General features: G+C 37.9%; 5 protein-coding genes across 7 annotated transcripts; 2 read left to right on the top strand and 3 right to left on the bottom strand.

Moving 5' to 3' along the window:
* Nucleotides 1-29942: 29942 nt before the first annotated feature.
* Nucleotides 29943-44917, top strand: LOC120015527 (3-epi-6-deoxocathasterone 23-monooxygenase CYP90D1). Of its 3 annotated transcripts, XM_038867999.1 has the most exons (11): nucleotides 29943-30111; nucleotides 30269-30349; nucleotides 39295-39476; nucleotides 40965-41289; nucleotides 41378-41702; nucleotides 42248-42397; nucleotides 42499-42744; nucleotides 42844-42933; nucleotides 43020-43205; nucleotides 43292-43413; nucleotides 44490-44917. In XM_038867999.1, the coding sequence occupies exons 4-11, from the start codon at nucleotides 41048-41050 to the stop codon at nucleotides 44584-44586; spliced, it is 1458 nt and encodes a 485-aa protein (XP_038723927.1). In that variant the 5' UTR covers nucleotides 29943-30111; nucleotides 30269-30349; nucleotides 39295-39476; nucleotides 40965-41047; the 3' UTR covers nucleotides 44587-44917. The 3 variants fall into 3 exon arrangements, with proteins under 3 accessions (XP_038723927.1, XP_038723919.1, XP_038723936.1); XM_038867991.1 differs by lacking the exons at nucleotides 29943-30111; nucleotides 30269-30349 and having other exon boundaries at nucleotides 35469-39476; XM_038868008.1 differs by lacking the exons at nucleotides 29943-30111; nucleotides 30269-30349; nucleotides 39295-39476 and having other exon boundaries at nucleotides 39881-41289.
* Nucleotides 30481-37037, top strand: LOC120009837 (zinc finger MYM-type protein 1-like). Its single transcript, XM_038860552.1, has 5 exons — nucleotides 30481-31337; nucleotides 31527-32922; nucleotides 33726-33848; nucleotides 36651-36738; nucleotides 36868-37037. The coding sequence occupies exons 1-5, from the start codon at nucleotides 30481-30483 to the stop codon at nucleotides 37035-37037; spliced, it is 2634 nt and encodes an 877-aa protein (XP_038716480.1).
* A 2378-nt stretch (nucleotides 44918-47295) lies between the features above and the next one.
* On the bottom strand, nucleotides 47296-47655 carry LOC120009819. The gene has a single exon (XM_038860532.1). The coding sequence runs from the start codon at nucleotides 47653-47655 to the stop codon at nucleotides 47296-47298; it is 360 nt and encodes a 119-aa protein (XP_038716460.1).
* A 17838-nt stretch (nucleotides 47656-65493) lies between these two features.
* On the bottom strand, nucleotides 65494-67470 carry LOC119979782 (zinc finger BED domain-containing protein RICESLEEPER 2-like). The gene is made up of 3 exons (XM_038822420.1): nucleotides 66167-67470; nucleotides 66012-66059; nucleotides 65494-65847 (listed from the first exon to the last, which is right to left on the bottom strand). Exon 1 carries the CDS (start codon nucleotides 67442-67444, stop codon nucleotides 66200-66202), a length of 1245 nt encoding a protein of 414 aa, XP_038678348.1. The 5' UTR covers nucleotides 67445-67470; the 3' UTR covers nucleotides 65494-65847; nucleotides 66012-66059; nucleotides 66167-66199.
* Nucleotides 67433-69830, bottom strand: LOC120009801. The gene is made up of 3 exons (XM_038860511.1): nucleotides 69800-69830; nucleotides 68768-69007; nucleotides 67433-68249 (listed from the first exon to the last, which is right to left on the bottom strand). The coding sequence occupies exons 1-3, from the start codon at nucleotides 69828-69830 to the stop codon at nucleotides 67471-67473; spliced, it is 1050 nt and encodes a 349-aa protein (XP_038716439.1). The 3' UTR covers nucleotides 67433-67470.
* Nucleotides 69831-71469: the final 1639 nt, after the last annotated feature.

The raw sequence follows: 71469 nt of genomic DNA, 5'->3' as shown, positions 1-71469 counted from the left end.
GAATCCTTAACTATAAATAATTACATGAAACACATAACCCCAAAATTTTAGAGAAATAATTATAAATACAGTAACAAATGGGTTTTAAAAAATCCTTAACTAGAGCGAGACAATGACTGAACGATACTGTCAAAATCAGCCATTGCAAAGTGAATCATCAACAAATGAAGCATTCCCGTCAACGAAAACCCAAATATTTCAGATTAATCCATTAAAAATGAAGAGTGTCACAAATGGGTCTTACAAAACACATACCAGAAAAGATCCAGATGTGAAAGAGAGAGGAACAAATGCCGTTAAACGCCAGAATATGTACCAGATGTGAGAGAGGCAAAAAGAGAGAGAAACAACCGTTGTGAAATGCCACAATCCGTCTCGCTGGGTTTCGTTTTTGGGGTTTGGCAAGGAGAGTTTCGAGAGCGAAAGAAAGAGAGAGTGAGGCCGAGAGAGAGAGAGTTACGGTGTGGGTAGCTTTTTAGGTATTTCACACCGCCTAATTTTTGATTCAAAAATTTTCAATTTTGATTTTGCCATGTCATCTGGCTTATGTGGCATGCCATGTGTATTAGGGATATTTATGGATGTTTGCCTATGTACATCTAGCACTACCGTATTTTTACACAACCTTTTATGCAGAAGCATCAATAGAATGGTTGCCGTTAGCCATGTTCCCACATATTCAAGCATGAAGCCTGAAGACTCGAAATGTGGAGACTACCACGACCTCCTAGAACGTCCACATCCTCCTTGAAGCATACGTATAACTAGAGAGAGGTGACCATGATCCCTATATCCAGAAGAGAGTTGCAATTGAAGACCATTAACTCAGCAATTCAAGTCAACAATCTCAAGGCAGTTGCACCATGATCCCCATGATAAGAGTTCGTGGAGTAAGTACTAGAGAAGTAGGAGTAAGAGATCACTTGCCACTATAAGAGAAGAAGAAGAAGAATCAGTAAAACACCCTGCTTCAAACATAGACCCAATGTCTTTAATCCTTCATTGCTTTCTTAGGCATGGCTCCGACCACTTATCTTTTGACTTAGCATGGCTCTGATCAACTAGTTTTAGATTTTTCTTTTCCTTTCCAAAACCCCCACGGTTATGTCTTTATTTTAGTTTGTAAAGCATGCCTACATCCCAAGATGTATCCATTTTCAATGAAATTCCTGATGTTGTTTTTCATTCCCATTTAATAGAAGCTCTTTCATTCTGGTGATAGTCTTATGTTTTATTGCTCCTTTTTTTTTAGATTGACACTCCATGAATTTTAAGTCATTTTTTCGAAAGGCAAACCTCGAGCCAACAACCTTGTGTTCTCTAACTGCGCACAGTTCGATTGGTATAGAGGTCAGACTCGACGCAAAATCCTATCAAATCCTTTGCGTTGATAGAAAGCCTTGGCACACCTGCAAATTCATCATCTTCATCCACAAAACTCATGTTTCGAATAACCAGAATTGTGAAATCTCATGTCTAGAGCAAAAGAAAACCAACATAAATATGTGTTCTAATAAGGACAACCTATAAAAATTTATTAATAAAGACACAACTCATTAAATGACATACATACATATTTTTATTTAATAAAATTACTAATTTTATCTGTCGCCTTTTTCCTATTTCTTCTCCAATATTTTCTCCAAGCATGACATCATCCATTTTCACTTTTTTTTTCCTTAAAAGAAATATTAAAATAATTTATCTCTCAAAATACATGACCGAATTTTGAAAAAATATATATTCTAAATCATCATAGAAAAGTCTTTCAAATAATATCACTCATCGATATCTACACTGTATGTAATTTATCTGCATTGTATATAAATTTATCTGCATTGCATAAAATTTATCTACACTTCATATAAATTGAATAGAAGAGAAGAAGGAAGTTCTAAAATCATCGAAGTGTTGCCTTCTCTTCTCCTAAACTAGCCTTATAAAGCTTTAAAATAAAATTGAAAATCAAAATAATAAACCTAAAATTAATTTCTAAATTATTAGGTCAGATACATACTTTGTAATAACCCATTAAAATTCATTTAAACCAAATATGTTACAACCTTTTTCACATTAATATCAAATTCAATTTTCAATTTTCAATTCAAAATTTCAACATAATAAACAAAATAAATTGTGAGAAAGTAGGTATGCATTTTCTTGGATCATTTGGTGTTTCTTCTTTGGGATGCGATGTCATATAAATTGGGAGCATGCTGGTGCATCCACAACTCGTCGTGCTCCTCTTTTTGGTTCTTTCTGTGTGATATAATTTTGATGTTTTGCAAGTCGTGAAGGTAAGACAGAGAAATAAGAGTACAAAAGGAGAAGCAACAATGCAAAGACAGAGAAGTAGAAGCCTAGAAGGAGCAAGAAATTCTTAATTATCATTCAAAAGTTGCCTCTTACAATAGTCACTTAAGGTTAATAAATAGAGAAATATGCAACGGTAATAAAATGAGATAGTGGCAAGCGTACTGTTGTGCCATATTTAACACTCTCCCTCAAACTCAAGTTGGTGTTTGATAGAAAATATGATCTAAGTCTTGAATAGAATATATCATAATATCCATTTTCAGTTTACCAATTCCCGGGATACATTGGGCCTGTACTACTTTATTCCAATAGAGTTGTCTCACTTAATGGTACTTAGGCTTGTGGATTTGTTTTTCTAGACTATCTCACTTAACGGTACTTGAGTGCAAATAATTGTTCCAACTAGACCATCTCACTTAACGTTACTCAAGTCCAGTGGTTAAAAATACTTGGATCTAAAATTTGATTTGGGGGTGATTTTACAAGCATGGCACGATACCAAAAACACATTACATGGGCCATATGGCTCCATAATAAAAATCTCTCCTCTCTTTTATCGCCAAACAAATGTGCTTTCTCTTTGATGAACCTTAGTTGCACCCATTATTTACTGAGTACACCACATTCTAAATAAACCCCAGTTAAAATTAAAACAATTATGAGTTCACCCCATTTTCTTCTTCTTGTTTTTTTTTTAAATTTTGCCACCTGCACCCCATGTACAAATCTACAACTCTTGCTCCTCTCCGGCTTGAATTTCTGGGCAAACCTGTAACTCTGTCTCTTCCTCTCTCATTTTTTATTGGTTTACGAGTATTTTCCACTGCTGCCGCAAACGGATCTGAAATAACAACTCTTCGTCCTTACCCATAGCCTTCGTAACCTTCTCTCCTCAACTTCTTACTGCTACTGCCAACGTCTTCCTCGTCTTTGAACTCATCGTAAAGCAGAAAATAGAACTCCTTATCGCCGATCTGGAGGAGGTCTTGGGAATCGAGCTTGACGGGAGTGTTACCGGGAAGGTGGAGAATGCCCTCGACAAGGCAGCCATTCTTTCCGAGAACCTCAAAAGCAATTATCAAGGGAGGTAAGGACGAAGAGTTGAGAGATTATGGTTATTTGGATTCAATTTGAGAGAGAGATTGAGAAGGAAAATCGAAGGTCCAACAGCGTTATCGAGGGAGGTAAGGATGAATAGTTGTTAAGTGGGGATGTGTATAGATGAGGGTTTTTTTGTTGATTTTGAGGTGTACTTAACAAAAATTGGGGTGCAAATAAGATTCATCCTCTCTTTTTTTTATGTCTTTTTCTCTCACACATGACTTTGTTTGCTCAGCATTATTACAAAGACAAACGAAAAATGGCAATAAGATTCTTTTCACTAGATCTTGAAATTGATAGGTCTTCACAGAGAAGGGATTTTGGATGAATGTGAGGTATATACTTTCTGGTCTCATTTTCTTGACACGCTTATCGCTTCTCCCCTAGAATAGAACGTTTGACCCAATCATGATTGAAGGCTCGAGCCAAGTCTCGCATTATTTCTTTGGTCAAAGAGTAGAGGACTCAGGGCGATTGATTGTCACAGAAGCGATACTATTTGGTTTTCGGATCACAGAAGTGCCCATACCAAGATCTGGGACATACGGTCAGATATTTAGCTAGGCCAAAATTCAATTCAAGCTACACACGATAGAGATCTCCCTCTCGATGTTGGAAATGAGGGACGGGATGGAGAGCTTCTTCTTGAAAAACAAAAAACATACATTAATTGCAAGGTCTTTTGAAGACAAAAGAATAAAACATATCAAATCTTGTCGATAAGGACTCAAATCTGAAAAATAATCTTCAAGTTGTAGTGAAGACAAAAGAAGACTCGACAATCGAAATAGAATTAGTTCAAGATGAAATTGCATTGATGGGAATTAATAAATAAGGACACAAATCTTCTAGAAATACCTACAATAATCAAATCTTCAAAAGTTCAGAGACATAAGAAGCAAGATACAAGATCTAAGGGATTTGAAGGTTGAAATACTAAATGAATGTGAGAAAATGAAGAATAATAATGATTCAGGATTTATAAATGTACTTGCTTCAATGTCTGTGATATTAAGAACAAAAAATTGATGAATGAAAGGGTTGTTCCATGTGAAGTACCAGAGAACAAAGAAGATATGAAAGCCTTGGTTGTTTTATCTGAAGCGCCAAATCTCAGATCTTATGTCGAAAGAATCAAGACAAAAAAATGAGAACAAAAACTTTGATCCCACCTTATTATGAATTTGTTGGGAAGCAAAAAAAAAAGAAAAGACAGAAGGTGGGAACAAAATCAAAAGAAATTGAAGAAGAAACTGAAGAAAAAGCATAACCAAGCAATAAAGAAAGAATCATTAGTACTGATGATATTGCAGACACAAGTGAAGAACATAAAATACCCAAGCTACCATTTTTTGTCAAGAAAGATACGAAAGTGTTTGCAAAATTGTCCTTTGATAACACAATAAGATAACTGATATAACAAAACTTGAAGAACAAGGGTATGCACATTGAAACCAACATCGATTATTAAGTATAGTCTGCTAAATCGTTGGATTGCTAATTAGAGTTCATGTTTGATAAATAAAATATATTTTAATATTTAAATTATGAAATATAATAATGCATTACATATTTCTGACATAATTTTTTTTGTAGAATTTTGTGAGGTCGCCCAAAGAAAATTTGAAACTAAAAAGTGTGGACAACTTGGTAGCTGAAAAAGGAGAGGACGACATATAATTAATATTTCCAATACACTCCGATAGAAATAATAAAATCGAAAATCATTTGACAGTATTAATATTTCATACAGAAAATGAAACATGGACGTACCACAATTCGCTACTTCCCATAACTGCAAAAACAATTGACCCATACTTGAAAGATACAAAGGAAATGGTAAGTTCAATTAGACCCCTCAAAATATGGGGTTTTACAATTTTAGTCAGTTTAGAAATTTTTAGACAATTTAATGACCTGTTATATGTCGTTATATCTGCATAGGTGATCGAGGTGACATAGTAAACGTAGTAGATGCATATTTGATTGGCAATGCCATCGAGGTAGAAATTCTAATCTCTTTACCCTCTAATACATGTCTTTCATTTTTAATATAAATTTTTGGTTATTATTTTTCTTACTATTATAAGCAGATGTGCAAGCAATCATCCGATCCTTTGCCTCAAAACTAGGAACATATGAAGATCTACCTTATCCACAATGAAAGCATCAAAACCTTTGATGACGTTATATGCCATCTTGAGCTTAAAGAGAATCGTTTTTCATCAGCCTCTTTGTAAGCAGCCATGATCTCATCCTTGATTTCAACTGAATCATCCCTACTAGCCAAAGGGGACATGATGGAGTAAGAATCAAAGGATCCAAGCCCAAGTCAAGAAGACACTTCTTGGAGGTTTTGATAGCTCTTCTATAAACATAGAAGCTTTCGAACTTCAAGACAAACTTCTACTCTTCACACTCTTTAAATTCTCTTACCGATGTGTCCCCCACTTCTCAGAATTTTTGGTTGTAGACCTCCTCGACTTTTGACATTCTATTCTTCAATGCCTCTACCTTTTCCTTTAGATTGCTGATTTTTTTTCCTTCACGCCTTCCATTAGGCCAGGTCCTCAACCCGTTTAGTCTTCTTAACCTCCACCTTGACCAGTGCTTTCACCAACTCAACCTTTATCTTGGCCTCCCTCATCTCGATTATATCAACTCTCTCCTTGGCCACAATTTTCTCAATATGAGACCGAGTAATAACCTCATGAAGGGTAAAGAGATGCATGATGGCTTGCCAAAGCATAAAGAAAAGAGTTAAAAAATTTACAAGTCAAAATATGATTAAACCAATCAAAAGGATTACGACTTACATTATAAGACAGTTCAAGTGATGAAGGTGTTTGATGGCAGTCAAAGAAGCGACAATATTGAAGTCAACCGGAGTTGGAATGTGCTTACCCATCTCAATGGCAAGCCCATGGTTAGTAACTCGATCGCAAAATTGAACATCCCGCTTGACCTCACGAGTAACTCGATCCTTTTTAGGAATTACCTAAGGCCGTTCAGAGTCTGGCTGAGGAAAGATTAGTGTACTGGTTAATTAGTGGAGGAACGAAGGAGGAACAATTGAAGATTTTTCAACCTTAGTTTGAGAATATGTAGGGGAGTAGAGGGCCTGATTTGCAGTAGCTATTTCACCGGTAGCAATAGCTCAAGAAGTCACACTAGGTCTACAGCTCAGACTTTCTTCCTCGGCCCGACAACAAACTTGATAGCTCTCTTCTTCCTTGTTAGCTTGGCGGTAACATCTATTTTTATCGCCATATCTACATAAGTTAGAGAAAAAGTCAAAACAAGAGTGATTAGTATAACCGAATAGAAATAAATCAATAAAGAAAAAATGCACAACTTGGCAAGACTCGGAGAAGAAGGCATAAGAAAAATCATCAGGGTAAAACCTGTTGGAAAATGAGGGTCAACTATAGTTTGACCATTATTAATTGAAAGCTCAATAATAATTATTGAATGAAAATTATGGGCAATTGATCCTTGTTATAAGGACAATAAATTGGAGCAATTAGTGTGACTAAATCATTTATTGGTTGAATGTAAAAAGACTCCAAAGTGACCATGATGAGCATGGTGGACATAGTGCAATAAGTATGTGACTAAATCATTTATTGGTTGCAACCTTGCTTGGTCAAATTGCCAGCCCGAAAATCAGTGATTTCTCACTGATTTTTCTGGGTTTTTGTTGCTAAGCCTCCTATATAAGGAGAGCCTTGGCAGCAGCTTCATAAGAGAGAAAATCTTCTTCTTCTTCTTCTGTCATTCTGCTGCTCTTCTGAGTCTCGTTTTCTTTGTCTTCAATCTGTTTGAGAGTGCAATTCTAAATTGGTTCGTCTAAGCCCATTAGTATTGAAGTGCTGCTTACTAGTGGTTTGTGGAGCGTTGTATCTTGGGAAGAGTCTGTCCGGAGAGCTTGGCACTAGTGGCTGGACATTTCTCTTTAAGGAGATTCGCGAAAGGCGTACCTCGCTCCCACAATTCCTATCAACTTATTACGGTTTTTGGTATTTTAATTTAAGCATTGATTATTGAGTTCATATATGCTGATGTTACTGTTTCTGTTTTATTTCTGTAGCTTGTTCACTGTTCATGCAATATAAATATTATCTGGTTTATTGCATGTTATAGTCCAACAATCTTAAAGAGAAATGTGTCATCTTTTTGTGCTTAATCAGTGAATTGCTACAAATCTTGTTGATCTGTACGTGCATATTGACTGCATGCTCATTACTTGAACGTGCATATCTGCCTGTTATATCAATTGCTAACTGCTATATCATTTATCTGTATAAATCACTATTGTTCTTTCGGTGCATTAATTGAAACAAAGCATGATGTATGCTTAAATGCTTTTGATTCTCTGTCTATTGTTTATTTAGTTGTTTTGGCACAAATTTGGTCCAATAAAGGTACTTGCATGTGAATTGAGTAAGCCAATTAAAAATCAATTGATAATTAAAATTTTGCCGTGTATGTCTTGTGCATGAAAATATATGTGATACACAATTGAAACTAATTTTTGTTTTGCTTTAATAATTACGTGAGATATTGAATAGTTATTTGTTTATATATTCAAATATTTTGGTAATCTTTTTTGGTGATTAACAATAAAGTGGCAATGTCTAGAAAGTTCTGTCTAGGAAAGGGGTTATTTAATTGAGCGCCGTATTATACGGAAGGCCCCCTTTTACCTGGGAACGATCTGGTTGCTACAATTGTTAGTTCCTAACAAAGAAAGCCGACAGAAGTTGTGTATTTTTAAAACAAAAATTCTGTGCTTAATTGACCTGAATATTGTTGAGATTTATATCATTAAATTATTTGATAATTTTGTGTTACTAATTCTACACTTTGAATTGTGTAGAAAAATAATGGCTCAAAATACTGAGGGATCCACCATCCATCCTGGAGGTGATGACTCGACCCCTGGTGGTTTGAATAACCCTGGTGGTGAAACGATGACTGCTCCTATTGGAGGTATGGCTGCTCCAAACGGAGGCGAGCCTAAGACTGCTCCTATTGAGTCTGCTGCTCCAGCTTATGCTGATGGGAGGACTGCGGCTCCTCTGGCTGGCCGTGTAATGGTTCCAGCTGAAAAGCCAGAAAAGTTTACTGGCAAGGATTTCAAGAGGTGGCAACCAAAGATGCGCTTCTACTTGACCACCTTGAACCTTGTCAAGTACCTCTACGAGGTGTGCCCTGTTCTGTCACCGGGAGAGCAAGACAGAACGACGATAGCAGCAGTCCAGTTTTGGAAGGACAATGAATATCTGTGCAGGAACTATATCCTTAATGGATTAGTTGATGACCTGTACAATGTATACTCCGAAACATCTTCAGCAAAAGAGCTTTGGGACTCTCTTGAAAAGAAGTACAAAACCGAGGATGCTGGTACTAAGAAATTTGTGGCGGCCAAATTTCTTGACTTCATGATGGTGGATGGCAAGTCTGTTGTCAATCAACTTGAAGAGTTCCAGCTCATCTTGCATGAAGTACATGCTGAGGGATTGGTAATAAATGAACCATTCCAAGTGGCGATAGTCATCGAGAAGCTACCTCCTAGCTGGACTGATTTCAAGAATTACTTGAAACACAAACGCAAGGCGATGAACATGGAAGAATTGATGGTCCGTCTAAGGATTGAGGAGGACAATCGGAAGAAGTTTGCACTTCCAAAAGGCTCTAAGGCCCACCTGGTGGAAACCTCCAAGCCTAAACATGGGAAGAGAAAGAGGGAGCCCCAAACCAAAGGGAAGCCGAAAGAGCAAACCAACAAGTTCCAGGGTACCTGCTATGTCTGTGACAAACCTTGACACCGGGCCAAAGATTGCAGGAAGCGTCTTAACAAAGACAAGGCCAATAACAAGGGAAAGAAGCAAGCCCACCTAGTTGAGGAGGAGGAATATCAAGAAGTGTTTTGTGGTGTCATTTCTCAGGTGAACATAGTCACAAACACCAAAGATTGGTGGATGGACACAGGTGCAACAAAACACATCTGCGTTGATAAGGAGCTCTTCTCAACATATGAGAAGAAAGATGATGGTGAGAAGGTTTATATGGCTAACTCTGCTCCAGCCACCATTGAAGGAATCGGAAAGGTGATACTGAAATTCACTTCCGACAAGAAGCTTGAGCTGCTAAACGTGATGCATGTCCCGGATATCAAGAAGAATCTGGTATCAGTACCCACTTTGATCGAGAAAGGATTCAAATTAGTGCTTGAATCAAACAAATTTGTACTTTCCAAGGGTGGGATTTATTTGGGAAATGGGTATATCAATGATGGGCTTTTTAAAGCCAATTGTGCTGTAATAGACGAAAAGTCTAAATTCTTGTACCCAAAGACTGTTATTAATAAAGAAAAGTCTTCAGCTTACATGGTTGTGTCTCCTTTTCTATGGCATAGTAGATTAGGACATGTAAACTACGGTACAATGAAAAAATTGGCAAACTTAGGTTTAATTCCCAAATTTAATTTGGATGTCAACCACAAATGTGAAACATGTGTTGAAGCAAAGTTTGCCAAGAAACCCTTTCCCAATATTGAAAGAAGTACTGAGCCTCTGGCATTAATCCATACAGATTTATGCGACTTGAAATTTGTTCAAAGTAGAGGTGGGAAGAAGTACTTTATTACTTTCATTGATGATTGTACCCGTTATTGCTATGTTTATTTATTAACTAGCAAAAACGAAGCAATGGACATGTTTGTGAAGTACAAGAATGAGGTTGAAACTCAACTTGGTACGAAAATTAAAGCACTAAGGTCCGATAGGGGAGGAGAATATGATTCTGCTCTCTTTGATGAGTTATGTTCTGAGTTTGGAATAATCCATCAAACTACAGCACCATATACACCTCAACAAAATGGAATTGCTGAGAGGAAAAACCGAACTTTAAAAGAGATGGTTAATTCCATGCTCATAAGTTCAGGTCTACCACAAAACTTGTGGGGGGAAGCAGTTTTGACTGCTAATTACATTCTTAATCGAGTGCCCCACAAGAAAACAGGTAGCATTCCATATGAGATGTGGAATAAGAGACCTCCATCTTTCAAATATTTGAAAGTGTGGGGGTGTCTTGCTAAGGTGGCTGTACCTCCACCAAAGCAAGTAAAACTCGGACCTAAAACGGTGGATTGCATATTCATCGGATATGCTCAAAATAGCAGCGCATTCAGATTTCTGATACACAAATCTGAAATTGATGACATCCATATCAATACGATAATGGAAACGAGAGACGCAGAATTCTTTGAGAATATTTTTCCTTGTAAACAAGGCGAAACCTCTCAGAAACGGAATAGAGATTCAAATTCTGAGAATGAAGAAATCGGTGAATGAGAGACCGATGAAATAGAACCAAGAAGGAGTAAGAGATCAAAAATCTCTAAGTCTTTTGGTTCAGATTATCTAACATACATGTTAGAAAGCGAACCTCAGACTTATAATGAAGCAATGTCATCTCCAGAATCTCCATTCTGGAAAGAAGCTATTGACAGCGAACTGGAATCCATCCTAAGTAACCATACTTGGGAATTGGTTAATCTCCCACCCGGGAATAAACCAATTGGATGTAAATGGATTTTTAGGAAGAAGCTAAAAGCTGACGGATCCATTGATAAGTACAAAGCAAGGCTTGTAGCCAAAGGGTATAGACAAAAGGAGGGTCTAGACTACTTTGATACTTATGCACCAGTTACGAGGATTACATCTATTCGGTTGTTAATCTCGATAGCTTCACTATATGGATTGTTGATACATCAAATGGATGTAAAAACCGCTTTCTTAAACGGTGAACTCAATGAGGAGATTTATATGGAACAACCTGAGGGTTTCAAGGTCAAAGGACAAGAAAACAAAGCGTGTAGACTTGTCAAGTCATTGTATGGGCTTAAACAGGCTCCAAAGCAATGGCATGAGAAATTTGACCAAGTAATGATTCGAGACGGATTTCGAATCAATGAGTGTGACAAATGCGTTTACACAAAAAATATGAACAATGAATGTGTAATCGTTTGTCTATATGTCGATGATATGCTAATTCTTGGTCGTAATGTTGAGATTATCAACAAAACTAAGAAAATGCTATCAAAGAACTTTGACATGAAAGACATGGGTGAAGCAGATGTGATACTAGGCATTAAGATCCTCAAATCTTCAGAAGGCCTAGCTTTATCTCAATCACACTATATTGAGAAAGTGATTGAACGGTTCAAAGGACATGGCATCAAGGATACGAACAATCCTTTTCTCCCTCACCTGGTCTTACATAAGAATACTGGCAACAGTATTAATCAGCTAGAATATTCTCGCATTATTGGCAGTGTCATGTATATCATGAATTGCACGAGACCGGATATTGCGTACTCTGTTAGCAAACTAAGCAGATACACGAGCAATCCTGGGCATGAGCATTGGAAAGTTCTCTTGAGAATATTAGGGTACCTAAACAAAACAAAAAATAATATTTTGAGCTATGGTAAATATCCTGCTGTTGTAGAAGGATACAGTGACGCTAATTGGATTTCAGATTCAGAGGAATCGAAATCAACTAGTGGTTATGTATTTCTTCTTGGAGGGGCAGCTATATCATGGAAGTCCTCAAAGCAAACGTGCATTGCACGATCGACGATGGAATCAGAATTCATCGCTCTCGATAAAGCCGATGAAGAAGCAGAGTGGCTTCGATATTTTTTGGAGGACATTCCAATATGGCCAAAGCCTATGCCTGCAATTTGTATTCATTGCGATAGTCAAGCTGCAATTGCAAGAGCACAAAATATGATTTATAACGGTAAGTCTCGACACATTCGTCGAAGACATAATTCTGTTAGGCAGTTACTCTCTAGTGGAATAATTTCCATAGACTTTGTGAAGTCTAAAGAAAATATTGCGGATCCGTTTACAAAAGGTTTGAGTCGAGAGTTGATAGACTGCGCATCGAGGGGAATGGGCTTGAAAGCCTTGATTGAATAAGTTACCTTGATGGAAACCTAACCTAGCGATTGGAGATCCCAGGGACTAGGTTCAATAGGACAACACAAATTGAGTGTAACTTAAGTGTGAGCAGTACAGAGTTTTACTCCAAACCCATTCCTAAGATGCACAAAGTGCTGCTAGAATGTGTGTATAAGGTTAAGCTATGCTTTTAATGATTCCTATAACTTGTGATAAACAAGTAGAGTACTAGAAGATACTTTTGATAGGAATTCACCTATGTGAGTGAAGAGCATGGCCGGCTCTATGAAAGTATTTTAAGGTGATACTTTCTAAAGCATTCACTGAACCCAAGAAGTTCATGGCCGAAATAATGAACACAACCGAGAACCAATATGAATTGGATCAGTGCTGCGTGAGATCTATTGACTAGGCTTACACAAACAACTGGCAGTTCAAGGCGTCAGTCTACTGACTAGTTAAGTAAGTCCGATGGATTTTCACTAGAGAAGGTTCAAAGCCAAAAACTACCTATCTCGATGCAGTATTGATTCTACTGCACTCTCAGACGTTTTCCCGTGTCAGTATAGTCGTCTGTTCACATTCAATGTGGGGGATTGTTGGAAAATGAGGGTCAACTATAGTTTGACCATTATTAATTGAAAGCTCAATAATAATTATTGAATGAAAATTATGGGCAATTGATCCTTGTTATAAGGACAATAAATTGGAGCAATTAGTGTGACTAAATCATTTATTGGTTGAATGTAAAAAGACTACAAAGTAACCATGATGAGCATGGTGGACATAGTGCAATAAGTGTGTGTATGGGAATCCCACATTGGAAAAATACCATGTGGATGTGTTGTTTATAAGTCCAAGTGTTGTAGTAAGACTTTGGGCCCAAGGGCACCCAAGCTTTTGTAGGAGTGAGAGGCTCCACATTATGGACTTGGACTAAAACACACGCGCGCGCCCGCCCGCCGAGCCGAGCCGGCCGGTCGGGCGTGGCGAGCGTGCGTGTCAGGCCCTTCGCAGACTTAGCCCAATAATTTCTTACATTTTTGCACTTTGTTATAAGCCCATAAGAGAGGCCCAAATACATTGAATATGGACTGTTCAAGCCCAGCCCATGTCTGGCATCTTTACCTGGTCAACCAGAGCAGTTGCAACAGCCCAAGATATGGGTTGGTGGTTGCAACCTTGCTTGGTCAAATTGCCAGCCCGAAAATCAGTGATTTCTCACTGATTTTTCTGGGTTTTTGTTGCTAAGCCTCCTATATAAGGAGAGCCTTGGCAGCAGCTTCATAAGAGAGAAAATCTTCTTCTTCTTCTTCTGTCATTCTGCTGCTCTTCTGAGTCTCGTTTTCTTTGTCTTCAATCTGTTTGAGAGTGCAATTCTAAATTGGTTCGTCTAAGCCCATTAGTATTGAAGTGCTGCTTACTAGTGGTTTGTGGAGCGTTGTATCTTGGGAAGAGTCTGTCCGGAGAGCTTGGCACTAGTGGCTGGACATTTCTCTTTAAGGAGATTCGCGAAAGGCGTACCTCGCTCCCACAATTCCTATCAACTTATTACGGTTTTTGGTATTTTAATTTAAGCATTGATTATTGAGTTCATATATGCTGATGTTACTGTTTCTGTTTTATTTCTGTAGCTTGTTCACTGTTCATGCAATATAAATATTATCTGGTTTATTGCATGTTATAGTCCAACAAAACCAAGTAGAAATTTTTTGGAGTTAAGGGTAATGTAGTAACTGATTTTTTTCCGGTCGAAAAATAATTAATAAAAACCAAAATACAAAAAAGTACAAAAATTCAAAATTCAACAGCCCGTGTCATAGGCCCACATGCTTAAAAAAAATAATTCAAAGCCTATTTCTTGGACCCACAAACATGCAAAAAATCCTAAAGCCCATTTCTTGGGTCATAAGCCCATAAAAATTCAAACCCAAACCCAATACAACAAAACCCTAGAAAATATCTAAAAAATAGGAGAATTAAATAAATAATAAATAAAACCTTTAAAAAGGAAAGGTGATACCTTTTAGGTTTTTGCAAAAACATTGGAAAATATCAAAATATTAGTTTCTTACGATTTCTAAGGAGAAAATAAATAGGGTTTGGGGGGACATTTTGGTAAAATGAGAAAATAGGATTTTATGTGGATATGGTATAAAAGAAAGAGAGCTTGTGGGAGAGAAGAGGCAGCCGCACAACACACAAAAGAAAAAGAAAGAAAAAACAGAGAAGGGGGAAGAGCAAAAAAAAAAGAAAAAGAAAAACAGAGGAGAGAGAGAGAGAGAGAGAGAGCAAGGCAGCTGGCAGAGGAGAAAAAAGGAGAAAAGAAAAAGAGAGGAAAAAGGAGAGGTTTCAGACAGAGGAGAAAGGCAAGAAGAAAAGAGGGTGTCGCTCCATCTGTTTTAGTCTCCGAAGGTAATACTCTACACTCAATCCGATTAACCTGTGTTTGCTGATTTGTGTTTTGCTCTATGTGTTTATAGTGATTCGTATTCTGGCTCTATGTATTTCGTCCAATTGATTCGAAATTTCAGTACGTGATGTTGTTGTTGGCTGTGTTCTATTTTTGTATAATGGTTCTTGCGAGATGAAATGAAATTACAGTGAAATATTGTGGGATAATATTCTACATTCAATCAAATTCTGCCGGTATTTGTTTTGGTTCATGATCTGTTTTGGACTTATGATTTGTTCTCACACTTGATTCAGCTTTTGTTTGGGTTCTTGGTGATCATTTTGTCAACTTATTGAGTTACTTTCCATTCTAAGATCTATTCTGGGTTTGTGAGTGTAGGAGATAAGGTTCATCTAGGTGGCACTTACTGTTGTTTATAATCTTCAAAATGTATGGCCTTTAGTGTTTACAATTGATGACTTGAACCTGTCAAAGGGATTAGTTTGTAAGCTTTCAATATCAAAACGCTCCAAAAAGTTCTTGTGGCAATTCGTGAATCAGACTTGCGTTTATGGTAGTCAAAATCCAAATTGAAAATTGTGCTTACGTATAAATAAAAAAATTGTGTTTGTATGAGGGAAACTCATAATGGAGCTTGATTTAATTTTAAGTCTTGGTTTATATTTGTGTATCCATTTTGACCTCTTTTTGTGTTTGTTTGTTGGACCGGGCTTGGGGCCATTTGGGCCGGAGGACATACTTAGAGGATTTGGACCAGATTTGAGCAACGGGCCCCATGGGCAACATTCCAATTGTTGTATAATATTTGTATTTCTCATTTTATATTTGTCTTTTGTACATAATTGTAAAATGTAAGCCTTGTAATAGGATAGAAAAATAGTGGATGTAAAATAGAAATGCATACATGATATTGTAGGATGCTAGAAGCATATAGAAACTAGGGATTGATTTTGTGAATGATGATTGCATTAGAATGCATGCTTAGGACTTTGATTTCTCACACTATGCCATGATGCTTAGATGTATGCTAGGATTGTTTGAAAGCCATGAAAATAAATGCAACGCGTTAGTCATTAGAATTAATCTAAGCCGTCTCACTTTAATAAACACACCAAGATTAATTTACGGAACCATTATGTTTTCTTTGAATACCAAGGAGCCTTCAAGATATTGGGGTTCCATTGGCATTCATCCAAAACATTTGGATTTCGTGGACCCGGAAAGCGAATATATTTTTAGGGATTAGGAGAATTTATTTAAGGACCCAAAAGGGGGTTTAAAGATATTTGGCCCGTCCGATGGGCCTTAAATGAATTCTTTCTTTTCTCATGAAGAACATAATTGTGAGTAAGGCTTGAATTGAATCTTTTTCATTGATTGTGGGCCTTTTTGGTGCATCAACCAAGTTCCCAAAAATCTCTTCTCCAAAACCATCAAAACCCATTCCAATGTTCCTATCTAAATAGCCTTTTTTCCAAATCATCAAAAACATCAAAACCCACTCCGATATGGACTTTTTCATCCAAGACCAAGTAAAACATTTTCGGCCAAGCCGGGAATGGCCGTAGTGATCCCGTGCATCTTTTTTTATCCAGAACCACTTCAAGTGGAATTTTTTATTAAATGTTTTCGGCCAAGCCGGGAATGGCCGTAGTGATCCCGTGCACCTTTTCTTTTGTCAACAACCACTTCAAGTGGAGTCTTTTATTTAACATTTTCGGCCAAGCCAGGAATGGCCGTAGTGATCCCGTGCATCTTTTTTATCCAGAACCACTTCAAGTGGAATTTTTTATTAAATGTTTTCGGCCAAGCCGGGAATGGCCGTAGTGATCCCGTGCACCCTTTTTTTTATCAAAGACCACTTCAAGTGGAGTTTTTATCAAATATTTTTGGCCAAGCCGGGAATGGCCATAGTGATCCCGTGCACCCTTTTTTTATCAAAGACCACTTCAAGTGGAGTTATTTAAAATATTTTTGGCCAAGCCGGGAATGGCCATAGTGATCCCGTGCACCCTTTTTCCTTCTTTTTTATCAAAACCCATAAAAATAAGATTTTTAAAATCAAATCTTGGTCTAACATTAATGGAACATTTCCACCCATTTGATAATACATGATTTTCCGGGCATATGGAAAACTCATTAAAACATTTGGGACATACAATCATTCCTCAAAACAAAGTAGAGCCAAATAGGAAAACATTTTTGAAGGTAACCGTTTTCGGGAGTTATGGGGTGCCTAACACCTTCCCCATGCTCAATAGACCTCCTTACCCACTTTTCTCGTAGACCAAAATGGATGTCCAATTGCATCCTAAAAATCAATTGGTGGCGACTTCATTGTTTTTATGCCGGTTGCTTCAGCTGGCGACTTCACTGGGGATCATGGTTGTTGCACCAAAGGGGTCGGGCCTTGTTGTCTTGGTGTTTTCCTATTTGGTTGATTTGTTTATTTTGTTGTATGATAGTCTTTCAACATTTTGAGGAATCTAATGTGTTTGTTCTTGATTGTAGATAAAATAACAGGTTTTTGGTTTCATAAAATTTGAGTGTTTGAGTGTTTGTTAAGGATACGGTATGTTCCCCCGCACACACATCACTATTCACATGCACACAAATGGCCCATAAAAACCGGGTCCTACTAGTGATTAGTGAGGGTTGATCTTTGCTTTTGATGGATTTTGTCCTCACGTAAGCAAGGAAAAACATCCTCCTGGATTGACGTCCCTTCAAGATATTGGGGGATGGGTTCCACTTCCAGATATGGGGTGTGAACTAACCTGATCCAGTGGCCTCTCGCGTAGCCGCGTTATAGTTAGATATGCCACCCATATGCACATTAGATAACCCTTAGATCTGGTTCGAGACCTTCAGAAGTTTGTAGGAACCTGATTTTTTTAGGAACAATGGGGGAACTCTCCTATCCTTGACTCTATTTATTTCTTGTATTCTTTTTTTCTTCATTTCATCAAACCACACATGTACATCTTTTATACACTTGTCATGAATATGTTAGCCTAGGTTATGATCTTACACACTTGTTAATCATCCATACATGTTCATATATACTTGTTAAATCATCCATACATGTCCATATATACTTGCACATCTGTTAAATCATGCATACATGTTCATATATACTTGTACGCTTGCCAATTATCTCTACATATCCATACATACTTGTACATTTGTTAATCATCCATACATATTCATATACACTTGTACACTCGTTAATTACCCATACATGTCCATATATACTTGCATAATTGTTAATTACCCATACATGTTCATACACATCTTATACTCATTCTTTTCGTACCCCCATACATTCACTAGGCACATTCTTTGCAATTGGACAAGAGGATGTTTGCGGAAGCAGTGATAGGAACCAGTGACATAAGATGAGACAACCCGTGGGAAACTAGAGATGCGTTGGAGAAATTACAGGCAGAACTCGGAGATAGTTTAAAAGATGATTTACCATTGGGAATTGTTCGGAAGACGCAGTTTCAAGAACAGGCATCACCAGGGCTAGCGCAGTTTTGGGAGGCACAAAGTAATGAAGCACGCAAGAATTTTGGGAAAATTTATGGACATATTGGGCATTTATTAACTGTCAAAACACCTGTAACTCTTCTTCAGGCTGCTATGCATTATTGGGACCCTGCATATCGCTGTTTTACTTTCAATACAACAGATTTGTCTCCATTATTAGAAGAATATGGTCAGTTGTTGGGATATGATCCACATGTGAACAAGGTTTATAATCCGGGGAGGTAACTGATGGAAGGAAGATTGTTCACCGACTTTTACAGATAGAGCATACCAGGACTCCTGGAAAGGATAAAGGTAATATTTGGGTGTTTCCAATTGACAGACTTATGGGTTTCGCTCAGGGGAGGTTTGCAACTCCAGAAGGGCAGATGGCTTTTGCTCTTGCGGTGTATGGAGCAGTGTTATTTCCTTGTGCAGGAGGATATGTAGAAAAGAATGTGATCAAATTGGTTCACCTTGTCAAGTACGGCACCAATCCAATACCTGCAATCTTATGTGAGAGAATCCGATCCCTTAATCATTGTCGTATTCAAGGAGAAGGCAGTTTCCGGGGGTGTTCGCAATTATTAGGACTCTGGTTGGTAAGTCACTTGAAGTACCCAAAAGGAATTGGAGCTCCGATCATTATATTTGAAGATCACACCCGGATGCTTAGAGATCCTATTCAGAATTTCAAGATGGCGAGGATGCAATCTAATGTACCAGCTGTTGACGTGTGGAGACAATTCCTGGAAGAGTTAGAGCCGAAGGAGACATTTGATCGAGCAACATGGTACAAGCCCAAAGGTTTGCTTTACAGATGTGGTAATTACAACTGGGTGCCATTGGTGGGACCCTGGGGAGGTACCGGTCAAGCACCAGCAATGTTCTTACGTCAAGAGGCTGGCAATTTATGCACGCCAGTTACACATGGCTTGTGGGAGTTTGAATTCGCACATGGGGATGAGAAGGGGAAATGTCTATCGCACCAAGTGGTAGAAGCCTGGAAAAGGACCCACATAATGGAGCGCGGAAGGCTTACTGTAGATTCGGAAGGGAAAAATCGATATGTACAATGGCTCCGAGGAAGGAAGAAAACTATTACCCAGTGTGGCAGCTTTACTAGTACGAAGAGGAAGGAGACTATATCTTGTGAAAATGAAAATTCAAGTCTGGAAATACCATCCAATGAGATTAATGAAGTGGTGGACACCCTAATTGAAGAAGAGGTAGAAACAAGGCAAAATTCATGGAAAGAGAAGTATAATAGATATAAGAACAAATGCAAAAAGCTGAAGAGGAAGGTCCAGGGGGAGAGGGAAGCCCGAGAAGCGGAAAAAGGACAGTTTGATATGTTGAAAAAGAAATTCTTGAAGCTGCAGAAGAAAATGAAGAAAAGAAAAGAGAATGATTTAGCAAAGCATAGCAGGACACAAGTGGAACTCCAAGAAATGCAGGAGCAGATTCGGAAGCTAAATGAAGAGCTCGCATCTTGGAAAGAAGACGCTTATCAACTACAATTGCAGATGCATGCAGATAGAGAAGAGCAAAGAAGAATAGAAGCTGAGAAGGATGGATTGATAGAACAGATGAATGAAATGTTTGAAGTGAACCAGCAACAGGTGGAGGGGATCACAACTTTAAAGGAACAGAATGATTATTTTCATTCAATGCTGGAGGAGGTCCAACAAGAGCAGGCAAGTACCAAATTCAAAGTAAGGTTGATGATGAGTCGATTGATGACCCTGTCAGATTGGGCTGAGGTTTATGAACGACGTCTGCAAAATTTGAGTTCCAACCCTGTTTTGGAAATGCCAGAGCTGACAAAGATATGGACATTTTTGAAGAATTTGAAAAGTGACTTACAGGAGCTTCAGAAGAGGTTAAATGCAGTACAAGCAGGAGGTACTTTTGTGGTCGAAATTCCGGTTATTCAATTGGACTGAATCTGATGGTTCCCGTGTATGCTTTGAATGAATGAAATGAATAACAGGAGATTCTGCTTTTAATTGTCTTGTCCCATTGCAAAGAATACTTAGGATTTGCACAAATAATAATCACATGCATGCACATTTTTAAAATAAATGACAACTAATGTCGTTTTTATAATGCACAGAGAATCATAAATAAGCATAGCGCCCAAGAAGCATCATTGTCACCCCTATCAGACTCACTTTATGACAGTTTTGTGTATGGAGGGATGCAGAACAAGATAAGTTTGGCTGATACTAGGGCAGTTTTTGGAAAACTGCCATTTGTAAACTCGATTGATGTAACTGGGGCAATGCTCGCTAATATATGTGATCAGTTTGGAGAGTTTCAAGTTGCTATGGTGGAAGAGGAAGAGAGTTCAACTGCTAGACCTTACTTTGTCATCTCGCGTCCTTCAAATTTCAAACTTGGCAACTGGACCAGTCTGGAGCTCCCAATATCTCTCAAGAATCTGCAAGAGTAATCCCGAGTGCACTACCATCGTGGGCCCAGCTCACGGCCTTCGTTTGGGTCTTTTGTAATGAGCATGCTTTACTTTGCTTTCAATAAATTTTATAGTATGGCGATTGCATGTTCTATCTTTGTACATATTCCCTTTTCCATAAAATGAAAGTCTTTTGATAGTTATCCATATTCATGTTTCTTCATTCCCATTTAAGTTTTGTTCTCCATTCTCAAAACCATTTTTATTCATTTCTTTCACAGGATTGAAAATGATGATAACGAAGATGACGAACTTAATGAACCAGATTTTGATGCGCCCATTAGCAATGTTGAATCTGACTATGAAATAGAGGAAGAAATTGAGATTTTACCTGAAATGTTAAGACAAGTCAATCAAGAGGAGAAAATAATACAACCACATCAAGAGGTAACAGAAGTTGTTAATTTGGGAACTGAAACGGAGAAAAAGGACGTTAAAGTAGGAGCTGCCTTCGAAGGACAAAACAAGAAGAAATTGATAGATTTATTGCATAATTACCAGGATGTCTTTGCATGCTCTTATCAGGATATGCCCTGTCTTGATACAAGTATAGTTGTTCACAAGTTGCCATTAATTCCAGAATGTACTCCAGTGAAACAAAAGTTGAGGAGATTAAAGGCAGATATGCTTTTGAAAATAAGAGATGAAGTGAAGAAGCAGTTTGACGCTGGTTTTTTAGCAGTGGCTAGATACCCTGAATGGGTGGCAAATATCGTACCTGTTCCCAAGAAGGATGGAAAAGTGCGGATGTGTGTCGATTATAGAGATCTCAATCGTGCAAGCCCGAAGGATAATTTTCCTCTTCCCCATATCGATGTTTTGGTGGATAATACAGCTAGACATTCAACTTTCTCTTTCATGGATGGATTTTCGGGTTACAATCAGATCAAGATGGCACCAGAGGATCGTGAGAAAACGACTTTTATTACCCTATGGGGAACCTTTTGCTATAAAGTTATGCCGTTTGGTCTGAAGAATGCCGGTGCTACTTATCAAAGAGCCATGGTCACTTTGTTTCATGACATGATGTGTAGAGAAGTTGAAGTATATGTCGATGATATGATAGCAAAATCCAAAGAAGGTGAAGATCATATTGTGAATCTCTAGAAGTTGTTTGATCGATTAAGGAAGCATCAATTGAAGTTGAATCCAGCCAAGTGCACATTTGGGGCAACCTCGGGGAAGTTGTTAGGTTTCATTGTAAGCAGGAAAGGAATTGAGGTAGATCCTGATAAAGTGAAGGCGATCTTGGAGATGCCACCCCCTCAGACAGAAAAGGAAGTTAGGGGTTTCTTGGGAAGATTGAATTACATTGCCAGATTCATTTCACAGTTGACGGCTACTTGTGAACCTATCTTTAAATTGTTGCGTAAGAGTAACTCTACTGAGTGGAACGAAGATTGTCAGATTGCATTCGAAAAGATCAAGCAATACTTGAAAAGTCCTCTAGTGTTGATGCCTCTTATGGCTGGCAGGCCGCTTATTCTCTATTTGACTGTCTCAGATAGTTCGATGGGATGTGTGCTTGGACAACATGATTCATCGGGAAGGATAGAGCATGCCATTTATTACTTAAGCAAGAAGTTTACTAGTTGTGAAGCAAATTATTCGATGTTGGAGAAGACTTGTTGCTCTTTGGTTTGGGCTGCACATCGACTTAGACAGTACATGCTTTATCATACTACATGGTTGATTTCTAGGATGGATCCTATCAAGTACATTTTTGAGAAACCTTCTCTTTCAGGGAGGATAGCTAAATGGAAGATGTTGCTATCAGAATATGATATTTTGTATGTCACACAGAAGGCAATCAAAGGGAGTGCAATAGCAGATTATTTGGCAGATGGAGCAATTGATGATACTCAGTCTATGGATTTGAAATTTTCAGATATTGATGTCATGACTGTGATGATAGAAGAGGAGAATCAGAAGGATTTCGCAAAATAAACTATGTTGTTCGATGGTGCTTCTAATATCATAGGATGTGGGGTTGGTGCATCGTTGATATCACCTGAAGAGAATGTTATACCGTTTACAGCTAAGTTGTATTTCGAATGTACTAACAATGTGGCTGAGTATGAAGCATGTACGATGGGAATTCAAGCTGCTATTGATATGGGGATTAAGAGGCTACAGGTTTATGGTGATTCACAATTGGTGATTAGGCAATTGAATGATGAGTGGGAAACCAAAGATGACAAGCTCATTCCATATTACCAGCATATCAAAAAGTTAGTCAAGTTTTTTGATTGGGTTGAGTTTGATCATATCCCAAGAGAGGAGAATCAAATAGCGGATGCTTTGGCAACTTTGGCGGCAATGTTTGATGTAGACCCAAAAGGGGAAGTGCAGGTGATTAAAATTGAGAGGCGAGAAGTTCGAGGTTACTGTTCAAATTTGGAGGGAGAGCCTGATGGTAAACCGTGGTATCATGATATTCAACAGTACATTGAAAAGAAAGCATATCCATTAGGGGCATCCGAGAATGATAAGCGTACCATCAGGAGACTGGCAGGATCTTTCTTCTTGAGTGGAAATGTTCTTTATAAAAGGAATGATGGAATAGTTTTCTTACGTTGTGTTGATGTTGATGAGGCTAAACAAATAATGGAGGAAATTCGTGAAGGAATATGTGGGACTCATTCCAGTGCATATGCAATGGCACGGAAGATTATTCGTGCAGGGTATTATTGGTTAACCATGGAGAGGGACTGTATAAGTTATGCAAACAGATGGCACAAGTGTCAGATTTATGCAGACAGAACACATGTTCCAGTTAATCCATTGCATGTGTTGACATCACCATGGCCTTTTTCAATGTGGGGATTAGATGTCATTGGTCCAATTGAGCCAAAGGCTTCTAATGGGCATCGTTTCATTTTGGTTGCCATTGATTATTTTACCAAATGGGTGGAGGCTGCTTCATATTCTAATGTGACGAGTAGCGTGGTTGTTCGGTTTTTGAGAAAAGAAATTGTTTGTCAATATGGAGTCCCGGAAAGAATTATTACTGACAATGGCACGAATTTCAATAGCAAAATGATGAAGGATTTTTGTGACCAGTTCAAAATTTATCACCATAATTCGACTCCTTACCGTCCGAAGATGAATCGGGCTGTCGAAGCGGCGAATAAGAATATCAAGAAGATCATTGGGAAGATGACAGAGAATTACAAAGATTGGCATGAGAAGATCCCTTTTGCTCTATATGGTTATCGGACATCAATACGGACATCTACCGGGGAGACACCTTTCTCCTTGGTGTATGGTATGGAAGCGGTTTTGCCTATCGAAGTGGAGATTCCATCCCTTCGAGTAGTTCTGGAGGCGGGTTTGGAAGAATCAGAATGGACTCGAATGCGTTATGAGCAGTTGAATTTGATTGAAGAACGAAGACTAAGAGCAATTTGTAAAGGGCAATTGTATCAAAGAAGATTGATGAAAGCACATAATAAGAAAGTTCGACCTCGCAGTTTCAGGGAAGGAGATTTAGTGTTGAAGATGATCTTGCCGCCTCAAAAGGATCACCGAGGGAAGTGGACACCGAATTATGAGGGACCATATGTGGTGAAGAAAGCCTTTGAAGGAGGGGCATTAATTTTGACAAGAATGGATGGAGAAGAATTGCCTAATCCGGTGAATGCAGACGCCATCAAAAAGTATTACCCATAGCAAAAAAAAAAAAAAAACTCGCTAGATTGAAAACCCGAAAGGGCGGTCTAGGCAAAAATAAAAAAAAAAAACTCGCTAGATTGAAAACCCGAAAGGGCGATCTAGGCAAAAATTAGAGTTAAAAGCTCGCTAGATTGAAAACCCGAAAGGGCAGTCTAGGTAAAAATTAGAGCAATAAAAATCCTGCTGAAGTGAAAACCCCTCGTGGGCGCTTCAAGCAAAAATTAGGGAAAATAGAAAAGTCTCTACTAAAGTGAAAACCCTTCCTGGGAGCTTCAAGTAACATTGAGATCAGAAAAGGCGTGGAGAAAGCAATTACGGGGAATTGACAGAGGCCATTAAGAGGATTTGAGATGGGACAATACAGTGAATGACAGATAGCAAGGCTGTACACGGGTGAATTGGTTATGTTCAGGGGTATGCATGATGAGTCTGTGAAGGGGAAGCTTCATATGGAAGTAGTTAGATTCAATAATTGCAAAATGGGGGCACACAAAACTGGGGCAGTTTTGTGCGGAATCAAAGTTATCTCATTTTATATCCTGTAAAGATTTCTGCTATTTCCTTTATTTTTAACCCTCTTGAATCATATATATACTCGATCAGTCTCTCCTATTATCTATTTATTCTAAATAAAACTCTCTGAGGTCATTCAGTTCATTTCCGAATTCCTTATTCATTGCTTGTGTTCTTCATGATTTTTATTGCTTATATATCTTGCCTTCAGAAATCTCGTGTAGTACAAGCATTGCCATACTATTGAATTTATTTGGAGGTTAACTAAGGTAATAAAAGAATCATGACAAGTGCATTAGGACATTTTTCTTAGCAGGAACCTGTGAGATTTTGGTGTTCTTGACTGTAAAGGAGCTAAAAGAAATTAAATGGCACTAAAAGGCATGGTGGAGGCGAAGAGGTTGTGGACAAGACAAAACAAGAATGAAAGATACAAGAATAAGTGTAACATGGTAGATTCAAGATGGGATGGAGGCAAAAGATGCAATCTTCTCATGATGGATGATTGCAGGATGATAGGGGTGATGGTGCTTACGACAATTAACCAAAATCAAATTTTCAAAATGAGAAAAATAAAAGAAAATACAATTTTCTTCATGCATTCATACACTCATGGATATTTTCTTGCATAAAATTCAAACAAACATTGCTGGCCAAGCTGGGAATGGCCGTAGTGATCCCATGCACTTTCTTTTCTTGTCAGCCAAGCTGGGAATGGCTGTAGTGATCCCATGCACTTTCTTTTCGTCAGCCAAGCTGGGAATGGCCGTAGTGATCCCATGCACTTTCTTTTCTTGTCAGCCAAGCTGGGAATGGCTGTAGTGATCCCATGCACTTTCTTTTCATCAGCCAAGCTGGGAATGACTGTAGTGATCCCATGCACTTTCTTTTCTTGTCAGCCAAGCTGGGAATGGCCGTAGTGATCCCATGCATTTTCTTTTCTTGTCATCCAAGCTGGGAATGGCTGTAGTGATCCCATGCACTTTCTTTTCATCAGCCAAGCTGGGAATGGCTGTAGTGATCCCATGCACTTTCTTTTCATCAGCCAAGCTAGGAATGGCTGTAGTGATCCCATGCATTTCAGTACTCTCGTACGAAACTCGGTTAACTACACCTTTGTCTGTCTTTTATTTCATAAAAAACATACAAAGGGGGGCAGCTGTAGTAACCGATTTTTGTCCGGTCGAAAAATAATTAATAAAAACCAAAATACAAAAAAGTACAAAAATTCAAAATTCAAGAGCCCGTGTCATAGGCCCACATACTTAAAAAAAAATTCAAAGCCTATTTCTTGGACCCACAAACATGCAAAAAATCCTAAAGCCCATTTCTTGGGTCATAAGCCCATAAAAATTCAAACCCAAACCCAATACAACAAAACCCTAGAAAATATCTAAAAAATAGGAGAATTAAATAAATAATAAATAAAACCTTTAAAAAGGAAAGGTGATACCTTTTAGGTTTTTGCAAAAACATTGGAAAATACCAAAATATTAGTTTCTTAGGATTTCTAAGGAGAAAATAAATAGGGTTTGGGGGGACATTTTGGTAAAATGAGAAAATAGGGTTTTATGTGGATATGGTATAAAAGAAAGAGAGCTTGTGGGAGAGAAGAGGCAGCCGCACAACACACAAAAGAAAAAGAAAGAAAAAACAGAGAAGGGGGAAGAGCAAAAAAAAAAGAAAAAGAAAAACAGAGGAGAGAAAGAGAGAGAGAGAGCAAGGCAGCCGGCAGAGGAGAAAAAAGGAGAAAAGAAAAAGAGAGGAAAAAGGAGAGGTTTCAGACAGAGGAGAAAGGCAAGAAGAAAAGAGGGTGTCGCTCCATCTGTTTTAGTCTCCGAAGGTAATACTCTACACTCAATCCGATTAACCTGTGTTTGCTGATTTGTGTTTTGCTCTATGTGTTTATAGTGATTCGTATTCTGGCTCTATGTATTTCGTCCAATTGATTCGAAATTTCAGTACGTGATGTTGTTGTTGGCTGTGTTCTATTTTTGTATAATGGTTCTTGCGAGATGAAATGAAATTACAGTGAAATATTGTTGGATAATATTCTACATTCAATCAAATTCTGCCGGTGTTTGTTTTGGTTCATGATCTGTTTTGAACTTATGATTTGTTCGCACACTTGATTCAGCTTTTGTTTGGGTTCTTGGTGATCATTTTGTCAACTTATTGAGTTACTTTCCATTCTAAGATCTATTCTGGGTTTGTGAGTGTAGGAGATAAGGTTCATCTAGGTGGCACTTACTGTTGTTTATAATCTTCAAAATGTATGGCCTTTAGTGTTTACAATTGATGACTTGAACCTGTCAAAGGGATTAGTTTGTAAGCTTTCAATATCAAAACGCTCCAAAAAGTTCTTGTGGCAATTCGTGAATCAGACTTGCGTTTATGGTAGTCAAAATCCAAATTGAAAATTGTGCTTACGTATAAATAAAAAAATTGTGTTTGTATGAGGGAAACTCATAATGGAGCTTGATTTAATTTTAAGTCTTGGTTTATATTTGTGTATCCATTTTGACCTCTTTTTGTGTTTGTTTGTTGGACCGGGCTTGGGGCCATTTGGGCCGGAGGACATACTTAGAGGATTTGGACCGGATTTGAGCAACGGGCCCCGTGGGCAACATTCCAATTATTGTATAATATTTGTATTTCTCATTTTATATTTGTCTTTTGTACATAATTGTAAAATGTAAGCCTTGTAATAGGATAGAAAAATAGTGGATGTAAAATAGAAATGCATACATGATATTGTAGGATGCTAGAAGCATATAGAAACTAGGGATTGATTTTGTGAATGATGATTGCATTAGAATGCATGCTTAGGACTTTGATTTCTCACACTATGCCATGATGCTTAGATGTATGCTAGGATTGTTTGAATGCCATGAAAATAAATGCAACGCGTTAGTCATTAGAATTAATCCAAGCCGTCTCACTTTAATAAACACACCAAGATTAATTTACGGAACCATTATGTTTTTTTTGAATACCAAGGAGCCTTCAAGATATTGGGGTTCCATTGGCATTCATCCAAAACATTTGGATTTCGTGGACCCGGAAAGCGAATATGTTTTTAGGGATTAGGAGAATTTATTTAAGGACCCAAAAGGGGGTTTAAAGATATTTGGCCCGTCCGATGGCCCTGAAATGGATTCTTTCTTTTCTCATGAAGAATATAATTGTGAGTAAGGCTTGAATTGAATCTTTTTCATTGATTGTGGGCCTTTTTGGTGCATCAACCAAGTTCCCAAAAATCTCTTCTCCAAAACCATCAAAACCCATTCCAATGTTCCTATCTAAATAGTCTTTTTTCCAAATCATCAAAAACATCAAAACCCACTCCGATATGGACTTTTTCATCCAAGACCAAGTAAAACATTTTCGACCAAGCCGGGAATGGCCGTAGTGATCCCGTGCATCTTTTTTATCCAGAACCACTTCAAGTGGAATTTTTTATTAAATGTTTTCGGCCAAGCCGGGAATGACCGTAGTGATCCCGTGCACCTTTTTTTTTGTCAACAACCACTTCAAGTGGAGTCTTTTATTTAACATTTTCGGCCAAGCCGGGAATGGCCGTAGTGATCCCATGCATCTTTTTTATCCAGAACCACTTCAAGTGGAATTTTTTATTAAATGTTTTCGGCCAAGCCGGGAATGGCCGTAGTGATCCCGTGCACCCTTTTTTTTTATCAAAGACCACTTCAAGTGGAGTTTTTATCAAACATTTTTGGCCAAGCCAGGAATGGCCATAGTGATCCCGTGCACCCTTTTTTTTATCAAAGACCACTTCAAGTGGAGTTATTTAAAATATTTTTGGCCAAGCCGGGAATGGCCGTAGTGATCCCGTGCACCCTTTTTCCTTCTTTTTTATCAAAACCCATAAAAATAAGATTTTTAAAATCAAATCTTGGTCTAACATTAATGGAACGTTTCCACCCATTTGATAATACATGATTTTCCGGGCATATAGAAAACTCATTAAAACATTTGGGACATACAATCATTCCTCAAAACAAAGTAGAACCAAATAGGAAAACATTTTTGACGGTAACCGTTTTCGAGAGTTGTGGGGTGCCTAACACCTTCCCCATGCTCAATAGACCTCCTTACCCACTTTTCTCGTAGACCAAAATGGATGTCCAATTGCATCTTAAAAATCAATTGGTGACGACTTCATTGTTTTTTCAAGCCGGTTGCTTCAGGTAAGGATAGCTTTCCAAGCTATAAAAGGCTGGTCCTTGACCCCAGGAAGTTTTGGAGCCTTGTTAAAAAGAGCAACTTGAGGTATCAACCAAGCCTTTTTGAAGGAAAGATGCTCGCCGTCCTTGATACCTAAACAAAGAAAGAGGTAGTTTTCCAATGTTTGACTAAAGAGTTATAGTGAGGAGACTTAAAGCCTTTCTTGAATTGATATAATAAAGACCAAAAAAATGATAATTCTGGCACAAAGTAAGAAGGTGTTGGAGTATTGAAGAAGAAATACCGAGGTATGCACCTCGACAAGACAAAAAATCATACCGAGAAAAAACCAGGAGTCGGGTGTAATGACAGCAAGAGATAAATTAAATTTACAAAAAAAAAATCAAAACAGGAGAAAAATAAATCATAGCCGCAGCTGCAAGATCCGATATAAAGGTCGAGATCAGGGCGGCCCTGGGCCTGGGCGAGCTGGGCCGTCGCCCAGGGCCCCCAAATTTTTAGGGCCCCCAATTGTTTAGGGTATTAGTTAAGTTATATGTAGTCCATTTATCCTCTTACACTTTTAGCCCATTTTAAAACCTTATGTGTTAGTTTATAAAACCCATCAAGAAAGTGAAATTTTGAGAGGCCCAACTAAAAAATTAGTAAGGAAAATTTGAGAGGCCCAACCTATTGAAATAAAAGAATATTAAAAAGTCTCATTCTTTATTCCCTTTTCTTCTCAATTCTTCTTCCATCTTCTCGACGCTGCTTCAGTGACTTTTGACTTCCAACTTCCAAGTTTCAACTTTGACTTCCGACTTCTGAGTTCCTGTTTCAACTTTCAACATTATTTGGTTTTCATTTGGGATTTTAGAACTTGAAGAGGCCTGAGATTTGAGTCTTGAGAGTTGCACTTGCAGGTAATTATTTCTTTGAGTTTTTGATTTTCTAGGGTTTTTGTTTTCTTATCTTTATGATTTCTTTGGTCAGTTTGGTTTTTGCAATCTCTAATTCTCTTTGGTTATTTTGTAATCTCTTATGGGTTCTGGTCGTTCTGCTCGTCTGCTCTGCATTCAGTTTTGGATTTTGAGATTTTCCTTCTCTCCTGCACTCTGCAGCTCGACAGCATCTGGTTGACTGGTTTTATAGCCTTACCAGGTGATTTTGTTCCACTTAATAGTTAATAGGCTCAGTGATAAGTGATTGAATATAACTATTGCTGCTCCTTTCATTTATTTTATTTTTTGTATTGTGATTGAGATTTTTGATAATTTATAAATTTGATCATAATGATACCTAGAAAATACAAGTCAGGTTTTGAAAAAAGAAAACAAAAAAAGAGAGAAGAAGAATTGGTTCGATCTTTAGCAGGATCTCTTGATAGATTTTTGCCTAGTAAACAAAGAGGTGGCTCAACATCTAATGTTGAAGAAGAAACAAATCCATCAGTCCTGAGTGATAAAGAAGAAGAACCAGTAGGTGATAAAGAAGAAGAAATTAGAGTAGGTGATGATGGTGATCAATATGAGGAAGAAGAAATTCTTCCAATAGGTGATAAAGAATTTGGGCCATTAAACATTTACGATCCAGGAAATTGGGATAATATTAATCAGAAGTTTAGGGACCTATTAATAGAAAAAGGTCCAATTAGAATTCTTGATATTGATTTTGGTGTTGATCACCTTGGTAGGCATTTTTCATCTAATCATTATGAACGAGTGTTATTGAATGGAGAGAAACAAGATAGGAAATGGCTTGTATATTCTGTTTCTAAGGACAAAGTGTTTTGCTTTTGTTGTAAGTTATTCAAACAAGATCATAACACTTCCCGAATGACAACGGATGGATTTAATGATTGGAAACATCTTAGTGAACGACTTAGAGCTCATGAAACTAGTAGTGAACACCTAGTTTGCATGACCAAATGGATAGAATTGCAAGTTAGGTTGAGAAAACTTGAAACAATTGATAAGAGTGTACAAGAACAAATAGATAGGGAGAAAGAGCATTGGAAACAAGTATTAAAAAGAATAATAGCCCTTGTAAAAACTCTTGCAAGAAACAATTTAGCATTTCGTGGTCATAGGGAAAAGCTTTATGAAGGGAGAAATGGAAACTTTTTAGGTTTTATTGAGATGATTGCAGAGTTTGATCCAATCATGCAAGAACATATTCAACGAGTTAAAAATAAATCAATTCATTATCATTATCTCAGTCCAAAAATACAAAATGAGTTGATCCTACTCTTAGCTAATGAAATTAAAAGTGCAATTATAGGAAGAGTAAAAAAGGCAAAATATTTTTCTGTTATACTTGATTGTACTCCTGATATAAGTCATGAAGAACAAATGTCTCTTATATTGCGATGTGTGGATGTTTCCGGTGAACCAATAAAAGTGGAGGAATTTTTTATACAATTTTTAGAGGTAGATGATACATCGGGGCTAGGACTTTTTAATGTGCTCAAAGATATTTTAAATACCCTTGATCTTGATGTTGGTGACATAAGAGGGCAAGGATATGATAATGGATCAAATATGAAAGGAAAACACAAAGGTGTTCAAAATAGGTTGCTTATGGAGAATCCTAGAGCATTTTACACACCTTGTGGTTGTCATAGTCTTAATCTTGTACTTTGTGATATGGGTAACTCTTGTGAAAGAGCCATATCTTTTTTTGGAGTTGTTCAGCGCATATATTCATTGTTTGCATCGTCTACAAAACGGTGGAATGTTTTGATGTCTTATGTTGGAAATCTAACACTTAAGCCTTTTTCTCAAACACGTTGGGAAAGTCGTGTTGAGAGTGTTAAAGCAATACGATATCAAACTTCACAAGTTAGAGATGCTTTAATTGACTTAGTTAATACTAGTGAAGATCCAAAGACAAAGAGTGAAGCCCAATCCTTAGCAACAAATGAAATTGAGAGTTTTGAGTTCTTGATTAGCTTGATAATATGGTATAATTTATTATTTGCTGTAAATACCATTAGTAAAACCCTTCAAGCTGAAGATATGGATATTAAGATTGCCGTAGAAAAGCTAAGAGGACTCATCTTATTTTTTGAACAATATAGAGAGATAGGATTTGTGGAAGCCATAATTGAAGCTAAAGAAATAGCTAGTGCAATGGATATTGAACCTGTTTTTAAAACAAAACGACTAATTCGAAGAAAAAGACAATTTGATGAAACTAACAATGAAGATTTAATACATTCAGTTGAGGAGTCATTTAGAGTTGATTACTTTCTATACATAGTGGATAAATCTATTTCTTCTTTTAGAAGTAGGTTTGAACAACTTCAATTATATGGAGAGACTTTTGGATTTTTGTTTGATTTGAAGAAGTTACATTCTATTGATAATGAAAGTTTGATATCGTATTGCACTAAACTTGAGAATTTTTTGAAGTGTGATAATCTTTATGATATTGATGCAAGAGATTTAGCTTTAGAATTAAAAGTTTTGTGTAACACCTTGCCTGAAGAAGTAAAAAAACCTATTGAAATATTAAATCATTTGCAAATGCTTGATGGTGGTTTTCCAAATACATGGATTGCATATAGAATATTGTTAACTATTCCGGTAACGGTAGCCTCCGCAGAGAGAAGTTTTTCAAAGTTGAAATTGATAAAATCATATCTTCGGTCCACCATATCGCAAGAAAGGTTAAATGGGTTAGCTATGTTGTCTATTGAGAGTGATTTGGCGGAAAATGTTGATTATACTAATGTAATTAGTGATTTTGCATCTCAAAATGCTAGACGAGTTATATTTAAGTAATATTTTTTTTTTGGAGTTAGCCTTTAACTATATGATAATCGCCACAAAAAAAATTTAGAGGGCCCCTTGTTTAGAGTTCGCCCAGGGCCTCCGTAGACTCAGGTACGCCACTGAGAGGAACCCACCTCTTCAAATCATTCAATCAAAACCATCGATCTCACCTCCGACAAAGAGCCACTAACATTAATGAGATGTAATGATGATACTCTTTTACCTCAACTAATTAGGCTGCCCGAGTTAAAAGAGTGAGACGCATGTGATAATATCAAAATATCCCTCTAATGGGATATTGACAGGTGTCATTGTCGAGGAAATTAGACTAGGGAGTACATTGGTAATACTAGGTGTCACCTCGGTAGAATATTCATTGGAGATCAAGAAGGTGACATAACCGAACAGACAACATACCTCAAGAAGATCAGTAAATGATCTCATGAGGATCTTAAGTGGATTTCTGGGAGATTCACCTTATAAATCTCTCCCACTATCACAAGAGATTTGCATTTCGACAATCATATAAAAGGGGACTTCCACTCAGGTAAAACTCTCACCTTTTCACTTTTCAACAACTAGATAAGGAGAGAGCTCTCAATATCGCTATCTCATTAGTCTCCTTTGTTATCGACTTGACTTGAGTGTCGGAGCATCCCCTTGAGGTACACCTCGAAAATCTCATAGGTCACGTTTGTTACCTATGCAGAGAAGAACATTCACTTAATGGTTCCTAGTTTGATAAATTTGTACAAGTGTAGATCCTGAACAATTTGCTATCAACCAACCAATCAGCTACTCCTGTTCTACACATCATCATCAGTGTCCCTAAGAGTGAGTTTGGACTGAGGGATTTGGGGGGAAGGGAAGAGAAGGGAAAAAGAGTTTCCATCCAATTTCCTTGTTTGAATAGCTTGTAAAAAATTAAGGGGAGGGATTTGAAGGGGATTGGACGGAATATTTCATTAAATTTTTGTCAAGATTATTCCTCCTCAAAATGGAGTCATTTGGAGGGAAGTGATGACTAATTAAGTTATTTATAAGTTAAAAACCTATTTTATCTTTGCCCATAACACTTTAACATAAAAATAAGGGTAAATTAGTAAATTAAACTAATTTTCTTTCATTTATTTTTTTTTATCTATCCAAACATGGGGGAGATAAAAGTATTATCTTCCCTTCTCTCCCCTTCTTTTCTCTTCCATTCCATTCCCCTCCCCTCAAATTCCTCAATCCAAACATACTCTAGGTCAACAAAGACAATCTCGTCTTTCTTTGCAGGCTTCAAAGTGTCGAACTCCTTGTTAGCCTGACGACCAGCAGAGGATGACCAAATGATTCTACGAAAAATATCCCCTACAAGAGGTTTCCCACAACAATATACAAGCTTCCAAAACCAAACCAACTTTTTTCTAACCTCGATTATATATATGCATACATTTTTCTCGATGGCCCTTAATTTAGCCTTACAAAATGTTACTCAATTGGCCAGAGTGGTTAGAGTCTCATTGATATAAACCTGGTGGTCCAGGTTCAGGTCCCCCTCCCTAATTTATTTATTAAAATTAATAATATTAAACCTTCTAACTTTTGTATAAACTTAATAATATTAAAAATTGTTGGCTATAGTACAAGGTCCTTATCATTCAATCTTTTCAAGGAATATAAAAATTTATCTAATGTATCCTCCAAGATTTTTAAAGATACATGAGAGAGACATGCACGGGGGGAGCTATTGATCTTGTGCAATGATGATAACTAGTCAAGTACTAATAAGAAAATAAAAAGTTGACAGTTTGAACAAAGAGCAGAAAGGGAAAGCAATCAACAAATGAACCACTAATTAATTAAAGAGCACAAATGATTAATGTTATTTGGCAACAGTCAAAGATAGAGATTTTGATAGCCAAAAGCTAGATTAAAAAATTAAAACAAGAGAGATGAACTTTCCTTTTATTAATTCCATTCATATTATATAATAATAACAACATAAAAATGAACATTATTGGCCATATGTCAGGAGTGCACTCTTATGACTGATTAACCAATTCCTTAAAAATAAACTTGGTTTGCCTTAGTTAAATCCCAATTGGTAGTCTGAGTGGCCACCCCCCATAATAAGTCTCTGACAAAAAGCAAGAGTATATGAAAGTCTTTCAAGTTCTAGAAATTATATGATTCATGTAAAAGGAGAGACTACATCTGTCCAAGGACAAAAATATAGATTTGCCTATAAATGAGTGGTCAAGCGACTGCAACTTTAATAGGCATCTTGAAAGATGTGGAATTAGGGTTCCTAATATTGATCTCAAAAAAGAGTCTCTTATGGTTATTTACGAATTGCAACACAAGTTTCGCTTTTGGCTGGAGCATTGAAGGTAGTGGTGGCAGGGAAAAAAAGATTCTAGGTCGGACAACAATACTTGTTTATGAAATATTTATATGTCCGGATCCTAATTTGGATTGGATTGGATTTTAGATGTACTTAATTAACCAAATCCGGATTAGGGTTAGGACAAGATTTCTGTGTTTGGACCCGAACTAGGTTTTAAATTGGACCATTTGGATACAAATTTTGGATATATAACTTATGTCCTAACTTGATTTAATCCGAGTCAGATAAATTTGAGCATCCAAATCGACAAAGTTTTGTCACCTCTAATTGAAGGTATAATTAGATAGACTAAATAGTTGGAGCTGTAAAAAAATTCACATATAACGTTATGTTCGGCCTGACAAATTGACCACGTGAGTCCCTATTTGTTTCGTAGATAAGGATGTGGAATTTTGGATTGTTTCTTGATTTTTTGGTGATATTGTCTGAACACCTCTTGGTTCCGTCCGGACAGTTAGCCCAATTTTGGAGACAAAGAGGTGAAATTTTTGAACAGTCCGGACAGTTCTCTGAGCTGTCTAGACACCTGACGGGATTCTATAGATTTTTGACAGCTTATAGAAGACTTGTAGGGTTTTGACCCAACTTCATTTAGGGACGCCGTCTCGAGAGAAAAAGGGATTTCAATTGCCTTGTGGATAAGTGGGTTTCTTATTTTTATTGTTTTCTCCATTGGTTTTCTTGTTGAGAGAGCTTTTAAGAACAAGATAGCATTTAGAGTGGGTTTGTTCTACTTGTGTTGGGTAGTCTCTCTTGGTTTGTAACTTCTCCATATAGTGAAATTGCTTCTCTACTGCCCGTGGACGTAGGCCTTTATGTGTCGAGCCACTTATATCATTGTGTGTTGTCTCTTTACCGCTTTGATTCGCTTTGACATTGTTGGTTGCTTGATTCTCTACTTAACTTAGGTTGGGTTAATTGGTTTGGTCAATCGATTTGGTGCTATTGTTTGTGGGTATTGATGATTTTAGCACAAAAAATTTGCATTGGAGCCTAGGTTTGTTCTTCGATTGATTTTGGGGTTTCTACTTTATTGTGGTTAATCGTTGGTTGTTTTACACCCTAGGTCTTGTTTATGCTTTGAAATTGACTGAATACTATTGGGTAGAAGATGAGTGAGGAAGTTTCGGATAAGTCTACAAAGGAATTAGCACCCGCATCGTCATCTTCCACATTAAGTCCGTCTTAGGAGAGGGCTATCTCCAATGCTAAGTTTGAAGTGGAGAAATTTGATGGTAAAGGAAACTTTGGTATGTGGCAATGTGAATTTTTGGACATGTTGTATCAACAGGATCTAGATTTTACACTGGGTCACAAACCTATTGATATTTCGGATGGTCTTTGGGAGAAGTTGAATAGGCAGGCATGTAGCTCTATTTGTATGTGATTCGAAAGGAGACTGAACTACTCAGTGATGAAGGAGGCTAAGGTGAAGGACTTGTGGCACAAACTAGAGGAGAATTAGGCTCTACTTGCAGAAAAAATTATTTAGGTTCCAAATTTACCAGGTAGCATTATGTCAGATCACTTGAGTGAGTATGAGAAGATATTGGCTGATTGGGAGAACTTGAAAGTCACAATCCAAGAGGAGGATAAAGCTCTACTACTCTTGAATTCCTTGCCAAACTCTTATGACCACTTAGTCATTAATCTTCTTTTATCGGAAGAGGGAGATTAAGTATGAGGATATTTACAATGCATTAAATAACAATGAGGTTAGGAAGAGAGACAAGCAAGTTCACAGTGGCTGCTCTACTAAGGCATTGACAATTAGAGGAAGGCTAGAGAGTGAGAAGGGTGAGAAATCCAGAAAGCATGGCAAGTCTCGCTCCAAATTGAAGAATGGAAGACTTGATAAAAATGAATGTGCTTACTCACTCCAATGTTGCTTGTGACAGTGACGAAGGTTCTTATGCGTTTGTTGGTTCAACACTTATTGGCCACACTGATAAGTGGGTACTTAATTCTAGATACACCTATCACATGTGCCCTCATAGGGATTGATTTTTCACATTTGAGAAATTAGATGGTGGAGTTGTCTACATAGGTGATGGTCAATCATGTAGGATTGCAAAGATAGGGAGTATCAGTTTGAGGCTTCATGATGGAGCTATTAGAGTGTTACATGGTGTCAGATATGTTCCTAACTTGAAGAATCTTATCTCTTTGGACATTATGGATGCCAAGGGATGTAGGATCACTTAAGAGGGTGGAGCCTTGGAGGTGGTTTCTGGGTCACTTGTCTTGATGAGAGGTAGTAAGAAAGATGATTTGTATTTCATCAAAAGGTGTAAATTGGTTACTACTGTAGTTTCATCATCGGCTAGGATGGTAAAGACTGACTTTGGATCTTCTCATATTGGGCATACTACTTTTGGCACACTTGTTTGGAGGTTTCATAGGAATTGGTGGAGCCGTATGTGATGGTTGGTGCCTTAGTGTTCAAATTTGGAATTAGTGTTCAGATTTGGTATTGGTGCTCACGCAGTATTGGGCAACAAGAAGATTAGAGTCCTATTTGGAAGTCTTCGGGGCTGTATTGGTGCATAGTGAAACTTGGGAGGGCCTATAGTGGCTCCAACTTGGGAGGTAAGTTGAATTTTGGAAGCCATTTTGTTTCAACTTACCCGAGCTAGCTATTGTATTTGGGCTTCATTTGGTTTTGTGAACTTTGTTTGTTTGGTGTAGTTTTTGGTTTACTCCTGGAGGTGGAGTATACACTTGCTTGCTAGCCCACATGCTACCTTTGAGTTCGACAATTTTGTAGTCTTTGTTGGTTGATTGGTTGGACATTTGGGCTACGTAGTTGCTCACTTGGTTGCTCAGGATCAATGTCTAGTATGCCAGGGACATGATCCACTTGTTTTGTTTTTGGCTTGGGCATTGCTGTGCTACTTGGAGGCAGCGGAGTTTTGTTGGTTTGGTTTGTTCACGTTTGGTTGGAGCACAAGTGGGTGTTGGCTCGATTTCTTTTCGTCAACGTGGAGATTTGTGTTGCCTCAAGTTGAGCATTGTCAGTTGGCATCATGATTGCTTGTTTGTTGGCGTTCTTGGTGGTTGTTATGAGTTATTTTGACTTGGTGGAGTGCTGTGGAGTGGGTAAAGACGTTTACTTGCTTGAAACTCACCAAGGTGGAAATTTTTGAAATTTTGGCTTGTTTCTTGATTTTTTGGTGATACTATCCGGACTCCTCTTGGTGCCGACTAGACTGTTAGCCCAATTTCGGAGGACAAGGAGCAGGAATTTTGAACCATCCGGACAACTCCTCGAGCCGTCCAGACACCTGACGGAATTCTGTAGATTTTTGACGCCTTGTAAATAGAAGACCTGTAGGGTTTCGACCTAATTTGGTTTAGGGGCACTGCCTTGAGAGAAAAACAGAGAAAGAGAGCACTTACAAAGGGGAAACAATTGAGAGAGAGTGGAGGGGTCCAAGAGAGTGGTTTTTGGGGTTCCGATTGTCTTGTGGGTAAGTAGATTTCTAGTCTTCGTTATTTTCTCCGCCGGTTTTCTTGTTGAGAGAGCTTGTAGGAACAAGATACCATTTAGAATGAGCTTGTTCTACTTGTATTGAGTAGTCTCTCATGGTTTGTAACTTCTTCATATAGTGAAATTGGTTCTTTGCTCCCATGGACGCAGGTTTTTGTGTATATCATTGTGCGTTGTCTTTTTACCGCTTTGAGTCGCTTTGATATTATTGTTTGCTTGATTCTCTGCTTAACTTAGGTTGGGTTAATTGGTTTGGTCAATCAATTTAGTATTATTGTTTGTGAGTATCGGTAATTTTAGCACAACAAAGCGGGAGAGTGAGGATTTGAATAATGTCTTAATCATCTTGGTTGAAGGATTGTTGACAAATTAGCCATGATCGGTGGCTTTAAAGTGACTGTGGCCCGTCTCTTTACTGGATTAATATAATTTATGGTTCATGTAGCATGAGCGGGTTGGGTTGGTCCAATAGTGTGTGTGAATTTGGCGAAAGAGAGAGGGAGAGATGAGGATGGAATGATTGAGTAGTAGTCTCACATGAACGCACGAGGCCACCGTCACCAGCTGCAGCTGCAATGGGGGGACTCCCTCCAGCCAACGTGCCACGAGGACGACAATCATGGGCTTGTGGGGACTTGTCTCTTTTTCTCTTTTTATATTGTCATTAAATAATCCTACTAATTTAAAATTTCTTTTAAATATCACTTAAGTTGCCTTTTGGCTTTTGTTTTTACCTTAACGAGTGTTCGAACCAGTCAAGCTATATAATGGGCTTAGTTTTTAGAGTAAGTTTGGTACACCCTTTGACCTGAATTAGTATGAGTTTGGGTTTTATTTTTTAGCTTTATATCGAAAATATTTGCTTTGCTTTGAGGGTTTTCTGGTTGTATCCCTAATATTTGGTGTATTAATAATATATTAATGCTTAAGAAAAAAAAGATGATGTACTCTAAGTGTGTTTGGATTGAGGGATTTGAGGAAGGAAAGACAAGAGAAAATGAGTTTCCTTCCAAATATCCTGTTTAGATAATTTTAAAAAGTTAAAGGGATAGATTTAGAGGGAATTGAAGGAAAAATTTCATTAAACTTTTGTCAAAATAGTTCTTCTAAATATTTTTTTGGATAATTTAGAAAAATTAAAGGGATAGATGTGGATTGAGAAGAAAATTTCATTAAACTTTTGTCAAAATAGTTCTTCTCCAAAATAGGATCGGAAGGAATGACTAATTAAGTTATTTATAAACTAAAAACCTATTTTGCCCTTATATATAATATTTTAACATAAAAATATGATAAATTATTAAATTAAACTAATTTTCTATTCAAATATGGGAGAGGAAAAAGTATTTTACCTTCTTTTCTATTCCCTTCGCTCCCTTCCCTTTCGCTTATCTTCCATTCCTCCAAATCGCTCAATTCAAACATACTATAAATCACACTTTTGAATACCAAAGAAACTTATTGGACAAGAATTCATGCATCATGCTGTGTCTGTTAGTTTTGAACTTATTAGCCTAAAGTAATCTTTGCCTTCAAAGATTACTTCTAACTATATTACTCTGTATGATATAACCTATTTCTTATTAGTGGTAGAAGGTGAATATACGAGATGAAAGGTTTTGTTTCTTCTTTCTTTCAAATAATTAATAACATAATTCCATATTAGTTATATAATAAAAAAAAAAGATAATTATTAGTGTGGGGCTGCTCTTCCTTCGGTTCTCCTTTCTGCTTGGCTGATGGCGTTTGGGTGTTTATCTTTCATGTTTCTTTCACCTAGGGTTACTCAAGTGTAATCTTTCTTTATGTCTTAATCCCTTTCTATTAAAAAATAAATGTTATTTCAAGTTTTCTTCCATTACAAAAGAGGATTTTAATTTATATTTGGAGGTAAGGCCCTCTTTCATAAATTTTTTTCAAAAAAAAACATAGACAAGTTAGGAGCCCACAGATAAGAGTAATAATTAATAACTAGTTTATGAATTATGAGTCGGGTCCGGCTAGAAACAATAATGAGAGAGCTAAATACAGTGTATTAAAACATACGCAATCAACACTATAAAGGCAAATTCTGTAATATCTATCTCTCTTACCTTTTCTTTCTTTCTTTCTCAGCTTTTCTTGCCCGCACGCGTGCGGATAATTAAGCTTATTTAAAAGAGGAAAGCAAAGGGAAGATAGGAGGGAATCCCATAATAATGGAAATTATGTGGATTATTGTGACATCAACACTAGTTTTGTTGCCCAGCATCACCATAGTTGTTGTGTACAAGAACTACAACAATAACAGCAGAATCCGATCATCTTCTTCATCGTCGCCAAACACATGCAAGCTCCCTTTAGGCTCACTTGGATGGCCTTTTATCGGCGAGACCATCGACTTCGTTTCTTGTGCTTACTCCGACCGCCCTGAAAGCTTCACCGACAAACGCCGCCGTCTGTAAGTACATGTACATGTGTAACTTGTCTATATATATATATGTATTGATATGATATCACTAATTATAAGCTTATCTTTTTTTTTGTAGGTATGGGAAGGTGTTCAAGACACACATATTTGGGACTCCAACAGTCGTGTCCACAGATGCTGAAGTGAATAAATTTATTCTACAAAGTGATGCAAAGGCTTTCGTCCCGTCTTACCCGAAATCGCTCACTGAATTGATGGGAAAATCCTCCATTTTGAGTATCCATGGGAGCTTACAAAGGAGAATCCATGGACTCATAGGATCTTTCTTTAAGTCTACAGATCTAAAAGCTCAAATCACCACTGAAATGCAGCAATATGTGCTGAAATCAATGCACAATTGGAGAGAAGACAAGCCTGTTTACTTACAAGATGAAGCCAAGAATGTAAGTGCTCTCTCTCTTTCTGTCTCTTTGTTTATTTGTCTCTTTGAAGTTTGGAATTATCTCTATCATTAGCTTCATCACATTCAAGTGAATAAAACACACAAGAGTCAATATACACGAATGGATACTCATCGAGACCTAAAAGTTTATTAAGCTTTTATGTCTTGGGAACATCCTTCATTAATAAAGTTCCACATTTATTATATAATTTCATACTTAATTAATATGAGACTCTTTAGTCTGTAGGCATATATATGTGTTCTAATGGAGAATTAATCATAAATTAAGAATGGAATCTTCGCTCTGTAAAAGCAAGTTCGAACGTCTATCCGATACAATTAAGATGAATATAATATGTACTCTGCAGGTATCTTTAACGATACTCATGGTTGAATGCAATTACAGAACCGCACTTGACTATTATGATTATGTTGTTGGTGATGATATTGCATGAATCATGATGTCTAAGAAGCTAAAGAACCATAATCATGGAATCCTCCAGAGACCTTTTTAAAAAGCTAACTTTAATTCTCAATTGTGTCCAGATTGCTTTTCAAGTACTAGTCAAGGTATTGATTAGCTTGGATCCAGGTGAAGAAATGAAGCTTCTAAAGAAACAATTTCAAGAATTCATCTCTGGCCTCATGTCTTTACCTGTTAATGTACCAGGAACTCAACTTCATCGATCGTTACAGGTGAGTTAGTTAACCAAAATTAATTCAATTCAATACAATTTGTGTCTCGTCATTTTACTAAATGAATCCTAAATGATAAAACTTTCGGCTCTTAATTATAGGCCAAGAAGAAAATGGTTAAGTTGGTCCAAAAAATTATGCAGTCTAAAAGGGTTGGTGGGATCCCCATGGTTCCAAGGGATGTGGTGGATGTATTGCTGAATGATGCCAGTGAGCAATTAACAGATGGTCTAATAGCAGATAATATGATCGATATGATGATACCAGGCGAGGATTCAGTGCCGGTACTGATGACACTTGCTGTTAAATTCCTTTCAGACTGTCCTGCAGCTCTTCAACAGTTACAGGTATATATAAACCTAAACCATAAACCTTAAACAGTTACATCTCTATGTAGAATCAATACTCTTTTTCATGCACGGTTACTCTCTTTTTGATAATTGCAGGAGGAAAACATGAAGCTGAAAAGGCACAAAGATGAAGTTGGAGAGAAACTGTGTTGGAGTGACTATTTATCATTGCCGTTTACACAGACAGTATGTCACTTATACTATATAAACTAATATTGACATGAAGCGCCCAACAATTTATGTAATTTTACATTAATTAATTGGAAGTGCAGGTAATCACAGAAACATTGAGGCTGGGAAATGTTATAATTGGGGTTATGAGAAAGGCAATGAAAGATGTGGAGATAAAAGGGTATTTGATACCAAAAGGATGGTGTGCATTTGCTTACTTTAGATCAGTTCATCTTGATGAAACTTTCTATGACTGGCCTTATGAGTTCAATCCATGGAGGTGGCAAGTGAGAATCTTTACATATTCACTCACTTTTGGTCATTCTTTAATTTGATAATTTCTTTAATTTGGTCATATCCTTTAATTTGGCAGGACAAAGACATGAGCAATTGTAACTTCACTCCATTTGGGGGTGGACAAAGACTATGTCCTGGTCTTGACTTGGCCAGGCTGGAAGCTTCTATATTTCTACACCATCTTGTTACCCAATTCAGGTAAGCTTCTAAATTTCTTTTAAGCTTAATTTCCTTTTTGTTTATTGTTAATCTGATTATCTGTAAAAATAAAAAGGCAAAAATATAGCTGAAAAATAAGTATTCCAAACTTAATATTTTCTACGGATTGACTATATTGGCAATGCAACTCGACTGCCATGAAAAAATTGCAGAGATTATGGTAAAGACCAATCCAGGTCTTTATGCTCTTGAGCTCGTAAGGGATTTGCTTTTAAACTGAGGGCAGACACTCTTTCAAACATATTAGATAAGCTAATTTATAATTTCTAATAAACTAACAAAATAAGTTTCAAATTGAAGATTTAAAGCTGCCAGACATTTTTTTTTTCTTTTTCTCTTTTGTTGATTTTGTCTCTTGTTACTTTAATGAATGTTGACAAAGGAAAAGACATTAAACTTTCTGTCATATTTTGATCTATAGCTTTTTGAAACACTTTTCTTTCATTTTCTCCTGCTTTGCTTATGCTTGCTTCCACCACCTTTGCTGTATAAACCATGTGTATGTTTTTCTTACATTTACTTTTGACTAACAATAAACTTTTGGAATTGGTTCTTCATTCTTGGATAGATTTTACGTTTTAAAATATGTAACAAATAACATGGAGAAATGTTATCTCACATCGGAAGTGATGTGTGACTTATTTCTCGAAAGCACTACACATCCATAAAATATAAATTTACATAAACATGTGGCATGTCTATATGGCTTCTTTAATAAATTTTTTTGTTTTTTTAATCCACGTGGCATGCCTATCTAGCTCGTTATCTAGATTATGTAAATTTATGGATGAAAAAATTATGCACATATATCATTTTGACTTATTCCTTCTTATAAAGACAAATTCATCCCTTTACAATCACCTAAGTCTTTTCCCATGCTTAAGTTAGTTGGGTTTGATCCACTTATTGAGTTTGGAAAAAACAAAGTCGTGTGGATCCGATGTATTCACGGGAACCGAATAATATAAAACAAATAATATAATTAATTGCATGGGGGTGTGAATTTACAATAAATAAACTAATTCTGTTTGATGGATTTGGTATATATGGTGTAGGTGGGTGGCCGAGGAAGATACAATTGTTAATTTCCCAACAGTAAGAATGAAGAGAAGGATGCCAGTTTGGGTCACAAGGACATCATCATCATCATGATTTCTCTCACTTGGGCTTAAAAGAATAATAATAAGAGGAAGAAAGAGAGAAAAGAACCACCTTGGAGAGAATCTTCCAAATCAACAGTGGCGTGTTTGGACCAACCACTGCCAGTAGGGGAATATAAAAACTCAAGTTTCGTAAATTGCCACACGTGTGTGGAGACGAATCGTGAAAGCGACACTTTTGTCCGCTAGCTTTCAGAATTATATATTTTGTTTTTCTTGTACAACTTACAACCAATAGATATTGTAAATTTTAAATGTTGTGTGGGAAATGATTACATGTGTTTTAATTATCAAATCAAATATATTATATAAGATAATTATGAGGTCCCCCACTAAATTATTTGAGTAGGCAACCACGGATGGGAACACACATTTTTTCGCATTAACAATAATCAATTCCATGTATTGAAAATGACTTGGGATAGAGTTGTTTTTTATTTTTTTAAGACTTGGGATAGAGTTTGATCGGTTCTAGAAGCGATGTTCTATTTAAATTTTGCTCTCAATAATTATCAACCAACCATACGTACTAATCACTATTCCGTGCTATGGACAAGTTGTCTTAATTTTAAGTTTTGTATAACAACCATAGATAAAGAAAAAAAAATATCATGTCTAATATGGGTGGTTGGGACCTATTGTAAATTTTTTACAATAGGTCCCGTAATAATGGCTCTAAGCTCATTATAAAAACAATTTATAAAAAAATTATGGATATGTTTTGTTCGGGATTACGAGTCTAACGGTATTTTTTTTGTCCAAAAAAAAATCAAATTGAACATAAAAAAGACATGAAAATTGTGAAGTGTTAAATACTCGAAACATCCTATGTCTATTTTTTGATGAATTTAATTTTTGTATGTGATAAAAAAATATTGTTAAACTCGTAAACACGATCAAAGCTCATTTATGATTTAGTGGTTTATATTTATTAAAGTGGGGTATGTTGTAAAACAAATTATAGCAGACCCCCGACACCCATCTAGTATGAGGAGAGAACTCTTTCAAAATTTTTTTTTAACAACTTGTCTCATTAGGTGATCGTTAAAATGAATAAGAGTGTTCTTTTTTTTTTGAAGAGAAAGAAGGCAATATATTAAGGTAAAACATAATCAGTCAAAATACATTCAGCTGCATAAGCAGTCCTAAAAGAAGGCGGCACAGATCTCCCCTTAACCACCATAGTGTTTGATAGTCTCCCTAAACTAGCAAGCCTATCTGCCACCTTATTGCCCAACCTATTAATGACTAAAAGCACATTCCAGTATAGCCCAAACCCTTCTAATTTCACTAATTATCAGCCCATGGGGAGCTAGGACTTCTGCAGGGGAATTGAGTGCATCAATGAACGAGAGAGAGTCACCATCAAGAATGATTTTGTCCAGTCGATAGTTCCCAGGCAGTTGGATCTCAAATAACAAGGCTTGGGCTTCTGCATCTAGTACATTAATAGCTTTGATAGGTTTATAAGCAACACAATAAACTTTTCCAAAATTGTCCTGGATTATCGCTCCTACACCAGCGGGGAGCCCCCCATCAATCCAAGAAGCATCAACGTTAATTTTAAACACCCCTTCAGCTGGCGCAGACCAGATTGTATTCGCAAAAAGTGGTACAATTTCCTCCACAAAGGCAGCGTTGTAGGACTCTTGCAGGTTTTCGACAGAATACATAACATCTTGTTGCGATAGAACCCACGAGCCGTGTAATATGCCATTCCTGGCCATCCAAATGTGGTAGGCTACCATTAGGAATTTCCCCATGTTATCCACAGATAGAGAAGGAAAGGTGTGCTGAAAAAAATTTGTTGTTTGGTGAAGGACCCTCCTTCGTTGACAATGATTTTCCCAAATGAAACAAGTCCATGGGCAAGTGATAAAAAGGTGGGAGCGAGTTTCCATTTCTCTACCACAAAACAAGCATTGAGGATCAATAGGGAGGCCACGATGGATAAGTTTCTCTCTTATGGGCAGACTATTATGAAGCAATCTCCATGCAAAAATTTTAATTCTACTGGGACACTTGATTTTCCACAATTTTTGCCAGACATCTGTTTGCAGCTGAGGGATAATAGCCTCCATAGATTCATCAGAAGCGCACACAATCTTGTACACCAAACGAACAAAGAAGAGACCCGAGGAATTGTACGTCCAGTAGAAAGTATCCCTGGCCAGTTTATTATGTAAAGGAACAGTGGTGATATTGGACACTACCTCTGGGGGGAGAATTTCATTCACAAGGTCAGTGCACCATCCTCCTCCATCATGATCAATCAGAGAGGAAACAGGGAGTTCCGCCACTTCTTGTGCAATTTCTACGCCAAAGTACCCCGATTCAGAGCGCAGCCATGGGTCTCTCCCAATTCGAAGAGAATCTCCATTTCCCACCCTACACCGAATCCCCTTATTCAGAGTATCTATAGCCGATAAGATACTAGACCAAACAAACGAGGGATTAGAGCCCCTAGTTGCTTCCAGAAATGAGGTTCTTGGAAAATAACGGGCTCTAAGAATTCGAGAGCAGAAAGACGAGTCATTTGTGAGGATTCTCCATCCTTGTTTGGCTAGAAGGGCCTCATTAAAAGCTCGAAAATCACGAAACACCATTCCGCCACTAGTTCTGGGAGTACACATATTTTTCCAGCTAACCTAACAATTTGGCCGTGCACCATTTCCATTTGTACCCCACCAAAACCCTCTAGCTAACTGGTTGAAGTCATCGTGTAAGTAGGGATCGCCTGTAGTACTGATTTTACCAGAACACCCCTCCCTGTTTGGGATAAGGTCTTCTCCTTCCAACCTTTAATTTTTGACCACATGCATTCCTTGAGGAAGCTAAACACTTGTCTACGATTCTTTGATGCGAGAACCAACATACCGAGATAAGATGAATTTTCAGTAAACCGGTTCATGCCCAGCACAACTAGCACATTTTCTTGATTAAGGCACTGGCCAGAGCTGTCGCTAAAAAGTTTAAGGGTCTCCATAATGTTAATAGCCTCCTCCGTGTTCCCTCTGTAAAATAATAAGCAATCATCCGCAAGGAGGAGGTGGGAGATCATCGGGGCTCCTCAACTTATTCGAATGCCATGAAGGGAACCTGCAACTATAGCTTGTTGCATCAAGAAAGAGAAACCATCAGCACAAAGTAAAAATAGAAAGGGTGAAAGGGGTCTCCCTGTCTTAGACCTCTCGTTGGCCTGATTGTTCCTTTCACCTCCCGATTAATTATAACATAGTAAGACACTAAAGTCACACATGCCATGATTTTTGATATCCAAGTTGCATTGAACCCGAAGTTTTGCATCATGGATGAAAGAAAGGTCCACTCCACTCTGTCATAAGCTTTGCTAAGAACGAGTTTCAAGGCCATGTAACCCTGTTGCCCTTGGTAAAGAGTTTTCAGATAGTGGAAAGCTACAACAGCTGCTATCAGGTTATCAGAGATGAGTCGTCCAGGAATAAAAGCACTTTGTTGGTCTGAAATTATCTTCGACATAATACCCTTCAGTCTGTTGCACATACACTTAGCTATAATCTTGTATATCACAGTACACAAGCTTATAGGTATAAACTGAGCTGGAGTTTCTGGGCTTTTGACTTTGGGAATTAGGGCTATGAGAGTGTGATTCACAGAGTTGCTAAAAACTCCTTCATTCAGAAAGTCCAAGACTACACTTGTGACCTTTGGTCCCACCAGATTCCAATATTTTTGAAAGAAAATACCTGGGAAACCATCGTATCCTGGGGCCTTTGTTGTGTTCATCTGGAACAAAGCTTGGCGAACCTCTAAGGCTGTAAATCTTCTATCTAAATCCTCATTCATACTGGCAGTAACTCGAGGGTTAAAGCTTTCAAAAATATAGTCGCTTGTGCTGGAGCTTGAGCTAGTATAAACGTATCTAAAATAATCAGTAAAAACTTGCTCTATTTCCCCCTTATCAGATGTCCAGTTGCCATATACTTTTCATAGCCTAGTTATAGTATTTCTTCTTCGCCGCTGACTCGCTTTTTGATGAAAATACCGTGTATTTGATCAGCATGCTTGAGCCAATTTTTTCTTGATCGTTGTCGCCAAGCAATTTCCTTTTGATAAAGGAGTTCATTTATCTACATTTCGAAATCCAGTTGTTCCTGGTTACCTTGCCCATACCCTTGTTTTTGCCGAAGGTAGCGTAATCTTTTTTCCCGCATCTTTAACTCGAAATCCAGGGCTTTAATAGGGTCAGGGTTCATGCTGGCCAGAGCAGAGGAGTAGTTTCTTAAACCCTGATGAATGTCTAGAAGGCCACTTCCCATAACACTATTATTCCAAATTTGTCCTATTGTTGTGGAAAATAACTGTGTACGTGACTAGTGTTCTTCAAAGTGGAAGCGATTTTTTCGGCGAGTAGTGCTGGTAGGAGCAGAGTCTGGTTGGCCGTCGATATTCAACACAATGGGACAAAGATCAGAAACTGAGTTCGCTAGATGCTGGATGTTGAAGCCCAGGAACATATCTCTCCAAGCATCATTTGCCACCACCCTGTCCAGACATTCTACAATAAAATTTGAATCTCACCTTCTATTTGTCCACATGAACTTATAACCCAAGAAACCCAAATCATTTAAGCCGCAACCGGTTGAGAGCATCTCTAAAGTTTTGCATTCTTCTATCCGGCCTGTGAGTAGAACCTGTAATCTCATATAACTAAACAACTTCATTAAAATCCCCCACACACACCCAGGGCATGTTTGTTGTAGAGTAGGGAAGGTTCCATATTTCATCCCTTCTTGCGGCATTTGGTTGGCCGTAAAAGCCAGTAAAGCGCCACTGAATGTCCCTTTCCCCCAATATCACATCCACATGATTGGAAGAGAAAGACTTAATCACAACATCAACATCAGAGTTCCAAAGCACTAGTAAACCACCACTCACACCAATGTTGGGAACACAAAAACAAGATTACCATTGTAGCTGAACACGAAGAGAAGAAGAAGCATGAAGGGAGAGTTTGGATTCAGAAATAAAAATAACTTTGGGATCTTGGGTCCGTATTAACCTACGGAGAGCCTAAACTTTCCATGGGGTCCCAAGCCCACGGCAGTTCCACATTAAGATTTTCATTACTCCCGGCAGCGCTGAGCATCCTCAGATGCCGCCAATACTGATGTTAATTCCGGGGAGAGTCATTAGTAAGATGCTGCCTTTTGTTTGAAATCTATTGTTCTTCAATAGCCTCTTCATGCTGAAAAGGATGCTTGTTCCCTCTTCGGATAGAATCATCAGAAGAGTTGGGGAGAAGTTTGCGTTTGTTGTGAGCTTTTGCTTTCGGTCTTTGGAGACGCTAAGTATTCTTCTTCAACGGGTGTTGCTTATGGCTTCTTGACGGATTTTCCTCAACACTTTGAAAGACAATATTCATGGGTTGTGGCCCTGAGGTGTCTTCTGGGCTCTCAATAATACCTGGCATTGGTTCTTGAATTTTATTCTGGCCCACTTGCAAGAGACTGGCACTCTAGCCCACATTCAAACTAAGCCCAGCTGGCCCATCACTTGAGCTCATAGGACCCAAATTAGGGTTTCTCAAAGCTGCTTGTGAAGAGCTTGGCTCCGTGGATGCCGAGCCGCCACCATTTCCACTGCTAGAAGTTTGTTTTTTCATCCCCATTCTTCTGTTTGATCCTATCGCACACATCCAAGCTCAATACTTTTGCCTCGACAGTTTGTTATTTTGAGTATCCGTAAAACATTTCTCATAGCGTTTGTCATCATGTTCGATTATCCCACAATAGAAGCAGAAGTCGTACAACCTATCGTACTTAATATCCACCTAGGTCCGTCCGTCTGTAGGCACCTTAATCCAGCAACCTCGCCTCAGTGACACCGTTAGATCAATCATAACCTTCACTCATAAGAATCGCTTGTCTATCTCTGCATTCTTCCTGTCATCTGTTTTTAGAAATCTACCCATAGAGTTTCCAATGGCTTCCGCAACTCCAGGTGAATGACAAATTAATGGAAGCCCCCATATTTGGACCCAAAATGGGGTATCACTAAACTGCAGATTCACAGTAGTCATTTCATGCTCATATCTCTTCAATACCTGTAGGTGGTTATCAAAAGTGCTTTATGCCAAGCCCTTGGCCTATTCTCCACCATTCTCTCAATAATGTTCTTCAAAACTTTGTTAGTAGACTCTAGTTGGCCATTGTCTTCAGAATAATATGGTGTAGAATGTGAAATTTCAAAACCATATTTCAAGGCAAAATCTTGTACCTAATCTCCAAAGAAGACTATGCCTCGGTCTGTCATAATGTCCTAGGGAAGACCTTTATCACGTCTTGTTGAGTTACAAATTTGAGTGGAAAGGCCTCCACCCATTTTGTGAAGAAATCTGTGGCTACTATGATGAAATGTGCCTTTTATTAGAAGGTGGGAAGATCTTCCTAATGAGATCCATAGCCCATCCCCTGAATGGCCATGGTTTCACAATTGCTTGTATGGTAGTAGCTGGTACATGTTGAATCTGCCTATGTATCTGACAAGGCTGGCATCCCTTGGAGTAATAAATACAATCTGCCAGGATAGAAGGCCAATAGTATCCATACCTTCTGATAAGCCATAATCTTCATAGATTTCTCTTAACTCATACACCTCGGGAGTAAATCATATTCTGGGATTTTTTTGTGAAGTTCTCCATCCATCAACACATAGTTGACTACTCTCCTTTTGGTCTTTTGATCTACTTCAAGTTTGGATACGTCAAGAATTGAATCAGAGGATGTCTCCAATTTGACTTTGAAATATCCACGTGAAATGCTTCCAGAAAAGCAAGTGCCCTCCTTTTGACAGAAGGCAAAAATTTCTTGTGTATTATGATGGTTCTGTCATAGGCTCCTTGAGGAATCTTGACTCATGTGGTCACATATGCAAGCTCGTCTACTTCTGCATTGAATCTCCTTGGAACATGAGATACAATTGCATCGTTAAAGTCTTTTAGAAGCTGCTTGGCCGCCATGTAGTAAGGTGCAAGGTCTAGACTGACATTTTTAGGTGCCTCCCAAGTGGTTGATCACCAATTGTGAATCTCCAAAGATATGGATGTTTCAAGCTCCTAGTTCTCTGATGATCTCCAGTCCAATGATGAGTACTACGTACTCCACCTGGTTGTTAGTACAATCAAAATCAAACTAAAAAGACAGAAGAGTTTTTTGACCTTTAGGACAAATGATAACAATACCACATCCTAACACAAATGAGCGTCCAGGGAGTATAGGATATCAAGCATGTCCTTAACTTTGGAGACTCTATTTCTTCAATGTCTAGATAAGGATGATCAATAAAAAAGAGCATCTGTCACTTCACTGCCTTTTGAGGTACACATTGGAAAGAAAACTCTATCAAGGCGATGGATCATTTGCCAATTCTTCCTTTGATAATCGGCCTGGACATTAGGTATTTGATAAGATCAGTCTTGCATAGCAACAAAACTGTGACTGGTATGAAGTGTCTGAGCTTGGTGGCAGGAAAGAACAATCTCAAGCAAAATTTCTCAATAGGAAAGTATCTCTATTCTGTAGGAGATAAAAGTCTACTGAGGTAGTAGATTGCCTACTCTTTGCAATTCTCGTTGTCTTGAGCTAGGAAACAACTAATAGAGCCTTCTATTGTTGAGATATAAAGCTTCAACGCCTTATTGAGCAGAGGAGGAGTAAGGAGAGGAGGTCTTGCTAGATACTCCTTGATCTTCTTGAATGCTTGTTGATGTCTCTCCTCCTAGATGAATCCTTCTTCCTGTTTCAATTTTAGGAGCTTAGAGAATACCTGGACTTTCTTAGCAAGATTAGAGATGAATCTTCTGAGGAAGTTAATTTGCTCCAGGAATCTTTGAAGTTCCTTCTTGTTGCTAAGAGGTTATGCTTCAAGAACGACTTTGGCTTTATTCTTGTCAACCTTGATGCCTCTTTGATGAACCAAAAACCCTAAGAAGCTCTTTGCTGAAACTCCATAGACACACTTCAAGGGATTCATCTTCAGTCCATATTTCTACATTCTAGCCAATGCTTGCCTAAGATATGCAATATGCTCCCTGTGAGAATGAGACTTTACCACGACATCATCGATGTAGATTTCCAAGAATCGGCCAATCATGTCATGAAAAATAGAATTCATGGCTCTTTCATATGTAACTCCTACATTCTTCATGTCGAATGGCATCACCACCCATTCAAACGCCCCTAGAGCACCTGGGCATCTGAACGCTGATTTGGGTGTGTCTTCTACTACAATCAAAATATGGTTATAGCCTGAGTGTCCATCCATGAAGGATAGAACTTGGTGCTTTGCTGCTCAGTCCACCAGCATATCTGCCATAGGCATAGGGTACTCGTCCTTTGGTATAGCAATATTTAGATTTCAGAAGTCGATGTAGACTCTGATCTTTCCATTTTTTTACTACAGGAATGATGTTAGATAACAATTCCACGTACCTTGCAGTTCTGATGAAACCAACCTTGAGAAGCCTCTCAAACTCATTTTTTACCACCAATGTCATTTCATTTGACATTCTTCTATGAGGTTGCTTACGCGGTTTGTAGCCTTTCTTGATAGGTAATCAATGCTCCACCAACTCCCTGGAGAGGCCAGACATCTCCTTTATTCTCATGCAAAACAGTCTTGAAATTCTTCAAGTAATTGAATCATCTATTCTCTGATGTCTGGAGGTAGAAGTTGACTAATGAACAACGGTCGTGGAAACTCTTCTATTCATGAATTGATTTCGTCTAGGGGATCTTGAACATCAGGTTTCATGTCATCTAGCTTTGCTGGAGCTGCTTCAAGTTCTTCTATCTAGATAGCATGATCTTTTAGTTGGTCCTTTTCGAAGACCAATTCTATTGCATTCACTAGGGAGTCAATCTGAAACAAACTCTCAAAACGTTTTTATGCAAAGTAGGAGATCATTTTCTACATGGTGACCTTCAAAGCTTGAGCCTATTCAACTTCTATCGGTGGTCTCAACATCATTGATCTCTTAGATGATAAGGATGATCGGCATGCAAATTCTAGTCATTAAAAGGCCAAAAACTTGAGTGTAGATAGATTTTACCTCTTCCAAAGATGAATCCTCGCTGAAGGTAAGTGATTTGGATCTGCCTTACTTGTCCAGGCTTATAACTCTAAGGTTGCCAATGTCTTCATCATAACGCCTGGCTTCTGCACAGTTTGCTAACACCAAAAATGAATTCTTGTCCTCCCTTATTGCTTATATGTCATACTCGTTCTAGAACACCACACATTGGTGTAAAGAGGATGGAACTGTCATGCATGAGTGTATCCAATCTCTTTCCAATAGGAAGTTGTACAAAGAATGTGAATTATTCACAATGAACGGAGTGGTCATGGTCTTGTTTCCAATAGTGAGGTTTATAGCCAGAATATCATGAGCTGTAGATATACCTCTTACAAAGTCCAATATAGTTGCATTAGTGGAAACAAATTCAGACTCTTTCCTATCAATTTTATGTATGGTAGACCGAGGCATAAGATTTGCTATTGATCCATTATCCACCAAGAGTCTATTGACCAACATTCCTTCAACATGTCCTAAAAGATAGATGAGCCGCAGGTGCTAAATTATGTTAAATGTTGGCTTTCCAAACATAACGCATGATGCTGCCTTATCTTCTGAATTTGCAGAAGCTTCCTCTTGAATATAAGTCATATTATAGGAGAGGTCTTTGGAATACCTTGGGTCTGTAGAACAGTTTCCATTCTTGCCCCCGAGCCCTGTTCCTGCTATATAATAGGCTGACGCATCAGGAATGTTATCTTCTTTAAGTCAAGAGTGTCTGTCTTCTGAGTTTCTTGTTGGTATGACATCCTCCCATGAACATGCACTTCTTCTGTAGGATATTTTGTCGCTTGCCTAAAAAGTGAATGTTAGTCGATTTCTCTCAAGGCTAAAGATAGAAAGTCACCAGCAACAAACTAAATGCCTTCCTCAATAGACTACCTAGATGGAAACAGGGTAGACTCTTCAAACAGCTGTTAAGGACGCTTGGCAGCATTCCTCTCATTCTATCATGTCTTTTGCAACCTTCTTTTCTGAGACCTGGTGAGTGTGGGTTTATCCTTTGGATGCTAGACCTTTACCCAAACATTGATAGGAGAAGTCGGAGGTTTGACCATCCTGGACTTGGGTTGAGATGAACAATATTGGACTGGCCTATCACCGAACCTTCTAGCTCCCTGGATCCCTTTTCCACTGTTACCCTGTTGAAATTGGTTAGAACCTTCTGAATTTACCCTTCCTACATTGAACTTGCCCTCAAGCCTGGAGTAGAGCTTAAAGCTTCTGACTTCTGGAAATGAGCCTTCAGTCCCTTCCCTAGAGTTGGTGTCCGTATTTTGGGCAAAACTTCAGTCTTCCAAAGGGTCTCATTGGTTGTCGCCTTTGTGAAAACTTCTTATTGGACCAGAACTCCTTAGGATTTGGTGTCTCGACAGGAAGTCTTTGGTGTCTGCTAGGAGGTCTTCTCTTTTGAACATCTTCCAGGTTCACCTTATGTCTTGGGGTTGATCTAGGCATGTGGCCAATGTTGATTGAAACCATGAGAGCTCCCATCTCCGGTAAAAATGGTTCAAAATCCACTTCCATTGTTGGTTCGAGAACAATAAAGTCTCCTCTCTCTATTTTTTGCTTGAAGTTAATTCTTGAAAGCTACACAATCATTGGTAAAGTGGCTCCAAGAATTGGTAGGTTTTCTTCTGGATTTCTTCAGAAGGAGAAATTCTATGCTAATGAGGTAGCTTGATCATCTTGTCTGCCAGGAGATAGTCAAAGATCTTCTCTATTTTGGATATGTCATAGGCATAGAATTTGGATGACTTGGACGATCATGCAGTTGGTTGCTTAGGAGATTATGACTTAACAATATCTTTGCAAATGTAAGACTTCTTGCTCAGAATTTCTACTACGGCCACCTCCTAGTTAAGATCATCATTGACATTGGCCACCATGTAGTTTGAGTCCCTCTAGCAGGTTCCTTTGGATGAATTGGCCATGTCTTGTTCTTCCATTAGGACTCTTTTGTAGCAGACCGATATGACAGGTATGTGAGAAAAGTCTTGGAAGTCTAAGTAGTCGAACTTTTCCTAAATTGAACGAGCATCCCTTTTACTGCCAATGCCACTACTTCTCCTTCTAGAATCTCAATGTTGTATCAAAGTCTGGCTTCCTTGAATTTGGTAAGAAACGACTCAATTGGCTCTCCTGGAAATTGAGTGATTCTTGACAAATCCGCCATCATGACTTCTAGTTCTTCTTTGTAGAATTGCTTATGGAAAGCCTCCTCCATTTCTGTCCATGTATCAATAGAGTTAGCGGGTAACTTGATACACCAAGAGAAGGCTATACCTATGAGACAGTTCCAGAACAATTTGAGCTTGTAGTCATCCTCCGAGCCAACTTCACCACACTGAATACTAAAGCGAGCTATATGCTCCACAGTTGACTGGGCGTCTTTGTTTGAGAACAAAGAAAAATCAAGAGGTTAAAATCCTCTGGGAAGTAGAATACGGTCTACTGTCTCATTGAAAGGCCTACGTTCATGACCTGATCCCTGTTCACCGTCTGCTAAGGTTGTCACTGAATCATCTGCTGCTGGCGGTAATGCCGCTGATAGCCAAACGAACCCTGCCCCCCCAATCTCTGCCTAGAGGTAAGGTTGGTGTTGCTACTTTTGTGGTTGAAAATACTTCAAGGATCTACAAGAGGTGTCACCTAACAAGGCCTCTGGCTTGCCTCGTTCATATCCCTCTGCTCATTCAATGTTGTTCTCAAGGGAACGACTATGCTACCAACGATAGGAACGACAACAAGTGGAGTTAAAGAAGTAGAGCCAAAAGGCATCACATGTGTAGTAACCGATTTTTGTCCGGTTGAAGAATAATTAATAAAAGTAAAAATGATTAAAAAAATAAAAAATATACAAGAATACAAGAATCAAAAATCAAAAATCAAAATTTCAAGAGCCCGTTTCTCGGGCCCACAAACCTACAAATATTCAAAAGCCCGTTTCTCGGACCATAAGCCCATAAAAATTGAAACCCAAGCCCAATGCAACTAAACCCTAGAAAATATCTAAAAATAAGAGAATTTAAAAATAAAATCTTAAAAAGGAAAAGGTGGCACCTTTTAGGGTTTTACAAAAAGAATGGAAAATACAAAAAAGGTTAGTTTCTTAGGGTTTCTAAAGGGAGAAGAAATAGGGTTTGGAGGGCTTTTTGGTAAAAAGAGAAAATAGGGTTTTATGTGGTCACATTGTATAAAGAAATGTGAGGGTTTTGGTGTGAAAAGAGGGTGGCACAATCATCAAAGGGGGGAGGAAAGAAAAAAACAAAAAAAGGAAATTGAAAGAAGTGGGGGAGAACCGAACAAGAGAGAAAAACGGGAGGGGAGAGAAAGAGCAAAGAAATCGCCGACAAAAAGAGAGAGAAACGAACAGAAAAGAGATGAAGAAATAGAAAGAGCAAGAGTCGCCACAAGAGAAAGGGAGAATCGGGAGAAGAGGAGGGTTTTCCTTCCACTGGTTTCGTTTATCTGAGAAGTTCATTTGCAGATTGGACCGGATTTGAGCAATATACGGGCTCCGTGGGCCATATTTGTATTCTTATTTGTATTTTTTTATTATTTGTATATATTTTTATCTTGTTTTTATTTGACGTGTATATATCCTTGTAAATGTAAATATGTAATAGAGTAGTGGAAGTAATGAAAAAGTAGTATAAAGTAGTGTAGTTTAGTTTTATGCATGTTTAATGTGATTAGTATGCATGTTTAGGGGTTGTTAATTTAGAATATCAAAGATGCATGAGTAGGAGTAGTTGATAAATTATTTAGATTGCTTAATTATATGTTAGGTTTTATGCTTATTTTTGTAAATTTGTCAATTCAACAACTACATCTTCACTAAATTTTCATTTTAACAAAATAAAGGAAAACAATAGATACCTAAATTAAAGTCAATTAGGAGGAGGACTTGATGACATTCAACTTCTATCTAAACTTTAATTAGGATATCTTCATCTAACCGAAAAGCAAATGATATATTAATCTACTAGATACTTAAATTAAAGTTCATTAGGAGGAGGACTTGATGACATTCAGCTCCTACCTAGGCTTTAATTATGTTATCTCTTCGAATTAAAATATCATTTGTATTCATAAACACAACGGTAATTTAATTTATTAGATACCTAAATTAAAGTTAATTAGGAGGAGGATTTGATGACATTCAGCTCCTGCCTAGGCTTTAGTTATGTTATCTCTTCAAATTAAAGTATCATTTGTATTCGTAAAACTAATGATAACTAAATTAAAGTTAATTAGAAAGAGGACTTGATGACATTCAGTTCCTGCCTAGGCTTTAATCATGTTATCTTTTCAAATTAAAATACCATTTGTATTCATCAAATAAAGTTAGACCATTTTTATTTTGTGATTGTGAAAGTCCCTTTAGTATAAAACTCAATGTCCTTTTGCAAATTCCATCAAATATCTTTCCAAATCGAAACAACATTTTTCGCCCAAGCCGGGAATGGCCATAGTGATCCCGTGCACCTTTTTTAAAATTTCAAAACCCACTTCAAGTGGGATTTTTCATCAATTTCCAATAAAACCCATCAAATGGATTTTCAAAATAAAGCTTTGGTCTAACATTGTATGCCCCCGCACACACATTCACATATCACTACACACACATAACCCTATACCCGGGTTACTTAGTGATTAGTGAAAGTTGACCTACCACTTTCATGGGATTCACTTCCTTGTATGGGTGGGGGAAGACACCTTCCTGAATTGATGTCCTCTTATGACATTAAGGGATGGGCTTTTGTGATCCAATGGAGCAAAAGTCACCTGATCCAGAGACCTTGTGATTAGTTAGTTAAACCATCCATATGCACCATAGATAAATCGTAGCCATGGTTCTAAACCTCCACACATTTTTAGGCGGGATTACCCATTTTAGGAACAAAGGGAGCATTCTTATCCCTAACTATTTATTTCACATGCTTATACTATGTTATATTCCTGTACAATTATATACCATATACCTTTATCCCTTATTTACATATTCATATGTACTTGATGCATCAGTTAGATTGCACTTGTATATATACATTTATTAAACAACACATGTTCATACACTTGCCATGTATATGTTAGCCTAGGTTGTACACATGTGCATGCGTGTTAATTATCAATATATGTCCATATATACCTGTACACTTGTTAAATTATCTATACATGTCCATATATGCTTGCACACTCGTTAATCATCCATACATGTACATATATATCTTTCATATACATAACTGTTGCACATATAATAAATCAATTGTTTTAAATCATCTTGTTCAATTGTAAAGAATACTTAGGATTTGCACAAATAATAACTACATGCATACTTCTAAAAAAATGAGTGAAAATAAATGAGAACTAATGTCGTTGTTTTCATAATGCACAAAAAATCATAAATAATCATAGCACCCAAGAAGCAACATCGTCACCCCTATCAAACTCGCCTGCAATCAAAAATCATTGAGAGCATCAAGCATGAAATAGAGGGACAGAGTCAGAGTCAGAGTCAAAGTCAGGATATAGCATAATTGAAAGAGCAGATGACCCTATTGATGAAGAATATGGCATTGTTGATGAAGGGGAAAGGAATAGCTTAAAGTTCTGAAACACTACAGGTTTCTGAGAATCATCCACACCAAGAAATACCAACTTACTCACCCGGGTTTACTCTTGTTTGTAACCAACCTTTGCCTGGTTTGCATGAACATCAGTATGTTTCCCAACAGGCAACGACTCAGAACCCAACGTATATTCATCCAATTGAGACTCATATGCATGTTGGGTCTAAATTAACCTTACTAGCAAGTGTACTAGTCGGCGACTACAGCACAATGATAAGCAAGGGTCGAATCCACAGGGACGGTGTTATATCTAATCCAAATGTATATTTGTATGTACGTATGGACAATGCAAACAAAAGTAAAGTTCAACTCAAGATTATTTGGTTGGGTAATTAAACTAAGACAAGCAAATAGCAAAGTGTTTTTGGTATTTTCTTAGAATAAAGATGCAACTAATGCAAATGAGATGAATGAGATGAACACCAAGGCTTCGGAATCCCCCTTGGGAAATGACTTGCAATGACACAAATTCACACACATATTTGCTAATTCGGGCATAACGAATCCGTACCTAAGTCGGTTTTAGCGCACTTAAGCCAAATCTCACTAAAATCGATTACTAGCCATCTTATTGGTCTAGGTCGGATATTCCTAAATACATTCTAGCCATCTTATTGGTCTAAACATGCATAGGAATTCATGGAGTTCTATGGAGATTAGAATTCATACAAATTGTCACCTAATTAAAGGGAGACACATTCATAATCAAGTGTTTCAAGAAGCATAATCTACTTGACATATTATTGTCTAAGCAAATTCTCCAAACAATTTCATCCAAAAACCTAAAGTGTTGGCCAAACACCACAAGCATGAAGAAATTGCAATCAAACATAGAAACACAAGATTTATACCCAAATCAACTCATATATATGTAAATCACGTCATAAACAAAGTCATCAAACCCAAGGCTTCATCCTAGCCTTGGCAAAAGAGGTTTTGTTACACATAATAAGAGAAAAACACAAGAGGAGAGATGAGAAAATCATGAATAAACCCAATTAGTTGAGTAAATCCAAGTTGAGCTGAAGAATCTCTCCTCCTAGCTCCAAGAGTCGCCTTCCCCCTCTGGTTTCGCTCTCCAAAAAATCAGTTCGAAGTCCAAAAAGTCCCCTGCGGCTCGGGCAATTCGCGAATTAAAACATCCAGAAAATTGCTTTGTGTGCCTAGGCGTGTTGAATTCACGCCTAGGCGCACACCTAGGCGCACGCCTAGGCGCAATCCTAGGCGTGGTATATATTTTCAATTATCTTCACATCAAATGCTCTCTGGACTGGGCGTGCATAAATGATTCTGGGCGCGCACAATGGTGCGCATAGGCGCGAACACGCCTAGGCGCACGCCTAGGCGTGTTATGCCTAGTCCCACAATTCAAATGACCATAACTTCTCCATATGACCTCCGATTTGCATGATTTTAGCTTCTACGGAAATCTTGAGATGTCTAGTTTCCAATGCCTTTCATTTCACGCGATTCCAATAACATGACATAAAGTTATGACTATTTGAACACACGAAGGTTGGTGGACATTTCCTTCAATTCAGCCCATTTTCCGTCGCTTTTCATCCAAACCGCAATCAACCTATCAAAATACAAATCAACACATAAATACACTCATTATTTATCAAAAGGAAGCTTAAGAGGGGGAGATTTCTACCAAAAACAATAGGTATTATCATACCTATCAATGCATGACAATCCCTTCCCAATCGGTGCTGATACCGCGGGAGCTTTCGCTGGTGGAGTAGTGACTGAGGGAGTTCAGAATGAAGAAAGTAGCTCAACGGATGCAGTTAAGAAGTTTGAAAAACGATTAAGGGCCAAGGAGGGTTTCAATGCTTCGGGAATGCTGAACCTAGCCAATTTGTGCCTCGTGAAGAATTTGAATATTCTGCACAATTTTGTACTACAAAAATTTAGCTTGTTTGATGGCACTGCAGTTCGTTGGATCATTTAATGATGTATTGTTGGCGTATGCAACTATATGCAAGTGATGAGAAAGTGTTGGTGCATTATTTTCAAGATAGTCTGACTGGGGCAGCTCAAAGGTGGTTCAATACCCTTAATCCTTCATCAGTATCTTCGTGGGAGGATTTAGCTGAAATGTTTATGAAGCAATATACGCACAATGAAGAGAAGATCCCTACCATTTATGATCTACAGAACACAGTAATGAAGAATGGAGAAAGTTTCAGGGAGTTTGCTCATCGATGGAGGGATTTGGCAGCTCAGATAATTCCATCGCTTTCAGAAAAGGATTTGTTGAATGCTTTTATTGACGCTCTCCAATAGCCTTACACTTCCAATTTGGCTGGAGGCGGTCATAATAATCTAGCTGATACGATAAAGCAGGAGAGCGAGTTGAATGTTGTATGAAGAGGGATACCCTGCATCATCCCACCCTTGACAAACCAAACCCAACTAAAGGAAGCAAAGGCAAAAAGACTGAAGTGCATTCTGTGAATTTTGATCCGAATCCAGCCATTTATAATACACCTACTTTGGATTATCGCCCAAAGAGCAATGCCCCTAGGATGTCTAGCCCAGGAGCATACTATAATCACCCTCAAAACCCTTATCCACCCTGATTCAATGCACCACCTCTTAATCAATACCCACAAAACCCAAACACCTACCAAAATCCTCGTCCAAATTTCCAAAATCCAAGACCCAGAAGGCTAGTGGAACGTTTTGACCCTATACCTATGACATATGCTGAGTGTTTCACTAAGTTGCAAGCCCAAGGGGCAGTAGTACCAATACCAAGAATAGTTCACCAGCCTCCATATCCTCCTTGGTATGACCAAAATTCTACATGTCTTTACCAGGGCGCACCCGGACATTCAACAGAAGCATATTTGCCTTTCAAGAGATTAATTCAGGGGATGATCGAAGCAAAATGGCTTAACCTGGATGTTGTGGACAAGCCAAATGTCAACAATAATCCACTACCAAACCACGAAAATGGAGGTATGAATTGTGTCGGTGAGTCTCCTGTCATCAAGAGATGGGTGTCAGAGATTACAATGCCAAAGAGCCAGTTATTTGACGTCTTAAAGGAGCAGGGGATGGTTGAAATGATAAGTTCGTTTCTCCAAACTAACCAACCCGATACAACTAAGACTTGTAAATTTCACAATGGAATGGAAGGTCATACTATTGAAGAATGCAATGATTTTCAGGAGAAAGTACAAGAGTTGATGGATTTAAGGAGAATCATTTTTGAATAAGGAGAAAGTCGAGAGGGCCATGTCAATGTCCTAGGAGGTTACTGCCAAGGACCAAGGCCGAATTGTGTGAAACCTTTTGTTTTGCAATACTCTTATAGAGGACAAGCCAGTGACTGTGACCCCAAGGACAGATCCTTTGCACAAGAATGACAAGGCTGTGCCATGGAATTATGAGGTAGGAGTTAGGAGAAAGCAAGGAGAAATGATAGATGATATTTTTGGTGTTAGTGGAGTTACCAGAAGTGGGAGATGTTACACGAGAAATGAGCCAGAAGGGAATCCGATAGTGGATCCTAATGCTGAACGCAAAAGAAAAAGGAAAGTAATACCTGAAGTTGAAGGGTCAAGTTCTATTCAGAAGAAGGTATTTTTGTACGCCCATAAGAGAAAAAGAAAGTTGTAACTGATGTGGAAGTTCAAGAGTTCCTGAAAATTATTCGACAGAGTGAGTACATGGTAGTGGATCAATTGAAGAGAGCCCCTGCAAAGATTTCAATCTTGGAGTTGATAATGAGTTCTAAATCGCATCAACAACTCTTGATGAGAATGTTAAACCAGGCGTATGTATCAGACAAGATTCCTACAGATTCCTTTAATGGCATTATAGGAAATATTTTGGCGTCCCATTTGTTGTCCTTTACTGAAGATGATATTCCCCCCGAAGGAATGGGCCATAACAAAGCTTTGCATATTTTAGCTATGTGTCGTGGAAAGGAATTAGCAAGTATCCTGGTGGACAATGGGTCATCCATCAATATTTTACCAAAGGAGACTTTTGAGAAGTTGCCGATTGACAGATCTTATTTAAGACAAGTGTCGATGGTGGTGAGGGCATTCAATGGAACACTTAGAGAGATTATGGGAGAAATTGAAATACCTTTACAGGTTACAAAGATTGTGGGAGAAATTGAAATACTTTTATAGGTTACAAGTGTAACTTTTAATGTGTCGTTCGTGGTTATGGATATCTCACCCACCTATTGTTGCCTATTAGGAAGACCTTGGATTCACACTGTGGGAGCCATTCCATCATCATTGCACCAGATGCTTAAGTTTGCTCATGATGGAAGGGTTTATATAGTAAAATGCCAATCAGAATGGATGGTTCCAGCTTGTCCAATAGTTCTCCTATTGATGCTCCGATAGAGGGGATTGAGAGTTCATTCCAATCTTTTGAAATTGCTAACGCTAGCTATGTGAAGGAAGGACTTTCTCCCCTAAAGCCACAAATATCCAAGGTTACGAAGAATGTAGCAAAATTTATGTTGAAAAAGGGATTTCGCCCAGGAGAAGGACTTGGTAAGAATCGACAGGGAGTTAAGAAGCCAGTAGAAATGGTGAAACATCCAGAACATTGGGGTTTGGGTTATAAGCCAGCTAGGGTTGGCAGGAACCGTGTGCAAGCAGAAAAGCAAGCGAAAAGGTTTGCTCGTCTAGAAGGAAAGGAACTGGAAGTTGAAAAGAAACTGATTCCCTAGCTTTATGACAGTTTTGTGTATGGAGGGATGCAGAACAAGATAAGTTTGGCTGATACTGGGGCAGTTTTTGGAAAACTGCCATTTGAAAACTCGACTGATGTAAATTGGGTAATTTTGGCAAATATATGTGATCAGTTTGAAGAGTTCCAAGTTGCTGTGGTGGAAGAGGAACAAAGTTCAACTGCTAGACCTTGCTTTGTCATCTTGCGTCCTTCAAATTTAAAACTTGGCAACTGGACTAGCCTGGAGCTCCCAGTATCTCTCAAGAACCTGCAAGAGTAATCCCTAGTGCACTATCATCGTGGGCCCAGCTCACGGCCTTCGTTTGGGTCTTTTGTAATGAGCATGTTTTACTTTACTTTCAATAAATTTTATAGTATGACGATTGCATGTTCTATCTTTGTACATACTTCCCTTTTCCATGAAATGAAAGTCTTTTGACAGTCATCTATATTCATGTATCTTCATTTCCACTTAAGTTTTTCTTCCCCATTCTCAAAGCCATTTTTATTCATTTCTTTAACAGGACTGAAAATGATGATAACGAAGATGACGAACTTCATGAACCAGATTTTGATGCGCCCATTAGCAATGTTGAATCTGACTATGAAATAGAGGAAGAAATTGAGATTTTACCTGAAATGTTAAGACAAGTCAATCAAGAAGAGAAACTAATACAGTCGCTCCAAGATATAACTGAAGTTGTTAATTTGGAAACTGAAACGGAGAAAAAGGAGGTAAAGGTAGGAGTTGCCTTTGAAGGAGAATACAAAAAGAAGTTGATAGATTTATTGCATAAATACCAGGATGTCTTTGCATGGTCTTATCGGGACATGCCCGGTCTTGATACAAGTATTGTTGCTCACAAGTTGCAATTGGTTCCAGAATGTATTCCTGTGAAACAAAAGTTGAGGAGATTGAAAGAACATATGCTTTTGAAAATAAGAGATGAAGTAAAGAAGCAGTTTGACGCTGGTTTTTTAACAGTGGCTAGATACCCAGAATGGGTGGAAAATATTGTACTTGTTCCCAAGAAGGATGGTAAAGTGCGGATGTGTGTCGACTATAGAGATCTCAATCGTGCAAGCCCGGAGGATAATTTTCCTCTTCCCCATATCGATGTTTTAGTGGATAATACGACTAGACATTCTATTTTCTCTTTCATGGATGGATTTTTGGGTTACAATCAAATCAAGATGGCACCAGAGGATCGTGAGAAAACAACTTTTATTACTCTATGGGGAAATTTCTACTATAAAGTCATGTCGTTTAGTCTGAAGAATGTCGGTGCTACTTATCAACGGGCCATGGTCACTTTGTTTCATGACATGATGCACAGAGAATAGGGGTGTAAACGAGCCGAGTCGAACCGAACATCAACATGCTCAGGCTCGGCTTGACAAGTATTGGTACAAGCTCGAGCTCGAGCTCGAACAAGAATGATGTTATCGCAAGCATTTAACCATCCCATAAACCCTAATAAAACATAATCTCACAAAAATTACATTAAAATGCTGACTTCTAGGAATCAACAAGCAAAAATAATCTCATACCTAGCAGCAAATTGCTACCAGCAATACAACATAATCAGATCCCATAGTTTCGTCATAAAAAAAAAGAAGCAAATCCCATTATCAAGTACTCCAGTGCAGACGTGCACCAAACATAATCTTACAAAACTGAATCAATAAGGGACACATTAAACCAAAACTTCCTATTGAGGATACATGCCAATTGTTCATCTCTAATATTTGCCTTTATGAAGGTACTCCTTAGTAGACCAAACCCTTCTTTCATCTGTAAAATATCATCACATTATGATAATCATTTTGTTAAATAACACTTGAAGATGAGACAAAGGCAATATGATGATAAGCCAGTAAAGACAAGCTCAACATCAAACCAAAAAAAAAAAAAAAGGTGCACACAATAGTCAATTAAACACATCAAGAAGGTCATACCTGTCAGCTAGTAGTGGGCACTACAACCTCTACAATTTCGCTTTCATCCTAACAAAGATAGTAAGTATTTTAAATTTATTTTTTGAAAATTGAAAGAACATTGCAATAATCATGAATGATCAAATAGAAAGTTCATTATAAGGTATTAATTATACCATTTTAGACTTCTTTTTAAGGCCGTGAAGTTGTCACACCCAATCTCCACCACAAATCAAAACTTGCATTGTCTCAACAGATAATTTGGAATGATAAGGATCAAGAACTCTTCCACTAGTACTAAATGTTGATTCAGATGCCACTGTACTCATAGGGATGGCCAGTATATCAATTGCCATTTTTGATAACACTCGATACTTCAACTCATTAGCCTTCCACCAACCTAAGGCATCATAATGAGCAGCTGCATTTTCATCAATTATATAGACTCCATCCTCCAAGTAAACATCCAATTCTGACTTAATTGGCTGAATTGTCTCTGCTGATTTAATGAATTGGTTAAATCTTGACAAACCTGAAAGTTGTGTGCTTACATTTGAACTTGATCCACCTAAAGAGCCACTAGAACCAGAAGCACTAGGATGTTGATCAGTCATAGAGTGAGAAGTTTGATCAGATTGCACCATTGCTTTGTATTCACAATAAAGCTCATTCAATTTCTTCTTCACTTTGGCAAGATTAGCATCAACCTCTTCTCTTTGATATATCAATGGAAAAGAAAATTCAATTAGCTTCATTTTGAATCTCGGATCCAAAACAGCTGCAATCGCCATCAATAAATTACATTCTCCCCAATATTTGTCAAACTTTTCTTTCATTGGTGTAACCGTTTCTTGAATAAAATCATCACTAGCAATTGCACCCTCGTTCAATACTTCTTTTACCCTCCAAATCACAGCAAGAAATTTATTAGAAGTGGGATATTCACTTCCTGATATAATATGTGTGGCCTCGTAAAATACTTCCAATATTTTGAGAACTTTCTCAACTTTTATCCAATCATCCGGAGTTGGACAATTCAAAAACCTTACTTCACGTTGAGCAAATATTGGAAAAGCATCCTTGACCTTCATTGCTGCCACCAATATGTCATAAGTTGAATTCCAACAAGTGGGACAATCAATAATAAGCTTCCTAACACGTATTTGCATTTGCTGTAAAATTTCTGCAAATTTTTTAAGGCGCGCTTCAGATGCATTGATGTATCGAACACTTTCTTTCACATCCTCAATAATGTACTCAAACTTATGAAGACCATCTTGCACAATAAGATTCAGAATATGGGCAGCACACCTTACATGAAACAATGCTCCCCCTAAAAGCAACCTCTTACTTTTCAAGAAAGTTTCCTTCAAGAGTTTGATAGCCAAATCATTATTTGAGGCATTATCCACGGATATGGTAAATATTTTGTTCTTGATACCCCATTCCTTCATGAATTTAAACAAAGTATCAGAAATGTCTATGCCTCCATGTGGAGGTGGAAGATCAACAAAACTGAGGACACGTTTCTGAAGTTTCCATTCTGAATCAATGAAGTGCCCCGTAACACATATATATATGACTTCTTTTGCACAGCTGACTTCCAAATGTCGGTTGTCAAGGAAACTTTGTTAATCTTTGTCAACAAAGTTCTCAACTTCTTCTTCTCTATCTCATAAACAGAAATGCAATCACTCTTTGCAGCATTACGAGAGATTCTGTCCCACATCGGCAAATTAATCCCCATCATAAAATTAAACCCTTCTTCTGCAATAATACTGAATGGCTTCTCATGCATAAGGATCCAATGTGCTATAGCCTCCCTTTGCTTCCCTTCATCATACTTTCCAGTTCCACTTGAAAAGAATGGTGATTCTACTTGAGAATCAACCGGCTGAAGTTGCAATGTCTTTTGTTTCTTTTGAGCCAATTTCCTACTAAGACAACTATTTAAATGGCGAGTCAAGTGGCTTGTGACTCTAGACTGAAGAATGGACAATTTAGCTTTACAATGTACACATTCTGCCTTATTGGTTTTATCAGACATCACGACCGTCTCAAATTCTTTCCACACAAGAGATGTCTTCTTCCTTTTCTTTTTCTTAAATGGTTCTTCATCCCTTTCATTTTCAACAGGCTCCATGTTGTTTACAACAGGGCTAGAGGTTATGGCTGGAGAGCTAGAATCAACAATTGTAGGGCATGTCGAAGAATTTATTACGGGTGGATGCTGTTGAGATTGAACCTCAGCTTCAATTTCTTGACAATTTATAAGATAGACATAAGTACATAATAAAATTGAAAAACTTCCAAAAAAATTATAGAACAGAACTCAGAACATCAGTAATCAGCTAGCAACAAGCCATTTCTAAAATGTAAAATCAAAAACCAAAGTATATATGATTCTAAATATGCAAACAAAACTTGTTAATGCCATCAAAGACACAAACCAACCCCAACTAGCTAATTTGTGCGAGGGAGAATCATTGTGGCACATCCAATCTTGGTGCATAAATCTGATGGCCTAAATATTCCTAAAGTATATTAAACTTGACAACATTCAACTTGTTCTTTAAATTAGTTTCTGGGTATGATACAAATCCGAACCAGGAGGGATGTGTTTCTTTTCTCTATTATAAGCACCTAAACCTAATTATCTCTGATGAGAATACAATATACAAATACAAGTCAGTCATGTTACATGAAATTGCATCACAGTTATGATCTTTTGAAAGAATGCTAAATCATGAACAGGTAGGAAAAGATTGAAATCCAACCTGATTGCCAATTTGCCATAAGAATCTCCAAACGAAATATTGATCTGATCTCGCGTGTACTTGCTGGAGGGGACTTATAGATTGGGGATCTCCAAACGAAATACTGATCAGAGGGATGAGAGAATGAGAGCTTAGAGGGATGAGAGTATGAGATTAGAGATGGAGAGGCAGAAGCTTTGTAATCCTTGTAGAAACAACGTACGGGAGAAAGTGTTGCGGCTAGGGTTGGGGACTTGGGGCCTGGGAGATAATCATCAAAAAAATATATTTTATTAATATTTTTGATATATATTTAATTGATATTGAATGTATACATATTTTTTAAAATAATTTTAATTAATTATTACCGAGCTTATTATCGAGCTTTCGAGCCGAACACTCGAAAACTCGAGTTCGAGCTCGAGTTTTAAACGAGCCTTTACCTTTGTTCGAGCTCGGCTTGAGCTCGAACTTAAACAAACTTGAGCCGAGCCTAATCGAGCTCGAGCCCGAACAGTACGTTAAAAGCTTGACTCATTTACACCCCTAACGGAGAAGTTGAAGTATATGTCGATGATATGATAGCAAAATCCAAAGAAGGTGAAGATCATATTAAGAATCTCCAGAAGATTTTTGAGCGATTAAGAAAACATCAATTGAAGTTGAATCCAGCTAAGTGCACATTTGGGGCAACCTCTGGGAAGTTGTTAGGTTTCATTGTAAACAAGAAAGGAATTGAGGTAGATCCTGATAAAGTGAAGGTGATCTTGGATATGCCACCTCCTCGGACAGAAAAGGAAGTCAAGGGTTTCTTGGAAAGATTGAATTATATTGGTAGATTCATTTCACAGCTGACGGCTACTTGTGAACCTATCTTTAAATTGCTGCGTAAGAGTAACTCGACTGAGTGGAACGAAGATTGTCAGATAGCATTTGAAAAGATCAAGCAATACTTGAAAAGTCCTCTAGTGTCGATGCCTCCTGTGGCTGGCAGGCCGCTTATTCTCTATTTGATTGTCTCAAATAGTTCGATGGGATGTGGGCTCGAACAACATGATTCATCAGGAAGGATAGAGCATGCCATTTATTACTTAAGCAAGAAGTTTACTAGTTGTGAAGCAAATTATTCGATGTTGGAGAAGACTTGGTGCTCTTTGGTTTGGGCTACGCATCGACTTAGACAGTACATGCTTTATCACACTACATGGTTGATTTCCAAGATGGATCCTATCAAGTACATTTTTGAGAAACCTTATCTTTCAGGAAGGATAGCTAAATGGCAGATTTATTATCACAATATGATATTTTGTATGTCACACAGAAGGCAGTCAAAGGGAGTGCAATAGCAGATTATTTGGCAGATAGAGCGATTGATGATACTTAGTCTATGGATTTGAAATTTCTAGATATTGATGTCATGACTGTGTTGATAGAAGAGGAGAATCAGAAGGATTTGGCAAAATGGACTATGTTGTTTGATGGCGCTTCTAATGTCATAGGATGGGGAATCGGTGCAGCATTGATATCACTTGAAGAGAATGTTATCCCATTTACAGCTAAGCTGTATTTCGAATGTACCACCAATGTGCCTGAGTATGAAGCATGTACAATGGGAATTCAAGCTGCTATCGATATGGGGATTAAGAGGCTACAGGTTTATGGTGATTCACAGTTGGTGATTAGGCAATTGAATGACGAGTGGGAAACCAAAGATGACAAGCTCATTCCATACTACCAGCATATCAAAAAGTTAGTCAAGTTTTTTGATTGGGTGAAATTTGATCATATCCCAAGGGAGGAGAATCAAATAGCGAATGCTCTGGCAACTTTGGTGGCAATGTTTGATGCAGACCCAAAAGGGGAAGTGCAAGTGATTAAAATCGAGAAACGAGAAGTTCGAGGTTACTGTTCAAATTTGGAAGGAGAGCTTGATGGTAAACCATGGTATTATGATATCCAACAGTACATTGAAAAGAAAGAATATCCATTAGGGGCATCAGAGAATGATAAACGTACCATCAGGAGATTGGCAGGATCTTTCTTCTTGAGTGGAAATGTTCTTTATAAAAGGAATGGTGGGATAGTTTTCTTGCGTTGTGTTGATGTTGCTGAGGCTAAACAAATTATAGAGCAAATTCATGAAGGAATATGTGGGACTCACTCCAATGGATATGCAATGGCACGGAAGATTATTCATGCAGGGTATTATTAGTTGACCATGGAGAAGGACTGTATAAGTTATGCAAATAGATGCCACAAGTGTCAGATTTATGCAGACAGAACACATGTTCCCGTTAATCCATTACATGTGTTGACATCACCATGGCCTTTCTCGATGTAGGGATTAGATGTCATCGATCCAATTCAGCCGAAAGCTTCTAATGGGCATGTTTCATTTTGGTTACTAGTGATTATTTTACTAAATGGGTGGAGGCTGCTTTGTATTCTAATGTGACGAGTAGCATGGTTGTTCGGTTTTTGAGAAAAGAGATTGTTTGTCAATATGGAGTCCCGGAAAGAATTATTACTGACAATGGCACGAATTTTAATAGCAAAATGGTGAAGGATTTTTGCGACCAGTTCAAAATTAGTCACCATAATTCGATGCCATACCGCCCGAAGATGAATGGGGCTATCGAAGGGCGAATAAGAATATCAACAAGATCATTGGGAAGATGACAGAGAATTACAAAGATTGGCATGAGAAGATCCCTTTTGCTCTA

The sequence above is a fragment of the Tripterygium wilfordii genome, chromosome 2 (assembly GCF_013401445.1).
Source record: "Tripterygium wilfordii isolate XIE 37 chromosome 2, ASM1340144v1, whole genome shotgun sequence".
NCBI classification, from domain to species: Eukaryota; Viridiplantae; Streptophyta; class Magnoliopsida; order Celastrales; family Celastraceae; genus Tripterygium; species Tripterygium wilfordii.
Note: the sequence above shows the minus strand (reverse complement) of the source record. Positions and strands in the feature narration are given on the sequence as shown.

What these genes read in the sequence shown, in the direction of transcription:
- LOC120009837 (XM_038860552.1), top strand. Translation starts at nt 30,481, where the DNA reads ATGATACCTAGAAAATACAAGTCAGGTTTTGAAAAAAGAAAACAAAAA. An exon ending in AAAATGTTGATTATACTAAT is followed by an intron (nt 32,923 to 33,725) that starts GTAATTAGTGAT and finishes GTACAAGTGTAG; the next exon opens with ATCCTGAACAATTTGCTATC. An exon ending in GGGAAGAGAAGGGAAAAAGA is followed by an intron (nt 33,849 to 36,650) that starts GTTTCCATCCAA and finishes TTGTATCAACAG; the next exon opens with GATCTAGATTTTACACTGGG.
- LOC120015527 (XM_038867999.1), top strand. Translation starts at nt 41,048, where the DNA reads ATGGAAATTATGTGGATTATTGTGACATCAACACTAGTTTTGTTGCCC. An exon ending in CAGCTCTTCAACAGTTACAG is followed by an intron (nt 42,745 to 42,843) that starts GTATATATAAAC and finishes TGATAATTGCAG; the next exon opens with GAGGAAAACATGAAGCTGAA. An exon ending in CATCTTGTTACCCAATTCAG is followed by an intron (nt 43,414 to 44,489) that starts GTAAGCTTCTAA and finishes TATATGGTGTAG; the next exon opens with GTGGGTGGCCGAGGAAGATA.
- LOC120009819 (XM_038860532.1), bottom strand. Translation starts at nt 47,655, where the DNA reads ATGATCTCCCACCTCCTCCTTGCGGATGATTGCTTATTATTTTACAGA.
- LOC119979782 (XM_038822420.1), bottom strand. Translation starts at nt 67,444, where the DNA reads ATGAAGGAATGGGGTATCAAGAACAAAATATTTACCATATCCGTGGAT.
- LOC120009801 (XM_038860511.1), bottom strand. Translation starts at nt 69,830, where the DNA reads ATGGCATGCTCTATCCTTCCTGATGAATCAT. An exon ending in TATCCTTCCTGATGAATCAT is followed by an intron (nt 69,008 to 69,799) that starts GTTGTTCGAGCC and finishes ATTATCTCCCAG; the next exon opens with GCCCCAAGTCCCCAACCCTA. An exon ending in TATGGCAAATTGGCAATCAG is followed by an intron (nt 68,250 to 68,767) that starts GTTGGATTTCAA and finishes TAAATTGTCAAG; the next exon opens with AAATTGAAGCTGAGGTTCAA.